At 40.8% G+C, this 72,089-nt stretch overlaps 2 pseudogenes; one reads left to right on the top strand and one right to left on the bottom strand.

Annotated features, from left to right (window-relative positions):
* Window positions 1-22,353: 22,353 nt before the first annotated feature.
* LOC131906306 (60 kDa heat shock protein, mitochondrial-like) lies at window positions 22,354-25,182 on the bottom strand (annotated as a pseudogene).
* Window positions 25,183-35,737: 10,555 nt separating this feature from the next.
* On the top strand, window positions 35,738-64,013 carry LOC131906305 (large ribosomal subunit protein eL33-like; annotated as a pseudogene).
* The last annotated feature ends 8,076 nt before the right edge of the window (window positions 64,014-72,089 follow it).

The following is a 72,089-nucleotide window of genomic DNA, read 5'->3' as shown; positions in this document are numbered from 1 at the left end:
CCTTCTCCCTCTCCCCTCCATTTTCTTTCTTTCTGTACTGGTGATTGAACTCAGGGCCTTGAACACAATAAAGTGTACTACCACTGAACTACACTCATCTTTACAATACATCTTTATACCTACTGTTTAAAGTGCTGTGTGTTGTTGCAACCAGGGCCTCATACATGCCAGGCAAGTGATCCACATTCCTAATGTTCCCATCAGTCTTTCATCACAGCTTCAGGACTAGAGCAACAGGTCATTGTGAACAGCCCCATGTGTATGTCCTGGGATTGGAACTCAGGTCCTCTGGAAGAACTCTTAACCACTAAGTCATCTCTCCAGCCCCATGTAATTCTTCATATTAGATCACATTGTTAAAAATTAATATTACTATAGAAGCTAGAAGTCAAGCAGTCATAAGATAGGAAAGCATTTCTTGGGCTAGGAAGTATTGGTACTGAACATCTCAGACTGTAGGAAGTGTAACTAAGGTGCTACTATGACAAACTTGACATTTTGACCTTTGGTAACTGTCTTTGTTAGGGTTTTTATTGCTGTGAAGAGAAACCATGTCCACAGCAATTCTTATAAAGAAAACATGTATTTGGGGCTATCTTGCAGGTTCAGAGGTTTAGTCCATTATGGTCATGGTGGGAAGCATGATGGTATGCAGGTTGGCATGGCACTGGAAAAGTATCCAAGAATTTTACAACTCGATTGGCAGATAGCAGGAAGAGAGTGAGGTATTGGACCTGGCTTGAACATTTGAAACCTCAAAGCCTACCCCCAGTGACACACTTCCTCCAACAAGACTACACCGCCTCCAACAAGGCCACATCTCCTAATAGTGCCACTCCCTGGTGACCAAGCATTCAGATCTATGAGCCTATGGGGCCCATTCCTATTCAAATCACCATAGTAACTTCAATAAATACCTTGAAGTTAGACTTAATTTTTTTTTATATAGCTAATCTGTATTAAGTACCCCTAAAGAATGATACATTTGCAAACTCTAAACCTTTTATTTATTTTTTATCATTCAGATTGGAGGAGCTTCTAAACTTTTACACATGCAAGCTGTTTAGAAAAGAAGGCAAATGCTCCTTTAATCCTGCACCTCTAAAGGGTTATAAGGAGTTCACTGCTTTAAGGTGGAAAAAGAGGGTTTTTAGACAGCAAGTAAATGAAGATCTTGGATTAAATATATTATTTTTGCTACAAGCTGATGCAGAGTCCTGCAATTTTCCTTCATTCTGACTCTGAATGACCTGTCGAGTCTGCAGGAAGGCTGTTTTGGAGGCTTCTTTTCTTAAGCAGACATAAATTAGAGTTGTCATTACCTGTGGTATATGATAGGCATGGTTGTGATTCAATATTTTTGCTGTTATTTGTGCTGCTCAGAATCAAACCCAAAGCCTCAACCTGTTAGGCAGATGCCCAAGCACAGAGCCAAGTCTTCGGTTCTTACTTCCACACTGCTTTTTGTTAACTCTTTTATAAAATGTTGACTGGCTACCATTTTGCTTTTTTTCCAGTTTTTAAGACAGGGTCTCTGTGGCAGCACAAGCCTTCAGCTCAAAATTCCCCTCCTGCTGCAGCCTCCTGAGTGCTAAGACAAAGTTCATGAACACTGTCACAACTCCAGAGAATGTCGTCTCTTGCAAGTATACTTGTACACTATTGTTCTAGCCATTAGAATTAAATCATACTGATTTTAATAGTCACTGTCTCTTTGCTTGAGATTGAATTTGTCAAGCATACTCTTTACACACTTACCTATATTCTCAGTCTCCTTCATTGTCTTGAGTTTTTTTTAATTCTTTTGTTTCATGAATTAGGGATTATCACCATACATTAATTAGTTTTTGAGGTAGGGTCTTATGAGTCTCTAGCCTCCGCCTTCTCAGTGCTGGGACCATGCCTGGCACTATAAGATGGTTGACTACCTCCAATGGCTTTTAAAAAGCAGATCGGATATTCAGAAAATTTGGAACTATCAGAAACCCTTATGGTTACTCTTTTTTTTTTTTTTTTTTCAGTTTTTGGTAAGGAGTCATGGAAAAGATTAGCCAAAATATTATTCCTCCTCAGGCTTTTAGGTAAGATCAGATGTAGTTATAAATATCTTTAAACTTCATAAAAAGTGAAATTTCTATTCATTTTCTTCACTATATCCTTATGGGTAGTAATAAAATACAAACTATAAATTGTGGATTATGAGCAGGTTTTAATGCTGGGCATGGTGAAGCACACCTGTAACTGCCTAGCCTTTGGGTCCTGGAGGCACCAGGATCAATCCAGGTCAGCCCGGTTTATAAGACCTATTCTCAAGAAAACAAACCAAAATTACAACAGAAACCCAGAACATTTTATTACACTCAAGTATTAAATAAAAAAAATCCACTAATGGACCCAGAGGGATGATTCAACAGGTAAGGAAGGCACTTGCGGCCGAGACTGACAAGCTTTGTTTGATCTCTGGGGCTCACATGGTGGAAGGATAGAGTTGTTCTCTGACCTCAACATGTATGCCACGGCAAAGTAAGTAAATGCAAAACAAACAAACAAACAAACAAGCAAAAAACCAAAAAAAAAAAACCAAACCAAAAAAACGCTATTAATTAGTTCTATTCCATTTTCTCATTTTTTCATTTATTTCAGGATGGTGTAGGGGAATGATGCACAAAAGAGTAATGTGTCATCGAATGAAAAAGTTTTTTTTTCTTTTTCTTTCTTTTCCTTTTTTTTTTTCTTTCCAGAGCTGAGGACTGAACCCAGGGCCTTGCATTTGCTAGACAAGCACTCTACCACTGAGCTAAATCCCCACCCAACCCAGAGAAAGGTTTTTTTTCTTTAAGTAATATCATTGCATGTGCTTCAAGCAAGCAACTGCAAAAGTTTAAGATTAAGCACCAGCAAAAATGGTTTAGCCAGTAAAAGTCTGTGGTGCACAACTCTGACAGCCCGAGTTCTATCCCGGAAACCCAGTACAGGTGGAAGGAGAAAACTGATCCCAGACAGTTGTTGTCTGATGTCCCTGTGAGTGCACTGTGGCACATATGTCCACATACACACCACACACAAACATTTATACACACAATCATAATAAATAGGTAGAACTTTTAAAAAGTTCAAGTAAGATATCTTTTAGAAAGTAGAAGGAGGGTTGGGGATTTAGCTCAGTGGTAGAGCGCTTGCCTAGCAAGCTCAAGGCCCTGGGTTCGGTCCTCAGCTCAAAAAAACAAAAACAAAACAAAACAAAACAAAAAAAAGAAAGTAGAAGGATGAATCTACAAATTTACAAAAGCTTTATAAAGCAAAATGTAAACAGTCTACCGTGAAGTAAACAATAAACAGGATGGGATGTAGCTCAGTTGGTAGTTTAATTGCCCTGGGTGTATTAGGTCTGGTTCAATCACTGCATAAATCTACACTGATGGCACACACCTACAGTCCCACACCTTAGAAGGAGAGGTAGGAGGATCAGAAGTTCAAGGTCGTCTTTGACTATATTAACTCGGCCAGCCAGCCTGTCTAAACAATAACAACAACAACAAAAAAAAAACCCCAAAACAAACAAAAACAAAAACAAAAACCCAACAACAAAAACAGAAGAGAGAGGGGAAAGGTGGGAGGGAGAGAGAAGTGAGACACACACACACACACACACACACACACACACACACACACAGAGAGAGAGAGAGAGAGAGAGAGAGAGAGAGAGAGAGAGAGAGAGAGAGAGAGAAGAAACTTTCTATATAAAGTGAGGTGTGGGTGCCCATCTGTAATTCCTGAATTCCTACCCCTGAGAGTTGGAGACAGAAGGGAGTACAAAATCATCTTTTGCTACATTACAAGTCTGAGGGTGGCCTAGGTGACATGAAACCCTGTCTCAGAATAGAATAGAGAAAGTTTCCAGATACATTTCCTATTTTCCGTATTTTCTAATCAATGGGGTATTGACTTTGGAAGTATGTAATATTATACACTTACTGATTATTCAAAGGTCTTTTACCCACATTTTTAATAGTGAATACTGAGTTAAGCATGAATTTGAGATCAACACTTGCCATAGGACCATGCTGGCTTCAGTCTGAGCTCTGCTTTGGCTGACCCCTGGATTTTTGTGCTGGGAGTTTTAACTTACAGTTTTCTTGATGTCCACTAGAGGGACCAGACCATTAAGAGTACAGGCTTCTGTCATTCCTCACGTGGTGTACAGCCCAACCCACTTCAGATCACAGCCTGAAATTTACTAGCTGTTCTCCAGAGCTTCCTAGCTCCAAAAGGCCGACTTTATGAAAACATGTGAACACGTCTGTAAAAACACTGGCGAGTCAGTATCACACAGTTTAGAGAAGAGTGGAAGCCCGTCTAGAATCGGCTGGATTGAGACTTCTCAGTTCACAGAACTGAGTTGCTCAGCCTCAGCACCTGCCAAATCACCTTCTTACAAGTTTGCTAAAACACACAACTGATTAAAGAAGGCAAAGGCGACCTTTGAAATATGACTTCCAGTGTGGTACATGAATGTATGGTGGGCTGCAAAAAAAAAAAAATGAAGATTAGTGACTAGCTAAAGATCAATAAAACCTTGAATTTACTCGCAGTGTTTGGAATTCTGTCGTTTGAAAATGTTGTCTTCCAAAATAAAGTCAATGTATACCTTAAGACTGAGTCACAAGTGTTCAACATTTCTGTTTCTTACTTAAAACCTCTGTGGCAACACATTTTATATACTGTTTTTCAAAAGAACTTCATAATGTGAAGCAACACATTTTACATCCTTGGTTGTTCTAACTTAAAGTATTCTCACATTTTATGAAACAACGTTTGAAGCAAAACAGGGGTTTATTTCATGGGAATACAGTTTAAGACTCTCATGGTGCACTATTTATTTTTCACATGAAAGGTCGGGCCCCATCAGGTAAGAATCACTTCGTTGAAGCAGAGATTCTAATTTTTCCCCCACAAGAGGTAGCTTTCATTTCAGGGCCCAGTTGATTTAAAAAACCCGACTTAACCTAAGGATGGTCACGTGATGTGTTTAAATGAACACCACCACAGGTAAAGCACACGGACCCATCTTCTCTCACAGCTACTTTCCTGCAAACCCAGGAAGACACTGCAGCAACTGAATGTCCACTAGATGCCACACTTCCTTTGCTGTGTGGAGTGGTGTGGGCAGGCTTTCAGCAGAAGGAGTGGTATGTGGTCACAGGACCTCCCCATCCTGCAGGGATACTGCCTAATCAGGCACACCACAGAGTGGGAAGCTGATGAGATCCTGAGGTGCAAACCCAGGAAGCAGGCATTTGCCGACTTTGAAGATCAACTCGAGGTTAATGGAACTTCTATTTTTTAAAGTTAGCATCATCGCTTTTGATGGTGGAACCTAAAAAGGATTGTGCTTTTATTTCCCTTAATTAATTTTTAAAATTCTGTGTTCTTTTCTTATACTTGTCTTATTTCCTCCCTTGGGGTGGGGGGGGAGAAAGCAGATTTTTAAAATGTAGCAAGGAGATATAATTTAACTTTCTACAGAACTACACCGAATGAAACTAGTTCTCTTTAGACACACTGACATTTTTTGGAGAGGTTGTTCTGCTTTTTCGAGACAGTTTCTTGCAGTCAGTTCTTGGCCTTGCTAGGTAGCTGAGGTGATTTTGAACTCCTGATCCTCTTGTCTCCACCTCCGAAGTTCTGAGATTGCAGCTGTATACTACCATGCCTGGTTTTATGTGGTAATGTGGATAGAACCAAGGTTTTATGCACACTAGATAAGCACTCTACCAACCTTTTAGCCCTGACAGTTCATTTTTAGAAATCACTAAAACAGCAAAATAGGCTTTCAGTTTTCTCTGATTTTTTTACATATGAATATTTGTGTTGTGTGTGTGTGTGTGTGTGTGTGTGTGTGTGGTGTGTACACATTTATGTGTGTGTGTTTGTCTATGTGTGCATATAATGTGTGCATGGGCAGGCCGGAAGTTGATGTGGGGTGACAGCCTTCATCACTCCCCACCTTCTATATAAGTCAGGGTCTCTCAATCAGTTAGTCTAGCTAGCCTGATTGCTGGGATGGGGGCATTTTCCCGTCTGAGCCTCCCAGGAGGCCTCCAGTATGCTAGGATTACACGCAGACCACCACACCCACCCAGCATTTACGTGAGAGCAGGAGACCCAAACACTGGTCCTCACGCTTGCATGAAAAGCACTTATCCACAGAGCCCAGAGCCCTCTTCCCAACCCATTGTCTTTTTTTTTTTTTTTTTTTTTTTGAGACATGTAGCGCACAGCGGGCCTCAAACATGCTACATGGCCAAGGGGATCTTGAACTTCTGACTTTCTTACTTTCTGAGTGCTGGGATATAGTCATACCCTGCTGTAACTGGCTTTCTTTGACATTTTTTTGGTAGGCTGGATTTAATGATGAAATTAGAATTCAGCAAGTAAGGAATAAGGCATTGTCCTATGCCTCCCCACCTTTTGTTACCAGATGAGGCCAGCAGGACTTAAGTTACAAGTTGTTTAGTATACCTGAGAATTATCAAATACATCTTAAAGGGGGTGTAAGTCATGGTCAGCATTTGGTAGTATAGGATCAAAAGCCTACCTAGTCATATAATTGTATAGGACCAGTCATCCTCTATCCTCTGGATTATCAGTTACCTAGACAATTCTTCCCTAGAACAGTTATTATCTTGCAATATTGTTTTTTCTATTTATGAAATCTTTTAGGAAACTAATCCATTGTCTGTCTGTCTGTCTATCTATCTATCTATCTATCTATCTATCTATCTATCTATCTATCTATCGGTCTACTACTCATCCATCCATTTTCTATTTATCAATCATCTATGCATCTATACAGCCATACATCTATGTGTGTATGTGTCTGCAGGTGCACATGTGTGTATGGATGAGCACATGTGTGTATGCATGGACCAAGGACAGACAACAACTTTGGCCACCGTTCTTGTTGTTATCTCACTGGACTGTAACTCAGCAAGTAAGCTAGCTGGCCCAGGAGCCCCAGGGATCTGCTTGTCTTTGCCCCCTCAGTGCTGAGATCACAAGTGCATACCACCACACCTATACCTGGATTTTGAAGATGTAGCTTCTGGGAATCAAATTGAGGACCTCGTGCTCGCAAGACAAGTACTTCACTGACTGAGTCATATTTCCAGCCTTTTCATACCTTTATTTTTCTTAAAAAAATTTTTTTGAGACAGAGTCTGACTATGTAGTCCTGGCTGGCCTGGAATTCACTATGCATACCAGAGTAGCTTGGAACATCTGCTGTCCCCACTCCCTGAGCACTGAGATTAAAGGCATGTACTATATTCAACCCAAGGCCCAAGACGTATTTTATTATTTGTGTGTGTGTGTGTGTGTGTGTGTGTGTGTGTGTGTGTGTGTGTATGTGTAGGTGTAGGTGCCTGTGGAGTCCAGAAGAAGGCATCCGCTCACCTGATGCTGGACTTACTCTTGGCCATGAGTCACCCAATGTGGGTGCCGAATCTCAATTTAGGTCTTCTTCACGAGAAGCAAGTGTTTTTAATTGCTGAGCAGCCGTATTTCCACGGTTTCCCCTTTTTATTTTATTTTTATTTTAATTTAATTTTATTTTTTTTTGGTTTTTCGAGACAGGCTTTCTCTGTGTAGCTTTGGGCCTTTCCTGGAACTCACTTGGTAGCCCAGGCTGGCCTCGAACTCACAGAGATCCGCCTGGCTCTGCCTCCCGAGTGCTGGGATTAAAGAGGTGAGCTACCACCGCCCGGCTCTTTCCCCTTTTTAAAGAAGAGGTCTCATTCTATAGTTCAAATTGGCTTAGAACTTACTGCACAGCATAGGCTAGAAATGAACTCACAGCAACCCTCCAGTTTCAGCCTCCTGAATGGGGGAATCACAAGCATGTGGTCTCACACTCAGTTCATGTGTTCTGAGGAACAGTTTTCAGCTACCTCTCTTACTGTAATGAAATAAATATTCCTTCTCCAGCCTTGTTCTCTGTCTCCCTGTCTGTCTCTGTCTCCCTGTCTGTCTATCTGTCTGTCTGTCTGTCTCTCTCTGTGTATCTGTCCCTATTTTCTCTCTCTGTCTCTCTGTAACTGACAAAATAGACTATACTTGTTGATTCCTTTTGGATGAAATATTTCAATATGGGAGGAAAATATTTAAAATATCTTCAACCTAAATTGCCTTAATTGATCTGTCTAGATAACCTCTATATCTATAGCAGGAAACGGTCAAAAAATTCCTGTTATTTCATAGTTTCCTTAGTATAAAATATTGTTAAGGATTCTTGTCTGAGAAACTTAATCAGTGTCTGATAACTGTTTGAAAAAGACCCAAAGATGCAAATCAGCCTAGGTGTGGCTTGCGAGATGGTCTTAGACCAACAAAGCTAGATTGTGCCTGCTGCCTCCTGTTTGCTGACCATTGGGGGAGTGTGCGCTTTCAGAGTTTATACCAAAAGCCTATGTCTATTTATAGGTGAAGGACAGCCACAGACCAGGTCACAAACACAAAACAGGACAAAAGTTTCTTTCTTTATCTAAACATTGTTCTTAAGAAAAGATAATATAATCTACCGTAACTTGTTTCCATTGGATTTGAACAGTGTACTTATTCTGCTTTTAAAGAGACTAAAGTCTTATTTTCAAGGACAGTTTCTCAGGAAGAAACACTTAGAAATTGCCTAGAGAAAACTGTAACAGTCAACACAGTTGAGCATCCAGAATGTGCACTGAACATCACGAATACAACTTGCATCATCTCAGCAGGGAGGAGAATGATGAGCTATGTCCTCTTTTTATAATTTAGATCCAAGAGATAAATGCACGGTGGTCAAGATTAGGAAAGGTTTGTGTCTAGATTCTGTTGTAGATTATGGGTGTTGGGAGCCATGTTTTATGTCTTGGTATACTGCTACTCTTCAGCAATCAAAAATCTTAAGAAAAAATTGCATCAATCTTCCTAGAATTCAGAAATAGTAATAGAACATTATTATTTATTTGCATGTATATGTGTGTCTGTCTGAGTGTGTGTTTGTGTATGCATGCACATGTGTGCACCTGACTACTGTGTCCAAGGAGGCCAGGAGAGGGCATCAGATACCTGGAACTGGAGTTATAAGAAGTTATGAGCTGCCTGACATTGACCCTGAGAACTGATTTTGGGTTCTGGGAGAGAACAATGTGAACTCCTAACTGGTAAACCAGCTCTCCAGTCCCATCAGTATGATATTTAAATAAATAATAGACCCAAGTTGGATGTCAGTAGTGTTACTATTTTTGTTACAGCTTTGAATAAATTATAAAAGATTGGAATAATTAGACTTATCACATTTATTGCCACTTTACCTTTTACATGTATCCCCACTCAGGCCTTTGAGAAGGCAAGAAAGAACTTAGACATTCTTAAAGGTCTTTCTATCTCCTTTGGTGATGAAAGGGGATGGATATTGGTTGTTTAGATGACTTTCTGCATTGTCTGTCTTTTCCTTTCCCTGTTTACACCATTCTTGATTCCCAATCAAGCAACAGAGGCAGCAAAATACTACATAGGAAATGGTCAAACAGAAACTAGGTCTCCAAGCAGTCTGCCCTTTGGTTTAACTCAAGCTTACCTTTATCTCTTTTTTTTTTTGTTTGTTTGTTTTTTTTTGTTTTTTGAGACAGGGTTTCTCTGTGTAGCTTTGTGCCTTTCCTGGAACTCACTTGGTAGCCTAGGCTGGCCTCGAACTCACAGAGATCCGCCTGGCTCTGCCTCCCGAGTGCTGGGATTAAAGGCGTGCCCCACCACCACCCGGCTACTTTTATCTTTTAAGATCACTACTGGTCATCAGCTGAGGGCAAGAAGTCAATTTATCTCATTTGCACTCTAGGGCAGTGACAAATTTATCCCAAGCAATGAATGCCTTGTCATGAAGGGTAATTTCATTAGTTCTTCAAGACATGTGTCGATGAATGTGGACACCATGGGGACACACTCGCATTCCTTATGTGATCACCTTTACTTTTGTTTTGTTTTGATTGTGGTTGTTGCTTGTTTCCCTCCTGAGACAGGTCTTGCTGTGTAGTTCAAGCTGGCCTGGAACTCATTCTGTAGCCCAGGTCGGCTTTGAATTCTAGGTGATCCTCCTGCCTTAATCTCCTGAGTGCTCAAATTATAGACATGAACTCTCTCACCTGATTGGAGAAAAACGATGTTTAAATTATGTACTATAGACATTTCTTTTTTTTTTTTTTTTTTTTTAATTTTTATTTTGCAATACAATTCAGTTCTACATATCAGCCACAGATTCCCTTGTTCTCCCCCCTCCCGCCCCCCTCACCTTCCCCCCAGCCCGCCCCCCATTCCAATCTCCTTCAGGGCAAAGCCTTCCCCACAGACTGAGATCAACCTGGTGGACTCAGTCCAGGTAGGTCCAGTCCCCTCCTCCCAGGCCGAGCCAAGGGACCTTGCATAGGCCCCAGGTTTCAAACAGCCGACTCATGCAGTGAGCACAGGGCCCTGTGTCACTGCCTGGATGCCTCCCAAACAGATCAGGCCAATCAACTGTCTCACCCACTCAGAGGGCCTGATCCAGTTGGTGACCCCTCAGCCATTGGTTCATATTTCATGTGTTTCCGTTTGTTTGGCTATTTGTCTCTGTGCTTTATCCGACCTTGGTCTCAACAATTCTCTCTCATATAAACCCTCCTCATTCTCGCTAATTGGACTCCCAGAGATCCACCTGGGGCCTAGTCATGAATCTCTGCCTCCAGGTCCATCAGTAGTTGGATGAGGTTTCTAGCACGACAATTAGGGTGTTTGGCCATCCCATCACCAGAGTAGGTCAGTTCGGATTGTCGCTCGATCATTGCCAGCAGTCTGTTGTGGGGGTATCTTTGTGGATTTCTGTGGGCCTCTCTAGCACTTTGTTTCTTCCTATTCTCCCAGACTCAGAAAGACAAACATGGTATGTACTCACTCATAACAGGATACTAGATGTGGAACAAGGATGACTGGACTGCTACTCACATCACCAGGCAGGCTACCTGGAAAACAGGACCCCAAGAAAGACACAGGGATCGCCCAACGACAGAGAAATGGAATGAGATCTACATGAACAGCCTGGACAGGAGTGGGGGTAGTGAAGGGCGAGGGTCGAGGGAAAGAGAGCTTGGGTGAGTGGGAGATCCCAGCTGGATCAAAAACAGAGAGGGAGAACAAGGAATAGGAGACCATGGTAAATGAAGACATTTCTTAAGAAGACAAAAATTTTTAGAGAGTTGAAGAATTAAAAAAAATCGCTGTATTTTACTAACTATAAAGAAATGATCCTTTATCAAAAGCCATTTCATAAAATAAAGCTCTGGAGACTCAGTGGCTTCACTGAAGTCTTACAACCCTGAAGAAAAACGCATGTATGAGGTCAGGGGTTCAATCCCCTGCACTACATTATTTTTGTTTTTCAGTGCACAGAATTCAAGGTTTAAATGCATTTAAAACTATTTTATTTATCGTTATGCATGTGTGTAGATGACGTCGGGGGGCATGCCTGTCAAGCATGCCATGGAGTACATGTCAAGGCATACCTGTGGAGGTCAGAGGACAGCTTTGTGGAGGGTATTCTCTCCTTCAACTTTAAGTGATTTGGGGGATCAAACATAGGTGGCCTGGTTTGCATGCTTGCATTGCTGGCTTAGCCATCCTGTTGGCCCTTGAATGCATTTTTACACTTAGTTTCAACAAAAGTTAAGTGAAAAAAGCACCATCATGCCAAATAAAATCCTTGTTCATTTCTACATGAAGTCCAAGCAAATACTAAGTTGGAATAATCACTCCTGGCACAAATTAACCAGCCACATCCTTTACATGTTAAAGGCACTGTAGTCACACATATACTGGACTCCAGCCTCATCTTTGACATGTTAAGGGCACTGTAGTCACACATACACTGGGCCCCAGTCTCATCCTTTACGTGTTAAGGGCATTGGCGTCACACACACACTGGGTCTTGGGCTGACTGTTGATTCTTTCCTTTCCCCCCAGATTTACATTTTTGAACTTATGACTATCCAGTGCGATGGTTTCAGGGGGCAAGGCTTTAGGAAGTTGTTAGTTCATGAGGCTGAAGCCCTTTTGAATGGACTGGAAGCCTTATAAGAAGGGGCACAAAGCTCGCTCTCTCTGTGTCCTCCATCGTGCGAGGCTCTAATGAGAATGTGATTTGCAAACCAGAAAAGAGGTCTTCACCATAGCCCGACTGTACACTGGCACCACAATCTGTCACTTCTCAGCTTACCGTGTTTTCTGTGGTCTGAACCATCCAATTCATGACATTCTATTAGAGCAGCCAGAGAGAAGACCAAATATAATGTCTGTTCCTAACTGGCATCATCCACACGGATGTCCTTCGGGTAGTACATTAGTTACCTTTTTTGTTGTTGCTGTGATAAAACATCATGACCAAAGCAACTTATAGGAGGTTGGGCTCTTGATTCCAGAGGGATCAGAGTCCATCACGGAGTGGGGACATGGTGACAAGTGACAGCCATGGCAGTAGGAACAGGTACCTGAGTTCACACCTTTAACTGCAAGCTCAAAGCAGAGAGAACAAACTGGAAATGGCAAGGGGCTTTTCCCCCCAAGGCTATCCACTAGTGATGTGCTTCCTCTAGCAAACCTCTCCAAAGAGCGCCATCAACTGAAGATCAAGTGTTCAAATGCTTATGACTATGGGGGACATTCCTCTCTCAGACCACTACAGATAGTGAGGGTAGATGAACACAAGAATGCTGATTTCCAGACAGGTAATGTCCTTGAAGTAGATTGCAAAGTAGTTACAAATCCTTTCCCTCAGGTGACACATATTTCTTTGTCTCAGTCAGCTTGCTCTCATGTTAGAGGTCATTTACTTCATCGCTGAACCTGGCCTGGATGACTCACTTTGAACCTTAGGAAGATAGTAAATATGACCGGAAATAGACATTTGGCTCATTTGGACTTGTCTCTCTTATTGCTCTTCAGAACTCTGCCTTTACTACCGTTTGAATACACCTGGGAAAGCCTGCTGTGGTGGCCATATTTGTGTTTCACTTACTGTGTTGTGTAGCAGAAGTGTAGCTTTAAATACCATCTGACCATAGGAACATTCGGGGTCAACAGCTTTTCAGTGAGCATGCCCAGTGGTCTCACTAAAGTTTCTAGGTCCCAAGAACATCCTTACTCCTTGGAAAACCAAGATGACTAGTTATGCTAGATACATGACTGAGTCTAATCCAACAGGTAGAGGAATCACCATGTAAACTCAGTTTGGATTTCTCATTCACAAAATCATGACTACCTTGTTTGTAAGTAGCAGAGTTTTGAGATAGTTTGTTATGCAGCAGAAGCTATGTGATACAGACTCTGAGAGACTTAGTTCATTTATCTCATTTTGAAGATGAGAAATAAGATTTTAAGAGATTAAAAGACCTACCTGTTTGGTTGGAACCTCAAGTTGGCCCCTGTATGATCTGGAAAACCCCATGCTTGTCTGTCTGTCTGTCTCTGTCTCTGTCTCTGTCTCCAAACCCTACCCTCTCGAAGAATCTCCAATAAAGAAAAGGTGCCAAAAAGCCCACTTCCGCATTCCTGGAGACTATTGCAGCTTCCTACCCTGTTGCCACTAGCAGCCCGAGTCCCTGCCTAAGCATTCCAGCTCTTGACCATACTTGGGCACAAACCCAGCTAGTGGTGGATGCATCATCACCCCTTGCCTACAGGCTATATAATCTCCCTGCTTTAGTCTGGGCATGTGGCTTCTCCAACCTCCATCTCTGGGACTGGAGAACCTATTTGAGAGTTGCTTTGCTCAAATAAACCTGTTGTTACACTTTTTCAATTCGGCTTCATGTGGCTTACTGCATTGGTGGAGAAACTCATCACTGGGGTACAGAAAACCTATTACTACCCAACATCAACTATCTAGTAAGTAAGAAAACTCTAGCTACAATTGACAATTGATTGTCAAGAAAAATCAGCTAGGCAGTGGTGGCTCACGCCTTTAATCCCAGCACTCGGGAGGCAGAGCCAGGGGATCTCTGTGAGTTCGAGGCCAGCCTGGGCTACCAAGTGAGTTCCAGGAAAGGCACAAAGCTACACAGAGAAACCCTGTCTCAAAAAACCAAAAAAAAAAAAAAAAAAAGAAAAGAAAAATCAAAGTTAATATGAAGAAATGTCAGGAGATATTGTCTAAAGGACATTTGAATTGTGGTATATAAACATACCCACAGTTCATGCATGTTCTGTTGTACATATAAATATGGGAAGACTGTACAATATAGCACACAAGAACAAGATGGTTTAAGTCAAGAGGATGTGAGTTCAAATCTTATTTGATTGCTTTAGATGTTAAGTAGTCTCTGTAGCCAACTTTATCTGTATGGTATGCATGTTTACAAACACCTCATAGGTATAATATGGAAAGAATTAAAATGATGCATAAAGTATTATGTACAGTGCCCAGCACGTAGTAAAGTCTTCATTATTGGATACCATTGCTATTATAAACATACAAGTTATAGATTTATTAAAAATGCTTAAGTTCATGGTGTTTTAATGTCTAGTTTTGAACATTCCTGGTACTAACCTGGAAGCAGGGAGCCCAGTTCTAGTTATTTTATGCCACATCTTTTCTAACTTCTTTGTAAATGTAATAGACATGTACAGCTGCAATATCTAGAAACTACCTTTAGCGAGTGATTCCATTTTAATAATTTTTTTCCTTTTGAGAAGCGTCTCATGTAGCTGAGGCTGGCCTTGAACTCCCGAAACTCCACCTGCCAAGTACTGGAGTTACAGGGGTTGGTAGTCAATTTGGAAAGAAGCATCTTTAAACACAGACCTGTTAAAAATTTCAGTTATTTTTATTTCTAACTATTTTACTCACTACTATATCTATCATGTGAGTCTCGGCTCTATCTCAAGGAAAAGCAATTAAGGGCTTCAACAAGAACATAACAAAACCAGCTTTCAAACTGTTTCAAAGGAGAAAGGTAGCATAGAAGCCCAAAGACACTAAAATATTCTGACTGCTCCTTTTGCCACAATGGAAAGCTAGCTGGTACAGTTAAGAAGCGGAAATCTATTCAGGTAACTGAAAAAAGAAAAAGCCACCAGCTGTAAACCCCCAGCTGCAGATGGAAGAAAGAAGCATCGCAGAAGAGGCATCTCCAACTTCTCCGTACTGTAGTTTTTGTGAATGACCATTGTCATGTGTCTGGTATGGGATCACATTAAGAAGAAAGGACGAGATCATCACCGTGACCACACCGCAAGCCTCAGGAAAGCCATTGTCTGTTTCTTGTTGGAGGCACATTGTTCAACATTTCACCGAGGAAAATATCCCTTGGCATTTCAGGGGCCGGAGCCGCATCTCTGAAGCTCCCTCAGCTTACAGTTATCTGCTTGTGAATCCCATGGTTATCAGCTCAACTCTCAAAAGGTGGCACCTCCCTGGACATCTGCTTTAAATGATTAGCATGTACAATCCATGCATGGGAGTTATTTGAAGTGAGAAATTATAATGTACACATTTAGCTTTAACTGATTTCATACTGTGGAATAAGACCCTATTTGGAAAATTTAGACAGGATTTCATCTCAGATCTCTTAGTAACTCCCCACTCCCCACCCTGAGACAGAGCATCCTGTTGCCCTGGCTGGCCTCAGACACCCTATGTAGCCAAGGATGACCTTGAACTTCTGACACACCTCCTGAATAGGTCTTTGTTTACAGGTGTGTACCACCAGGGCTGGTCTCTGCTGAGCCAGGGGCAGAACCCAGAGCTTTGTCTACTAGACTAACACTCTACAAGCTGAGTTATCCCCAACCTAGGAGCCAAATTAAATGTTACTAGAAGATAATGTAGTTTAGAGTGAAAATTAGGTTCTTTGAAATCTAGTTAATATATTTAATTTTAATTAAAATATTTTATCTTTTTGTATATGGGTGTTTTGGCTATGTGTTTGTCTGTGTACCGTGGTGTACCTGGTTCCCATAGAGGCCAGAAGAGGGTGTCAGATACCCTAGAACTGGAGTTAGAGATGGTTGTGAACTGCCATGGAGTGCTGGGGAAATGAACTTAGGTTCTCTGCAGGAGCAGTAAGTGCTGTTAACTGCTAAGCCATCCCTTGAGCATATATATATATATTGAGATAGGGCCTTAATTTGTGGCTCTGACTGATTTGGAACTTGTTATGATTCCTAGACAGCCTTAAAATTCACATGTATCTTTCTGATTTATCCTTCCAAGGGCTGGAATTGCAGGCATGAGCCACCATGACACATTCCTTCTGTCTGTCTGTCTGTCTCTTTCTCTGTCCATCTCTCTGTTTCTGTTTCTCTGTCTGTCTCTGTCTCTGTCTCTGTGTGTGTGTGTGTGTGTGCATGTGTGTGTGTGTGTGTGTGTGTGTGTGTGTGTGAGAGAGAGAGAGAGAGAGAGAGAGAGAGAGAGAGAGAGAGAGAGAGAGAGAGAGAGATTATTATCACACAGATAAAAATAAACAAAGAAGCTCCTGTACATTTTTTTTTTCAAGGAGACCATAAAGGAGAATTGCTTTACTAAGATCCTTGTAATACAAATGACTTGGTGTTTTCAAGTTGCTCAAGTGTGAAGTGTACAGAGGGAAGCTCTCTGCAGATCTGTGGGACAGGTGTAAGGCACAGTAGTTTCTCCCAAGAGCTCCTTCAGGGAGCCATCTCTAGCCCTGATGAGGGAGACCAGAATGGGGTGGCAGTTCAAATTCCGTTGCCGAGCGAATCTCCTGAGACTTCAGACAGGGAGCCGTTTCTGACAGTGGGTGCTGTTGTGGACTTATGTCTACGATTAACACCGATGACCTTGTGTCCCTTTGACGGTGCATACTCCAGCAAGGGACATTCAGGGGATGAGGCCTTCAGTCGCTAGCTCAGCTTCTCCAGTTCCCTGGGTTGCTCTGAAGCCATAAACTACTTCCTTGGAGGACAGGGGATAGTAACCTACCCTCATTTCTTATGGCTTTAAAAAAATTATTATTATTTTTGGTTTTTTTCGAGACAGGGTTTCTCTGTGTAGTTTCGGTGCCTGTCCTGGATCTCACTCTGTAGCCCAGGTTGGCCTCGAACTCACAGAGATCCGCCTGGCTCTGCCTCCCGAGTGTTGGAATTAAAGGCGTGCGTCACCAACCTCTGGCTCTTATGGCTTTCTAAAAAAGAGGGAGTAATATTTGTAAAAACAAACAACTCAAAAAAAACCCAAAGTCTCATGATATCTAAGAACTTCAGTGCACATGACTAAAGAATAGTGTGTTTTCTGGATGAGATGATAACCAAGTGGAAGTTTTCTGAAGCCTTTTTTTTTGCAATCTTGTTTAAAACACAACACAACACGCACACACACGATTTAACTAAATGAAAAGTAGTTATAAGTTTAGAGACATAAGAGAGTTCCATTTCAGTAAAGCCCAACAGACAGTGAATGCCACTTAGTTACTTTATGCTTAGTTATTACTGAAAATCTATATTAATTAGGAAGTATCCCCAGAGATGCTTGCACACTGTGGAAAAGTGTAATTCAACATTAAGCTCTTGCCTCCTTTTAAAGGAGCAAGAAGATTTTATCCTAAGCTTTTCCAGTAATGTATTCTAAAACTCTTTTGATTTCAAGTTAATTTTTTTAGATTGATTAAAAAAAAAAAACAGGGGAGAAAGAAATCTGGTTCACAGCCTGAATTATGCTAAAATAAACTAGTAATTTAAACACAGTGTTTTTTCTGAAGCCTGATTAGTGGCTGGTTTAACTTTTGCTCCTGAAGTGTATGCGTGCATTTCATGTATTGATGACTCTTTTAATCTTGTAAGAACCACATCCAGCAATGAATCACATTCTTCGAGTGAATAATTCAGTCCTGACGCCAACCTCAGAGGGGGAATATTGTGGTCATGCTGTCTGAACAGTGTGGTAGCTATGGCTACCTATATAATTCTTCCCAATGGAAAAAAAAAGTGACAATGACATTAAATTTAATCAGGTTTCCCTTTTCTGTGGTTCCCACTGGGATGAGCCACTAGTGTCCTGCCTTAAATATTCAAAGGCCTTCCTGAGTAGTTTGCATGTGTTCATGTACCGGGACAATGTCCTGCTACTGCAGAACAATAGAACTGTCACATAGTGCCCTTGCAACTGGGTGTGAGGCTGGCTAGCACCGCTGAGCACAAGGTTTAAGGGCTGGGCTTTAATCTAGGGGACATCTTAAGTCTCAGCAAACACTAGTAAGGAAATGTACGTAGACACTGAGTGTCCTTGTGTAAAAATCTGCAGGTGCTAAATGAGGATGCCACTCAGTTTTTCAGCCTCAGGAAGGTGGAGGACCTGGTGCTGAAAATGCTATCATGGTTGAAAACCTTTGAAAAAACAAACTAAGCAAGTATTTAGGAACTGAACTCACATCTATGCCCCTATACTTCTGCAGAACACTCAATAGAGAGCACTTTCTTTTAAATTACAAGCATAACTTAAAAATATATTTTATATCCATTGTGTGTATCTAGGAGGATTTTAAGCTGGATGCTAATTTTCAAAGGATGAAAAATACCAAGAGAGCCTGACTTCAGTCTTAGTGAATGTTCACATTGGATCTGTGACATCCATCTAAAATATCCCTGGTTGCTTATAACTTTGGTACTTGCAGATACAAAGGAAAACGCAAATTAATTTCTATCTTCTCCCCCACCACCCACAGGAGCATAAAACCAATCGACCATTAAAAACAAAAACCAATAAGCACAATTCTATATTTCTAGGAAAGAATTAAGAATTGTACATGACACTTTCTTCTTTGTAGACAGAGTAAGCCCATCTTGGGCTATGTTTAATTCTAAAACCTGGCCAGGAAAGTTTTTGAATAGTGTTAATATCCTTGGGCATCGTATTATATAACTTTTATGCAGTATTTAAGTGTTGTACAGTTATAATATAATAAGATACTTACATATTACTTTCTACAAATATATATAACAAAATATGTAATGGAAGTAGAAATGGAATGTGTGGTAAATAAAACTTTTCTTTATTTCTCGTATTTCTTATCTTATTTCTTCTTATCTTTGTTTCTTTATTTCTTATCTTTTGCTAAATGTTAGGTTGCATTGAAATCAGGCTCTTTGTCTCAATCAATAGGCATGTTTAATTTCTACTAACATCAATTTCAAGACATGAAAATTATTAGTTCATTGCATAGTTAAAAGGAAGATTCTTTTACAGATTTGTGTTTTAATTCACAAGGTAGTTGTTTGAAGATGGATAATTTGAAATTGTTTCTAATGTCAAGATCACAGTCAAAGAAGTAAGCATCTCATGCATGGATGTATCAGAAAATCTTTTTCTAATGACAAATCAGTGACCTCAGAGTCATGGAGGAGTTCAAGGTCAGCCAGTGAGATGCTCACGGTGGTCAGCTATTTTTGACTGACTGACACTTGTTTTTTTAATCTTTGAGAATGTGATTTCATGTTTATCAAACTTTGACATAAGGCATTGTGTACAATATAGAAATGGGGACCCTGTGCTATGGCTTTCCAAAATAAACTTGACACACAATATATTGGCATCCTCTTTAGGACAGATCAGTGTCAAAGGGCAGGAGGTCAGGAACGAATGGTCTTACTGAATAGGTTTCAATCAGAGAAGGCAGAGTCCCCAGGAGAAATGCCCTTCCAGAGAGCCTCATTTGTGGACTCCAGGCACTGCAGCTCAGCTCTCTCCACTTCCCCTATTATTTGGTGGCAGGATGTTAGAGTGAATCAGTAACTTGTGCATCTATACAAGGGTGACATGAAGTCATTATTTCGTGTAGAATGGAAAAGAGTCCAGAGAGTTTCACCAAACCTAGAAAAGATAGTAGTAGGTAAAGTTTGTCTGTTTCCATGTTTCTTTCTTTCTTTTTATGTTTTGAGACAGAATCTCATTATGTAGCCCTGTCTAACCTGCAACTTCCCGTGTAGGTCAGGCTGGCCTCACACTCACTAAGATCTGCCTTGTACCATTATACCTAGTCGCGTTTTAATTTTTGTTTGATTGTTTAATTTATTTTGGAAATTTTCTCAAGGAGCCTAGCTGGCCTTGAACTTGCTGTGTGGCAGAAACTGGCCGTGAACTCCTGATCATCTCGTCTCCCCTTCCCAAATGCTGGTACTGCAGGATTGTGCCACCCACTGTGCCTGACAAAAGTTTGTCTTTATGTCACCTTGAGCCTCCTTCGGATTCCTCTGGACTCTTTCATGCATTTTGGCCACAAGGTGATAGATAAATATTTAGTGTACAGTCCAGTCCACAATGTCAGAAAGTGTCTTGAAATTTCTTTTTTTTTTCTTTTTGAGCTTAAAGCCAGCTTTATTGGTTGTAGTAGTAAGGCAAGTCCACGTAGTTAAAAGGGAGGTTTATTTTGTGGGGTAACTTACAAGTGAAGGGATAGGTTACAGGGTCCAAGAAAGGTGTAGCTCAGTCCAGTGGTGTTCTCTGGAAAACTCTGCTTGGTCTACCTCCAGCATCCAGGATCCAGGAACCAAGAGCGAAATTTCTTAATTTAGTTTGAAGATGCACTGGCTGCTGACTCTCTAGATTTTGTTTGTTCCTCTCAATCCTCATTTGGATGATAGAAACCACAGTCTGAAGAGAGCAAGTTACTTCACTTGTCTGGCTTATTACTGGATTTGATTGCACAAAATCCTTGACTAACAAGGAAGAGACCAATAAGAAATTGGAATGTTGTTCCGCACACTTCCAGATTTGTGCACTAGGTTGGTATTTCTTTGCTACGTCTTATACTGTGAAGAAGTCATTTTAAAATTATTTCACTTTGAGAAAGCAAGTTTTTGAAAAAGGTCACCTTACATAAAACATTCTCTGGACAAGAGTATGATCAAAAGTCTAAGGATACTATAATGTCCATTCTGGGTGCCAGACATTTACACTCAGAATATTTAGAACACAACCATTTTCTTCTTGATTACTAATGGTTTAGTTAATGTCTCATTCAAGGGTGTGTTGTTACTGTTGTCCTGAACATTTAGAATAAATGTCATGGACATTTATGCTCTCCCCTGTCCTAGCATGTATCTTGGAAAAGCAAGAACATTCTCCTACAAAATCTCAATACTGTCTTTTCAATCATTTAGCATTACTATAACAATGGGCCCAAATGTATAGTTTATATTCAAGTTTCCTCAATTGACCTCCAAATGACCTTATAGAGCTGTATAGCTTCCTGGTGTGCCTTCTCCCTCTGCCCCTCCCTTCCCTTCATCACTTTCTTGGTGTCTTTAAAGTCTGGATCCAATCAAGTATTATACACTGCATACACTTATCATGAAATTATTTAAAAATTACATCATTTATTTATTTTGTATGTACATGTGTGGATGTACCTGTACTGTGGTGTATGTGTGGAGGTGGAGGACAATTTATAGGAGTTGGTTTTTTCAACCACGTGGGTCCTGGGCAGAACTCAGGTTGTCAGGCTTAGTGGCAAGTGTCTTTACCCATCCAGTCATCTTGATAGTGTTCATTAAGTTAAAGAAGGAGTATTTAATTTTCTTTAACCTAGAACACTCCCATTCCCAGTATTGTCTTTTATAATTTTTTTGTGGTAAATTCTTCTTGCTCAGGGATAACACTTTGGGTGTTATGGCCTTACCCTGATAGCCCTGTTTATGTATTTATTTTTGCTTTTTGAAATTTTTTTTCTAGGCCACATTTTTTTTATTTAATTTTTTTTAATTTTTATTTTGCAATACAATTCAGTTCTACATATCAGCCACGGATTCCCTTGTTTTCCTCCCTCCCGTCCCCCTCACCTTCCCCCCAGCCCACCCCCCATTCCCATCTCCTCCAGGGCAAAGCCTTCCCCGCGGACTGAGATCAACCTGGTAGACTCAGTCCAGGTAGGTCCAGTCCCCTCCTCCCAGGCCGAGCCAAGCGATCCTGCATAGGCCCCAGGTGCTTTTTGAAAAATTTAAACAAAATTTTCTTACAGAGGTCACAAAATTGGATACTTCCCTATTTTGTACACAATTGTTCTTCCTCTCTATAGAGATCTGCTCCTGAACTTTCCATCTGGTGGCAGCAGGCACAAAAATCCTGACTGTAACAGTAGAAATGCCTCAGTGATTTAAGTTGAAAGTAGGACCCTGGGGTATGGTTCTTGCCCCTAGTACCAGGAATGTACAAATGTATTTATTAAAAAATACAAAATAAATTATCTATAGGCATGGACAATGACAACGGTAAACCATTGTATACTGTCAACTGAAACCAGTAGCTGATGGATGGACCAGTCTTTCCTTCAGGCATTTTCTTCAACTGAATTCTTGGAAGTTATTCTTGGTGAGCAGTTTGCTTTGAGCATCCTTGAGTTTCCTGCCACAGTTACAGGGAATGACAGTGTACTGTTTTGAGAATTCAGATATGTCATCTCCCACTGTGCCCATCCTAGGTTCCTTCTCTTTAGGTATTTCTGTCACTGCAGGTTCTGCTATAGTCAATAGAGAGGCTTTCCCACAGCAGCCAGTAAAGCAGTTCTTATAGTCTTTGTTGGATCAATGATTTCCTTTCCTACCTGCTCTGGGATGTTTTTCTGTATGCTGTGAATATGTGTTGCTCCCATTAAATAAAGCTGCGTTGGCCTATGGCAGGACAGGATAGAGCCAGGTGGGATATCCACGAGATCGAGAGAGAAGAAAGGCAGGGTCAGAGTAGATGCTGTGAGCCACTGCCAGGAGAAGCAAGATGTGAGAGAACAGGTAATGCCACGAAGCCATGTGGCAATGCATAGATTAATAGGAATGGGTTGAGTTAAGATGTAAGAGCTGGGTAGCAAGAAGTCTGAGCCATAGGCCATACAGTTTGTAATTAATATAAGCCTCTGAGTAATTATTTTATAACCGGCTGCTAGAGCTTGGGTGAGAAAGATTCATCTGGAGCGTGGGGCTAGGCGGGACTGAGAAACTTCTCCCAACACCTACTATGTTCACAAAACTTCCAAGAATAGCATCATAACCAATTCTGAGAAACTCTGCAGCATTTTCTCAACTATCAAATATCCTTCAACACCTAATTCTTTGCAATAGACACTACAGGAATTTTCAGGACTCTGAATAATTTGCACATCAACTTTCTGGTCTTCATTAGCAGGCTTTAATGAGTAGAAGGCTGGAATGCATCAAGGCAGAGTGCAGCCCCCTCCTAGAACAACGCCTTCTTCAACAGCAGCTAGTGTAGCACTGAGGGCATCTATAACTCTTCCTTCTCATTTATAGCAATATCACTTGTTCCTTCTGCCTTCAGCACAGCTATTTCAGCTATTCATTCAGCTTTTCCTCTTCATATTCACTAGCTGTATCATTGCCCAGTGATTTCTTCAATGTGGTTTTCAATTTGAGCATTGTCATCTTTGGTGGCAATGACCTCTCTGACTTTCCCTAAGTCCTGAGCTTGAAAATCTTTTAAGATTTAGATTCAACCCATCTTCTCCAAGTACTGCACCACCAGTAGCAATAGACATATGTTTAAGCTGGTTCTTTCTATTGTCCCCAAGTCCTGATGCTTTGACGGCTGCAACCCAAAGACCAACTTTTACCCTGTTCAAAACCAGTGTACTTAGAGCTTTTCTTTTTAACATTCCTAGCAATTATGACCAAGGTCTCCCAGTGAGTACTGGAAATTTCTAGAGGAGGTACAATGGACAGAACACTAGAAATATTCTTTCACTCAACTGAAGGTAGGCATCTTGGGATTCACATTTCTGACCTTTTACTGTGTTAGCAAAATATGGGGAACTAGGTCTTTTGTGGAAGTTTGAATAAAAATGACCTCCATAGGCTCACGCATTTGAATACTTAATCATCAGGGGGCAGCACTACTTGAGAAGGATTAGGAGGTGTGGCCTTGCTGGAGGAAGTATGTCACTGGAGGTGGGTTTTGAGATTTCAAAAGCCAAAGCCAGTCTTTTCCCCTGCTGCTTGTGGATCTGGATGTAGAACTCTTAGCTACTTCCCCAGCACCATGTCTGCCTGCATGCCACCATTCTCCCCTCCATCATGATAATGGACTAAAGCTTTGAAATTCTTTTTTTTTTTTTTTTAAAGCCTACAGCACCCGGTATTCCCAGGCGGTCTCCCATCCAAGTACTAACCAGGCCCGACCCTGCTTAGCTTCCAAAGCTTTGAAATTCTAAGCAAGTCCGAATTAAATGTTTTCTTTTATATGAGTTGCCATGATCATGATGTTTCCTCACAGCAATAGAACAGTGACCAAGACATCTTCTATACAACTTCATGCCTTCAATAACTTCTAATTTATTATCCAGTGTTTTTTCATCTTTCATTGTGATGAAACCCTTCCTTCCAACTTTTTCCACTGCATTAGAAATGGTATTTCCATTTCTTGATCTCCTTTTGCAGAAATTTTAGCACTCTGAACAATTTGTTGCAGGTTTAGACTGCTTTTCAAGTTCAGCAGTTATAGCATCACTAGCTAGCATGGTGCATATTCTGATTCCCACTGTATTAGCTGCTTTACTGTGCTGTGGATATTGCTCTGTATGCTGTGTTGTGTTGCTCTGATTGGTTAATAAAGTGCTGATTGGCCAGTAGCCAGGCAGGAAGTATAGGTGGGACAAAGAGAGAGGATAATTCTGGGAAGAGGAAGGCTGAGTCAGGAGTCACCAGCCAGACACAGAGGAAGCATGATGTGAAGGCAGAACTGGGAAAAGGTACCAAGCCATGTGGCTAAACATAAATAAGAATTATGGGTTAATTTAAGTGTAAGATCTAGCTAGCAAGAAGCCTGAGCCATTAGGCCAAACAGTTTAAATAATATAAGCATCTGTGTGTTTATTTGGGTCTGAGTGGCTGGCTTAGGGCCTGGACGGGACTGGAGATAACTCCAGTTACATTAATGGTCCTTTCAAAGTACTCCTTGTGGTGAAGTGTGCCACATCAGTAGCAGTGTTGTGTCAGCTCTAGGCTCTTCATTTGTGATATCAGGAACAGTCACACTATCTTTTCTTACTTTGGGACTTCTCCAGCTCTGTTCATAATCACTGCTTTTCCCTTTGGCTCCACTCTCAAGGCTACAGCATCACCTAAAAGGTTTATACCTTGAAGTGTCAGGGCAGGGCTGTCCATACCAAATTTTATATCTTTGGCCTGAGCCTGGGTGAGATAAGGAGCCAGTGCTTGGGCGACACTAGTCTCATCAGGTAAAGCAGTGAGGCAAGCCTCCGGCAGCCAGTGTTTGCTTTCTTTGACACAGGGTCTTCTGTAGACCAATCTGCTCTAGTGATGTTTACATAGCTGAGGATGACTCTGAACTCTGGTGTTCCTTTTCCCATGTTCCCGGTGCTAAGGTGACAGGTGTGTGCCACCACCTCTTGCTCCCTTGTTCCCTGTTTTAAAAGCCTGACTCTAACCTCTTCAGGCCTATTGCTTTGCAGATAAGCTTCTGTTAACGTCAATCAGAGTCAATTTCTGTGGCTTGAAGCCAAGAATCATGAATTCTGCAAAAATAATAACTTCTTTTCATTTTTTTTGAAACAGTCATTCTCAATGTAGACCTGGCTGATCTGGAACTTGCTTTGTAGATCAAGCTGGCCTCAAACTCAGAGATCCATCTGCCTCTGTCTCCTGAGTGCTGGACTAAGAATGTATGACACTACATCCAGTTCCAAAATGATAACTTCTTCGTGTTCTGGAAAATGAGAGCTAGTCTCTGAATGTATTTCTATTAAAGAAAGAAGAAAAATATTGAAGTTTAGCTGATAAGTTGCAGAGCTAAAGAGAGAGCATAGTAGACAGCGGCATTTGCTGCCAAGCCTCATGACCTGAGCTTAGTTCCTGGAACCCACATGGTGGAGGGAGAGAGTTGACTCCCTCAAGCAGTCTTTTGCATGTTGTGATACATGTTCTCTCCCACACCTCTTTCTTTCAGTAAATAAACAACAAATTTAATAAAAATAAAAAAATCAATCCAAGGATGAGGATAAAACTCCATACTTAGGAGAAAAGAACACTGCCCTGTGAAAATCACTCATCTAATCTAAATCAATAATACTTATATCAACCAACAGTATAAATACTTGAAATAAGCACTGCATACCCAGTGCTGAATTTTTATTTTTTGTTGTTTTTTTACTTTTTTTTTGTAGTGGTGGGGCTTTTTTTTCTGAACACAGGCTCTTACCTGTCCCATGATGTTGGTGGTCCCTCTGCCTCAGCCTCCTGAGTAAGCTGGAATCACAGTCTTCTGTGACTAAACTTCACTCCCCTCTATGTTGATACCTAACTGTCTCATAACTATTTATTGAAGAGATTGTTTTCCCCCATTGAATAGTTTGGACACACACCTCCAATCCCAGCCCTGAGGCTGATGCAAAAGGATCATTTCAAGTTCCAAGTCAGCCTGGGCTCCATGGCAACACTAGTTATTTATAGTTGTGTTAGTTACATTTCTACTGCTCTGATGATATCCATTCTCTAAGTCTAGGGTTGTTCCAGGGTGGGAATTGGAGGTGTTGGTATGTGGTGATGGTGATGGTGAGCTGTGTGAGTGTGTGTGGTTTGGAGACATCCGAGAGGCTGAGACAAAAGGAACAGGAGGATTTTGAGTTTGAGATCAACCTGGCTACGTACCATATCTGGGTGTAATGATTTGTGTCTATAATTTCAACCTTTGGGAAAGAACCTAATGCAGGCCTACTGTGAAGGGAAAGCCATCTTGGTAAGTTCTCATTACATAGAGCTCAAACTGCCTCATACTTGCTGTGTAGACCAAGCTGGATTTTGGATTTTCAGGAGGTGATCTTCCTACCTCTGCCTCCCCAGTGCTGGAACTGCAGCCATGTGCCACCATGCTATGCTTTGCACTGAGTTTACTTGTGAAACTGCCATGTTAGCGGCGAAGTCCACGAGGAAAGCTAGGAATAGTAGAGGTGACCTTCCCCATGGAAGACCGCATCAATTGATTGTCTAGTGCCCAACAGTCAGCTTTGAGGTTTCAGAAGCCCATGCCAGGCCCAGTCTCTCTCCGCCTGAAGATCAGGATGTACAGCTATTAGTTAGTCCTCCAGTGCCATACCTGCTTGCTTCCCACCATGATGATCTTGAACTCATCTTCTGAAACTGTAAGCAGGCTCCTGACTAAATGCTTTTTTAAAAATAAGAGTTGCGTTGGCCATGGTGTCCCTTCACAGAAATAGAGTAGTGATTAAGACAGGTATCTTTCCATTTTTCTAGTGTCTTTCTTTATTGCTTTCTTCTTAGGACTGAAGTTTTCACTGTAGGAGTCTTTCTCTTTCTTTAGATGATTGGTTGTTATTATTGTTGTTGTTGTTGAGGCTGTTGTGAATGGAAATATGCCTATGATCTCCTCTGTGTGTTTTTTGTTGGTGGATAGAAAAGCTATTGATTTGTGTAAGCTGATTCTGTGTTTTGCCATAGGGCTGAATTTGTTTATCATTTCTAGAAGTTTTCTGGTAAGATTTTTGGAATCTCTAATGTATAGTACAATGTCATCTGTGAATAGGGATGGTTTGACTCCTTTCCCCATATCTGTCCCTTTAATTTCCACCTCTTGCCTTGTTGCTCCCCCTAGTACTTTGGTTACAATGTTGAAAAAGAGTGTGGATAGTGGCCGACTCTGTCTTATTCCTGGCTTCAGTAATATTGCTAAAAACTTTCCTCCATTTAGGAAGGTGTTGGCTATGAATTTCTCATATATAGCTCTTATCACTCTGGCCATATATCTAGGACTTTTATTATGAAGTCATGTTGGATTTTGTCAAAGACTTTTTCTGCATCTGTTGAGGTGATCATGTGATTTTTGTCTTTAAGTACATTAATGAAGTTTATTATGTTGAACCATCGCGTATGTTGAACCATCCCTGCATTTCAGGGATAAAGGCAACTTGGTCATGTGGATAATCTTTTCCAGTGTATATCTGTATTCTGTTTGAAAGTATTTTATTAAGCAGTTTTGATTCTATGCTCACCAGGGATATTTGGCTGTAGTTTTCCTTTTTTGCTGTGTCTTTAACTGGTGTTGGTATTGGACTGATAATGGCTTCATGAAAGGAGTTTGGGATTGTTTCTTCTCTGTGTTTCTTCTTCTCCTCTTCCTCCTCCTTCTCCTCCTTTTTCTTTTGAATAGTTTAAGGAGAAGGATTGACTATAGATTTTTCTTTGAAAGTCTGGTAAAATCTTCCTGTGAACCCATCTGGCTCTGGACTGTTATTAACTGGAAGGATTTCTATTACTATTTCAATCTTATTTGCTATGGGTCTGTTTAGGTTGTTGACTTTTTTGTTTAAGTTTGGAAATTCATCTATTTCCTTTAGATTTTCCAGCTTAATGGGTTATGGGTTTTAAGAGTATTTCCTTATATTATTCTGAATTTCTTTAGTGTTTATTGCAATGTTTCTCTCTTCATTTCTGATTCTGGTAATTTGAGTCCTTTCTTTCTTACTTTTGCTTAGTTGGGCCAAGAGTCTGTCAGTCTTGTTTACCATCTCAAAAAAAAAAAAAAAAAAAAACCAAAACCAGCTTTTAGATTCATTGATTCTTTGTATTGTTTCTATTTTATTGATTTCTGATCTGATTTTTATTATTTCTGGCCTTCGATTAGGTTTGGATTTGGTTTGTCCTTGTGTTTCCAAATTTTTGAATTGTATCATTTGGCCACTTATTCGTTTTCTTCCTGGTTGTTTAATGTAGGCAATTAGAGCTATAAATTTCCCTCATAAGACTGCTTTCAATGTGTACCAGAAGCTTTATTTTGTTGTGTTTTCATTTTCACTTATTTCCTGGAAGTTTTAATTTTTTTCTTGATTTCTTCTCTGACCCAGTCATCAGTCAGTGATAAGTAGTTTAATCTCCATAAATTTGTGCATTTACTAGAGATTTGTTTGTTGTCAATTGTAAGTTTTATTGCATCATGGTCAGATAGGATACAAGGATTTCTATCTTTTTGAATCTGCAAAAATTTGTTTTGTGTCCCAGGATGTGGCCTAATTTAGAAAACCTTCCTTGTACTATTAAGTAGATTGTAGGATTTTGTTTGTTTGTTTGTTTGTTTTGGTGTTTGAGTGGGAATATTCTGTAGATATCTGTTAGATCTATTTGATGCATGATGTCAATTAATTCTGATGTGTCTCTGTTTATTTTTTGTTCAGAAGACCTGTGTATTGGAGAAAGTGAGGTTTAAGTCACCTAATATTGATGGAATGATATTAATTTGTGTCTTCAAATTCAGCAGTATACTTTTAGATAAGACATAGCACCCCTAAGTTTGATGGATATATGTTTAGGATAGTAATGACTCCTTAGCTAACTCTTTCTCTGATTAGAATGAAGTGTCCCTCTCTCTTTTCTGATTAGTTTTAGTTGAAGTCTATTTAGTTAGGTATTAGGATAGTGATGCCTGCTTGCTTCCTGGTCCCATTTGTTGGGAGAACTTTTGCCCATCCTTTTACTCTAAAGTGGTGCCTGTCTTTAAAACTAAGATGCATTTCTTATAGACAACAGATAGATGAATTTGGATTTTTGACTCACTCATTTAGCCTGTGTCTTTTGAAGGAAGAATTGAGGTCATTGATATCTAAAGCTATTATTGAAATGTGTGTATTAATTGTGGTCACTATTCTGTTGATTTTTGTGTTATTCATGTTCTAGTGGTACTTTGTATTTTAATAAGGATGGTTTTGTATCTCTTTCCACAGTCTCTCTGCCATGCTCATTCCTCTTTTTGGCTAGAAATAATGCTTCCTGTGCTTTCTAAAGTTTGGTTTGGTTATCCATTTCTTAGGCTGCTTATACTATGAAATTTTTTCTTTCTTCTTCATTTATGGTAGATAGTTTTGCTGGATATATTAGTCTAGCTGGTCATCAAAGTCTTCTAGGACTTGAAATGCATTGCTCCAGGCTCTTCTGGCTTTCAAAGTTTCCATGAGAAGTCGCCTATTATTCTGAATGGGTTTTCCTTTATATGGGACTTTATATATTTTTTTCTCTTCTACCTTTCAATACACTTTCTTTGTCATGCATACTTACTGTATATTTATGATATGCCGTGGAGATTTTCTTTTCTGATCTTGTCTATTTGGTGTTCTGTGTGCTTCTTTGTATCTATATAGGTGTTTCTTTCCTTAGTTTAGGAAAGTTTTCCTATGATCTTGTTGTGAGATATTAGCTGAGGATGTGTTACATTTATTTTTGCTGTGGAAAATTTGTTTAATGATGCAAAGACGTGTTTCATTCTTTTATGTCTCATTTGCTAAACTCTGTGTTACTTTGCCTGTTTAAAACACCTAATTGGTCTAATAAAAAGCTGAATGGCCAATAGCTATGAAGGAAAAAGGATAGTTGGGGCTGGCAGGCCGAGAGAATAAATAGGCGGAGAAATTTGGGAAGAGAGGATTGAGTAATGAGAAAAGGAGGCAGAGTCAAGCTAAGGCCTGGAAGTTATAAGTAAGAAAAAGCCTCTGGTGTGATTATTTGGGAGCTGGGTGGAGCCCCCCCCCCCCAAAGGCAAAGGGCCAAAGACTAAAGAATAAAAACAACCAACTACATTTAATCTAGTCCATGGTAGTGAGTTGGGAGTCTTCTTCCTCATCTGTGCCTATAATTTGAAGGTCTGGTCTTTTTGCATGGTGATCCACATTTCCTGAATATTCCTTTCCTGTTTTTTGTTTTAATTTTTATATTCCCTGCTTATTTCATCTAGGTCTTCTACTATATCTTCAAGCCCTGGCATTCTATCTTCTGCTTGATTCTTTCTACTTTTAAAGCTTTCCTTTGAATTTTCAAGTTAAGTTATTGGGGTTTTCAATGCCAACTTCATTTCAGCTTGAGTCCTCTTCAATGTTTCTATCTCTTTATTGAATTCTCTTCTCAAATCTGGACTGTGTTTGCCATTTCCATCAGCTTTATGCTTGTGTTTTCTTGGGTATCACTCAGCTGTTTGTTCTCCTTAAGCTCTTTCTCAAGTTCCTTGAATTGTTTCTTTGAATCTTCTTCAAGCTCCTTGAATTATTTGATGAAGTTTATGATTCTTCTTTTAATTTCTATGTCCTGGGATTCATCTAGATATTTCTCATTGGCAAACATTCTACAGGACTGATCGACTTTGGAGAAAAGATACTGGCTTGGTCTTTCATATTGTTGGTATTTTTGTGATAAGATCTGGGCATGTGTCCTTTTATTAGCTCTGAGTCTGATATTGACTGAACAGGTTGGGAAGAAGAGAGGATCTGAAGACTGGGCCTAGGGGTTGGAAATGGCTTGGGTGAGATGCAGTCAGGTGGACAGAGGGGGCTGAGCTTGTGTATAGGATGTGCCTTCTGGTCCAAGCCTGGAGTGTGGGGATGGGTCTGGTTGGGTGGCAAGTATTGATGTGGCATGGGAGGGGCTTGTAGGTTGGGAGATAGGTAGTGAGGAGCCTGGCAGAAGCCTAGAGATGAGTTGGGATTCAGGCAGGGGAGGCCTGGCTAAGCTACTGCACTGGATGTAGGACCTAGGCTAGACATAGTGGGCTGGAGAACAGGTATGGATGGGAGGTTAGGGACACTACCTGGACTGGACCCCAGAAAAGGAAATAGGAGGTCTGGATGCTGTGAACATGGGACCTGTGGGTGGTGGCAGGTAGGATGGGTCTGGGTTAGACCTTAGAGAAGGAAATTTATTTACTTTCTGAGTATAAGCATGTAAGTATGTGTGTGGGTAAGCATATTTGAATGTCAGCCAACTTTCAGAATTCAGTTTCTTTCCCATCATTCAGGCTCTGGGGATTGAACTCACGTCATCAGGCTTGATGACAAATGCCATTACACACTGAGCCCTCTCACCAGTCCAGAAAGTTCTCAAATTTCTGTAGAAGAAAGAACTCTAATATTTGGAATAAAATGTGCAGTGCAAAAGATAATGGCAGACTAAACTCTGCCGAAGAAAACAGTGAACTGGAGACAAAGGAATTGTCCGACATGGCACATGGGCACACTTAAAGGAAAAAAGAGCTACTGAGATCAGGTCATTACAGCACAGCCTCAGACAGCCTATCACCCTTACAGTTTAAGTCCTTGAAGGAAAGAGTGGAGAAAAAACATCTAATAACAGTAGCTGGATTTTCTCCGTTTTATGAAAACCGTTTGAGAGCTCTAAGAAGCTTGACAATCCATAGTCCCAGGAAAAAAGAAGAAAATAACAGTAAGGCACACCATAGTCAAGTTGCTCAAGATGAGTGATAAGAAGAAAACCTGAAAATCAGCCAGAACAACAGCAAAAAATGATGGCTGATTCTTTTCAAAACACACTGCATGTAAGACTGCAACAAGGTAACATCATCGAGGGAGGTAAAAAGAGAACATAATTAGACTTCCATACCTAGTAAAAATGTGTTTCCAAAATTGAAGAAAGGAGGTTGGAGCTGTGGCCAGAGAGAGGGATCATCTGTTGGGGGTACTTGCTGCTCGGTTGGTGGTGCATGCCTTTAACACTAACACTAAGAAGGCAGATGGGTCTTGAGGCCAGCCAGGTCTACAAAATGAGTTTTAGATCAGCCAGAGCTACATAGTGAGGCTCTATCTTAAAAACAAAGAACAACAGCAGCAACAACGACAAAAGAACACTTCCTGTTCTTGTGGAGGACCTGGGTTCTGAACCCAGCGCTCTCCTTGTGGCTCACAAGCATCTGTAACTCCAGTTCTGGAGGATCTGCTGCCCCCTTCTGGCCTCTCTGGGCACCAGGCATGTTATTGGTATATACATAATCTTACTAATTTTTTGTTTGTTCTGAGTGTGTGTGTGTGTGTGTGTGTGTGTGTGTGTTAGAGAGAGAGATGGACAGACAAGGGAGGGAGGGAGGGAGAGAGATAGAGATAGAGAGAGGTAGAGAGAGAGAGAGAGAGAGAGAGAGAGAGAGAATGAAGTTGGAGTCTGGAGGGAGGATCTGGGAGGCACTGGGGAAGGGAAAACATGATCAAAATATGTGGTACGAAAATATTTAAAATAAATATTTACAATAAAAATTAAAACAATCTCCCCAAACAAAATACATCTTTAAAAAACGGAAAAGAGATAAATTTTTGTTTTAAGGATGTACACATTGGAAGAATTAGTCACAAATCTGCAGACCAAGAAATACCATGGGTCGTGTTCCATGATGTGTCAAAAACGATACCACACAAGAAGTAGATCAAAAATTGCCCACTGCATGGGTAATACACGATCTACTAGGATTATGTAAAGCTTTGAAAAGATAATTGACTGGTAAGAAAACAGCAATGTCTGTGGGGGTCCACATGCATGGAGAAGGACAGCAGAGAGGTCAGAAGGGAAGACATGGAAGCCCTGGCTTCTGGTGACATGATCGTGGTTAAAGGCTGACAGCTGGAAGTGGACAGTTAAGGATGAGTGCTCTAGGCCCTTCTGCCATGCTACCACACTGCAACAAGCTCCCACCACAGAAAGAGGCGGGATAGGAAAATAACCTGAACGCATTCAGAGACAAAGAGAACCAAGAATAGTGGGCCGAATAGAAAGCCAGTGTGGAATTGGTTGCTTAAAACGGCCCTAGTAATAACTATGTTTCAATGACATACAACCGTTGTTGAAGTTCCCAGCAGCTGGCAGGGATGCTGAGATATGTACCAATTGATTTTCTTATTGTTGGATGAGTTTCTTCTCTCCCTTCCCCCTCCCCCTCTTCCCTTCTTCCTCTTTTAGCAGTACTGAAGATCAAACCCAGGGCCCTGTGTATGCCAGGCAAGAACTCTATGGATTGAGTTTTATTTCCAACCCCCCTCTCCCATTTCGTATTTGTTTTATTTTGAGACAGTGTATTACTAAGTTCTTCAAGCTAGCCTTGGATTCACTCTGTATTCCAGGCAGGCTTTGAACTTGTGATATCTTGCCTCAGTTTTCCTAGCAGCTTGGAATGTAATCATTGTTTGTAGGACACGTCCTTCCATGCCTTGTTAATGTTCTGGAAGTTATCGATCATTGTGTGCTGTTTATGGTGAAGAGCTCTGGGATGTAGCGTGTCAGCCATGAAGTCTGAATAATATTCTACTATTGTCTTTTATTTTTATTTGTATGTGTGTGTGTGTATCCTGTGGGTGTATTCCACATATGTGTGTATCCAATGAGGACAGAAGAGGGTGTTGGATCTCCTCAAGCTGGAATTACAGGTGGTGCTGCAAACTGAACTCCTGTACTCTGCAAGAGCAGTGTATGCTTTTAACCTCGGAGCCATCTCTCCAGTCACTAGTATTACTCTTTTTTTTTTTTTTTTTTTTTTGGTTTTTTCGAGACAGGGTTTCTCTGTAGCTTTGCGCCTTTCCTGGAACTCGCTTTGGAGATCAGGCTGGCCTCGAACTCACAGAGATCCGCCTGCCTCTGCCTCCCAAGTGCTGGGATTAAAGGCATGTGCCACCACCGCCCGGCACTAGTATTACTCTTACAAGTATATTTTTTCCCAAATATGAGTAATTCAATTACTAATAAAGAAGTCATCATAGTTTGCTCTTTTGATACCAACAAATAGGATTCCTTTCCACAAAACACATACAGCATCAAAATACTGCTTTAGAGAAAGAATAATAATTGTACACTATTTTATTTTAGCCATAAAGTCTTATTTATAGATGTCAACTGTACTTGAAAAAATTGGTGTGAAAATATTTAACTTGTGGCATTTATAATTTCAGTAATTCATAGCTGTTCTGTTATCTGTCTACCTACTGTTTTCAAGGGGACCAGTTCACTGTCTGTTGGAGACATTCTGGCCTCATACACCATCTAACCAACCATACTATAAAACAAAAAACAAAACAAAACAAAACAAAACAAAACAAAAACTCCGGCTTTCATTTGCCCTGGTGCAATGTCTCAGGCACTGTGATTTAAAGTTTTGACTAGCAAGTGCAAAATCCGATCAGGTTCCAGTGGAAGTTATGTGCTCAGCTCGGCCTTTGGCTTCTAATTGAGTGGCACAGTAGGTGTAAATTAATACATCACAGCAGAGCTCTGCTGCGGGTGTAAATCCACTGTGTCTGCAGCTGGTTCGCAGAGGGAAAATTCTTTCTCGTGGAGCTACCACTTGGTGCTTGTGCCTAAACTGTAAACATTCCTCCCCGGCTGCAGCCTGTGTTCCACTTCCAGATTCTTTGTAGAGCTTTTAAGAGAGGTCCGATGTTTGGTTTCAGGTAAGAAGTCATTGATTGATTGATTTTTACATTGCTAATCATTAGGTAACTTTTGTTACTGAGGTTTGAAAATTTGTATTTTGGGGAGGTATTGGCCAAAGGTCTGATAAATATCTTGAAGTTATTTTAAGGGATACGAGGGAGTGCTAAAAGGTTCTTTGATTCTATATTTAGGGAAAAAAAAGAATGAAAATGGAAATCAATGAATATTACTAAAACCAATAGCAACCCATTTTCTAAAAAATTGTCTTTAATGGCTGCATCTATGTGTGTGTCAACCAAGCCATTCTAGCAAGTCACCACAGAGTCTGAAAATTAGAATTTACGATCGTCCTGTTCATTACAACGGGGCGACAAAAGTCCAGTTGTTCTAAATTCCATAGTTAATGCCCAAGTTGTACCTTATTGCCCAGGGTTCACATCTCAAATATTCAGTACTTAAATATCAACTATTCAACAAAGGAAACATTTCCGGTAGGAAGGATAACATGAGCAGACTCACGACCAAGGTGTGTGATGGGGGAACTGAAGAGGAAAGGGTGCTTGCTTCTGTTTGCACGTCCGTCAAGGTGAGGTTGTATGAGATGAATTATTTCTACATACTATTCATGGAAGTACCAACTGGGGCAAACTTACATATGGAGTGACTTGTCATATTTTTCAAGAATTAGCTTGCGCATGCCTTTGTCTCAGGTATGCCGATGTTGCAATTTTATCTGCCAGGAGCTAACACTCAAGGAAATATATGCACCGATGTTGTTCTCAGTAAGTTACAAGGAGAAAGTTGGAAGCAACTTACACGTGCATCGGTAGAGATCTGCTAAATAAATTACGGTGCAGTTATGTGTGCAATAACTGCACTATTGCAAAGAACAAACTTTAGTTTTATAAGAGGCAACTGAAGTTTCTCACCCTGTAGATCTTGAGTGCAATGATGAGTCAGAGCAGTAAGCACATTATGTTTTTATACGGCAAAATAAATGTCCACATGCGTATCTGTGTGTCTGTGTATTGGTATTTTGTAAATCTTTCCCAAATTTTTGTGACAAGATTCAGTTCAGGGTGTGAGACGGAAAGTTGAAGTGGAGAGAGATAATCTGTTCACTTCTAGTTTACTACTTTCGTGGTTCATTTTATTTATTGGTCATGATGGTGCACATAGTTGATCCCAGTACTCTGGAGGCAGAGGCCAGCTTGGTCTACATAGCAAATTCCAGGACAGCCAGAGCTACAAAGTGAGACCCTGTCTCAGGAAAACCAAAATAAATAAAAAAATAAAAGTTAAAAATAATAAAATAAAAATATTTGTTTCCTTTTTAAATAAACAATTGTAGTCAAATATAAAATTGAGCTTTTTTTTAAAAAATACAACACAGTGATAAAAGAAGTCAGGAGAAACATAGACACACAAATACATTAAAATTTTATTCAAGCATGTGACTTTAATGATGAGGCAAGTAAACTGAGACTTGACAATTTTTTGCTCTGACTGGGATCTTTTAAATTAGCTTGATCTTATTGTTTACTTTTGTTTTCTGAAGAAAGAAACCATTTGTTCTGATCTGTTACAAAATAATTCTGTTTTACTAAGGAAATCTTATATGTTGCCATCAAAGTGAGAAGAATTGATTTAGTACTTTTTTGTCATGTTAAGTTGTTGAAAAATAATAAATGATTAAAAAGTGACAGTCAAGTTTAACCTTGGAAATGCCACCATTATTTGTGCAATTAGATGGAGAGTAGACGGGGTACCGTGGGAGGCTGGCTGCTGTCCTGGGGGATGCGGGTGGGAGGATAAGCCCTCTTTTCTTACTGAACTTATCCTCCGAAGATGGAGCCCAGGATGCTGTAAACATTTGCTCACTTTTGGTTACTAGAGTAAATTCAATTCAAAACACGTGAACCTGTTTATACTTATATTTATAATGAATACCTCCATAACCCTTGTCTTAATAATTCTTAGTTACAGTTTTGATTATTATTTTATTTCTTATCATCTTTCTCATTGTATTTATTTATATTCTTCATCTTTTCATTTTGGAATTGTATTTAGTCATTCTAGAATGGCTAGGGTTACAGTACATGAGCACCTATAATAATCCTGAGTGTTCGTAGATGAAATGTCTACCAATTGTTCTTAACTAGAAGCTATTTCTATTCTCTTTTCTTTCTGCCCAACCAAAAACACATGTAAGAATCCCTCCTCCTTCCTCCATCCCTCCTCCCTCCTCCCTTCATCCCTCTCTTCCTTCCTTTCATTACTGGTATCAAACCCAGGACATGACATGAACTATGATGTCATTCTTCTCTTGAACTTCATACCCAGCTCCTTAGGTCATTTTTGGTTATAATGACTCTGGAGTGGTGCCTGCTACTCTGACCCAGTGGGTGGAAGCTGGGGATGTTGTTAAACCCTTCCCACTGCACAAGAACACTTCTAACGAAGAATTAACCAGTCCTGACACTTCACATTAGTTCTGAGTTTGAGACCCTACTAATTGTGTGTGCATATGTGTGTGTGTGTGTGTGTGTGTGTGTGTGTGTGTGTGAGAGAGAGAGAGAGAGAGAGAGAGAGAGAGAGAGAGAGAGAGAGAGAGAGAACGAGAGAGAGAGAATAAAGTTTCCAGGTGAGACTTAAATTTTGTTTTTTTTGAAGGTCGTTACATGAGTATCCAACCAGGCTAACTAGACATCTCAGTTGAATTGACAAGGTTTCAGAATGTCCCAGGATCATTTCAACCGAGTGCATCTGCAGTGATTTTTCTGTGTTTATCTGAGTGATGATTATAAGACAGGAAATGACCTGAATGTGGAAGCTCAAGAGACCGTACTCTCATGAACAGGCACCAAGTCTTAAATTCCCCACTAATCAGATACAAGGAAAGGCACTTTAAGTGAAATTCTCATTGACTGTTATAAATTGTTGCCTTTCAGGTTTCATTGATATAAAAGTCTGACTGTTTAAAACGTGGTGAAGGACTGTTAAAATGAAATTTGACTGACATATGTGTTTAGGGTTTTCTTTTAAAAACAATCGAACCTGGCTCATTATTTATGTTATTTGCCTCACAAGTCACAAAGAAAGCCTTTTTAAAGGGGATCAGGGAATAGTAGTACATCCTTATGATCTAGTGTTCAGGAGAATGATAGGGTCATGAGTGCAAGGTCAGCCTACCCTATCTAGCAAGATTCCATTTTATAATAAATTTATAAAACAGAATAAAGGAGGGAACAGGGTACTTACTCAGTTTCCACACATGTAGGTTATCTCATTTTTAAAGTTTAATTTAATGTTTACGAATTTTTTCCTGCATGTATATCTGTGTATCATGTGCATGCCTGGTATACTCGGAGGCCAGAAGAGGGCATCAGATCCCCTGGAACTGGAGCTATAAGAGTCTGTGAACAGCTATGTGGGTGCTGAGAATTGAACCTGGGTCCTCTGGAAGAGTAGCTAGCTCTCTTAACCACTAAACCATGATCCAAAACTTCTGGTTTTCTCATTCATATACAGACAGTTCTGACATCCTATTGTAGCAGGATAGTAAAAACAAATGTGCAAAATGATCTTCATGTTCAATGGACAATGGCTGTGCTGTGATCTACTGGTGTTTTATCCCATCTTCAATGTCTGTCTATAGGTTATACATGCACTACACATATGGTTGTGAGGTATACGGCTGTACATATACATGGGTGTACACATAAAAAGGCAACAAACAGTAAAATTAAAATTTAGCACACAAGCTTAATACATTGGAAATATCGTTGAGAACTGAGATATTTGGTTTGTTTCTAAAAACTTGCCAAGTTTTAGGACTGGGCAGATGGCTCAGTAGGTAAGAGTGCTTGTTATGTGAACATGAGGACCTGTATTCAAAATCCTCAGAACCCATGCAAACGCTCAGCATTGCCCATAGCCATGCATGCCTGTAACCCAAGCACTGTGGGAAGCAGAGATGGGAGGACCACTGGGGCTTGCTGGACACCAGACTAGCTTCACATCCAGTGAGAGCTCCTGTCTTAAGGAGCTGAGGCAGAGTGACAGAGCAGGACACCCAATACTCTACTCTGTCCTCTGTGTGCACATGCACATGCAAATCTATGAGTACCCCCCACCCTATCCCTGATTACCAAGTGCAGCTTACACCATGCTTGTATTTCTTGGTGACTTCTAGTAAGGGATAAATGTCCTTTTTATGCCATGTGAACAATTACACTCTTTTAAAACTTGAGTTAGCTACCAACATGTTATCCATCCCATATACTCGAAGTGTTTCTAAATCTCTCTGAGGATTACCTTTATGTGAAATATTTAATGGATTTATTCTCTCTGGGACATGCACTCCACCTGTGTGTGTGTGTGTGTGTGTGTGTGTGTGTGTGTGTGTGTGTGTGTTTCTAGTGCCAATGTCTCACTATGAAGCCGAGGCTGGTTATGAAGTTAACCTTGAATTTGTCGTCATCTTCCTGCCTCAGTCTCTGTGATATAATTCATGGCATAAGCCACCATGTGTTTGGCTTGTGCATGTTATTTTTCTAATGTGATATTAGGGTTAAACGTTTTGGCTTATATGCTATTTACAATTTGTGTGGCTCACTGCTGTGATAGTTCTTTAAATATTAAGTATCGAACAGATAATATTGAGAAATAATCAGATAATACTAAAAGATTTTTGTACTTTTCTTTAAATACTTTAATTTTGTCATTAACTATGTAGATATATGTGTATCTGTGTAGGGATTTGAGCATGAGAGTGCATTGTCCTTGGAGGGAAGGTGACGGCATAAAACCCCATGGATTTGGAGTTCTACTCAGTTGCCAGTGCAGGAACCTGAACTTGTGGCGGCGCAGGTAGTGCTCTTAACCCCTGAGACATCTTTCCAGCTCCTACTTTTCTACTTATATCTTTAGTAAAACCAAGACTAGCATTAAAAAAAAAAATGAAACCTTTTGTTTTGAGATACAGATCTACAATATGTGGGAAGTCATAAGAAGATAGGATAGAGTTCATGCCTTTTTGTTTCCCACCCCTTCCTCTTCAGTATTTGCTACTCCAGAATCTAGTGCAATGGCAAAACCTTGAACATGCATTGCTATGGACATATGTAGTTCAGGCACTGAAAACATTCTAATGACATTCACGTATTTAAAGTTTTGTATGTATACACACCCTGGTGCACCCGTGTAGGCCAGAGGAGAATCTGCAGGCGTCCTAGGGAAAGAGCTCAGGTCATCAGGTTTGGTGGGAAGCTCCAGTACTTCAAGAGTGATCTCGCTGGCCATGCTGGCTCCTTTTTACTACATGTGTAGATTGGTGTGACCACTGCTGAGATCAAGAAGTAGCCCTCATTCCTCATGCCACCGGTCCCCTCTTGCCTTCCTTCTAATCACACCCAACACCCTTCCACACCAAACCCCTGGCAACTAGTGGTCTGTGGTTTTGTCTTTTCAAAAATGACTAGAAATTCTCTCCTTTTTTGCTGGATGTATCCTGTGCTAAGGGTTAGTCTGAATGTGTGATAAAAGTTTATGTAAAATGTATCATGATATTTTTACTACTTTGTAACTCTTAGAAAATTCAACATCCACACAAGTACCCACATAATTTTGAGATATGGTTTCACTGTGTAGCCCTGGCTGGACTAGAACATAGAGATCTGCCTGTCTCTATCTCTTGGGTGTTGAGATTAAAAGGGAAGCTGCAGAGGTGGGATGTGATGGCATGGTTGCTGGGACTCAACTTCTTGTCCTTTAGAAGGATGAGATTTAGCCTTTAATGACTGAGCTGTCTCCAGCCCTCGGTATATTTTTGAGATTTTTTTCATATACATAGATGTTACCTATTTCATAAGTAGCATCTAGAGTCAGTGTTTTTCTTTTCTTCCTTTCTTCTCCTTCCTTCCTTCTTTCCTGTTCCTTTCTTCTTTTCTCTTTCTCTCCCTCCCTCCCCCTTTCTTTCTTCCTTCTCTTTTTTTCTGAGCACATCTTTCTATATAGTCTAAACCGGCTTTATAATCCTTTTGCCTCAGATTTCCAAGTGCTACAATTATAACTATGTGTCAGTCACGTGGCTTGACAAGGGGTGACACAGACTTTTGTTTCATAAATTTTGTAAGCTGAAAAAAACTATTTAATATATAATGCTGAAAACAAGGTGCTAAGCCAGGTGGTGGTGGTACATGTTTTTAATCCCAGTACTCCTGAGGCAGAGGCATAGGCAGGGAGATCTCTGTTTCTGAATTTGAGCTGAGTTTGAAGCCAGCCTGGTTTACAGAGTGAGTTCCAGGACAGCCAGAGATACACAGAAAAACCCCAGGGATACACAACAAAACCCCAAACCAAACCATACTAAAACCAAACCCGGAAAACAAGGGCTGTGCCTTTCAGAACTAGAGAAATATAGATGACATTTTTCCATGCTTTTGAGATAAGGTCTTACTCTGCAGCCCAAGATGACCTAGAACTCATCTTAGAGCCCAAACTGTCCCCAAACTCATGGCACTCTTCTGTCTCTGCCTCCTGCATGCTAAGATACAGATGCAAGCCACCACATCTGACTATAAATGTAGTTCTTTATGTTTAATTCTAGGAAATGAAAAAGCAGTTGAGTGCCCGCTATTGCCATCAGTCTTTCTGATCCAGTGTCGTGGTAGGAGATGTAGTGACAAGCACGCAGATGCTTGCTGATGTAACTGTAGACCTTGTTACTTTTCTTCCTTTGACAGTTACGACCAGACTTAATTTTCTGGGTTGGAGATGCATGTGGGTCCCCTGGAAAGAAAATGTTTCACTTTCCTTCTGGGGAGGAACAGGTACATGAGGATGAGACCAACTTCATTTCTAGGAAAAGAAAACCAGATAAAAATACTGCTTTATCAGATTTGACATTTTAAAAGCAGCTATATAATAGGATGTTCTAGAAAAATGAAATGAATTACCATGTGAAAGAAATTAGATTGTTTCAAAAATATAGCCTAAAAATGAGTCTGAGAAAATGTCTCAGCTTTTGATTTTAAGAGAGCAGTCATATAGATACAAATTTATCAGCACGTGCTTTCACATTATAGTCACTCAGACTGAACAACAAGTGTATACTTTCACATCACAGTACTTCAAGTTGTACAACAAGAGTGCACTTTCAGGTGCTGGAGAGATGGCTCAGTGGTGAAGAGTACACATTGCTCTTCCAGAGGACCTGAGTCCAGTTCCCAGCACCTGCATCAGGCGGCTTACAGCTGCCTGTAACCCCAGCTCCAGGAGATCTCACACCTCTGACTTCTGTGGACACTTGCATTCATGTGCATATACTCCAGCCCACACACATATACATAATTAAAATAATAATAAAAAACAAGTTAAAAAAAAAGAGTGTGCTTTCGCATGACAGCCGTTCAGATTGAACAACAATCCAGCTACCTAGTTAGCTCTGTTGCATTTGAGCAGATCACATTGTGTCCAACCCTCAGCTTATTGATAAGGGAGCTTATAAACTAAGCATTCAGGCCATGAGTAATGATCACCGATACAAAATAGCGACATTTATGAAGCCAATTCAAAGATCTCCTGAGTCCCCAAAGTGAAGAGGATCCAAAAAAACGGGAACTAACTGGCTCTGAGACTGGGTTGTCTAAATGACAAAGACATTATCTCTGGAGCTTGAACAGCTTGTGGGGACTGTTCCCATCCCACAGGTCTGAACTTACAGCACGATAGCACTGCTGAAGCATGCCTTTGCTAGCAAGGGAAGCACCCTCCCTCTCTCTGCTGTGTGTTAATGTGCTGGCCATAATAAACATGTCAACTGGCAGAAATACTTTTACCTGTAAATGAAAAGAATGTATTAGGGGAAAAAACAAAACAAAACAAAACAACCTCTTTTTGAGTTCCAGTAAATCTCCTCTCTTTCCCTTCATCAAAAATTTCAGAATGATTGTAACATATTCCCAATGAGAAAAACACTTTATTCCTCACTTTCAATTTTTCTACCCATTTTTTTTCTAAGAAAACTTGCACTATCTCTGTGAGGCTTGGGAAACACGTAACTATCCTATTCTTTGAAGTAACCGCTGGTAATTGCATTGGGTTACCTGAGTCCCTGCCCTGAGTAGCAGTGACAAATGGTCCCTCTCAGTGCAAAGATCAAGTACCGAGTGCATGAGGTCAGCTTCTTTACACGACACCTAATGGAACTGTCATTTCTCAGGGTCCCCAGCCAAAGTCAGGGTGGCGACAGGGTGTGCTCATCACTAAGGGGCCACGTCTGGCATCTAAATAGAACCCAGTAGTTCTGGTGGAGCCAAGTTATTAGAGTCTAATTGCCACTGTCTCGTAAATTCTTTTGAGGTCTTTGTGTATTGGTTCACTTAAATATTCAACGTATCTAGCTAGAGGCAGTTATTAAAATGTAATCGTCTTGTAAATTTTTATTTTCAATTCCAAAATACTCTCATGCATTAATAAACAGCATTGAGATAGAATACTAATATGCATGAATAATGCAAGATTTTTCTGTGCTCTTGGGGGTATAAATCCGACACTGTTGCTCAAGAGCTCTGGGGAAATAAGGAATATCCTCTCTTTATACAGTAGCTCATGTTCATCTGGAGAATTTGTACTTTGAGCAAAAATGTTTTTATTAATATGTTCTTTGCAATAGAGTTATTTGAACTCATCATCATCCTAAGTTTATTTCACGTTATTACTTTCTGGCTTGCCGTCCCAAAGCGAGCTATGAATACACAGTGGACTCCCAATGAGCAAAGCTCTTTTTTGCTGGAAGGCTGCAATGATGCTCTTGTCCCCAGCTCAGGAACACAGCATGGCTGGCCCTCCTGAGACATTTAGAAGCTACTCAGAGAACGGACAGAGAGTCAACAACTAGAGAAATCCAAACACTTTCCTTAAGGGGTTAGTGCTTCCTTAAGTCTCCTGATTGACAGCTCTGGACTTGCCCAGTGACACTGTCATCTGAGGAGTCCTGCACTTTCTTTCCCAGGTTTTCTGAAGTCTCTTTGGTGTCAGAAGGGGACAAACCCCTGTGGTACTGCCAGGCCCCTCTCTGTCAGAAGGCGAAGACCTGGACTAATTCATTGCAGTGCGGTTTAATTAAACTGCACCGGAGTTGTTTCCCTGGTAAAATAAGTGTGGGAAGAGAATGTGTGTCAAAAGGGACATGCCCCTCACTGTGTGTGCTTTATTGTCACACCAAAGCTAATATATTGTGGGAATTCCATGGAGTCAATGATAAACTGTATTACAGAGCGCCATAAAATAGCATTCTACCAGTGCAGGCTACTGTAGCTCCCAATTCAATTAATCCTTCTAACTTATTATATTTGAGCTGTATGTGAGGTCTCATAAATTTATTATACTCCTTTCATCTAAAATAAGCTGCACGATTGTTTCTCCTCTCAAATAAAACTCTTATTACTTGTTGTGTCTGTCTCTAAAAATGTAATAGCCACTTGTAAGAAATATAGTTACTGGCTGAGAAATGTAAACTGCATTTGACATGTCGTCTACTCGAAAATTTAAAAATTTGATTAAGCCTTATTGTATGAGTGCAAATCCCGGAGCATGAAGACCCATTGGATTTTTATCTCCAGGTTTCTGGAGCTACTAAGGTCATGTCAACAATGTCCTTATACTTTTCACTTTTTATATCTTGTGCACGATAAAAGAATTTACTGATAATATTCCTTCCCTTTATCACTTATATAGGAAGGCAGAGGTAACATTGTGTCTTTAAGGCCAAGTGCACTTGCTACACAGTGGAGGTATATAAGTATGTGTTAAGTAAGTGGGAAGATGAGGACAATAAAAAGTTGTTATTTCCTTGGTTTATATCCTTCATAACCTCCACACATACATTTATGGGCTTGTTGACAGACTGCAGCTTTGAATAATTAGTAATAGTAGCACAAAGATTTATGTTTCTACTCAAAACAGTAACATCTAGTAATACACAAGAGCAGTTTCATCAGGTTGGGAGGTTTTATCTATTGTCTGTTTTTGCAACAGAGAGACTTGAACCTGGATCCTTGCACAGAGTGAGCAAGTGCTTCACCATGGAGTGCACTCAGCTCTCAGGATATCTTAACTACTGCCTACAGGTTGCAGTTCTGCTTAGTTTCAGAAACCGAGGTGCCCCAAAAAGTGAGAGCTGGGATGTTAATACTCTAGAGATTCTATGAGCTGACACTTTTATGAAAGGAGTTTTATGAGACTGAGCTGAGACCACTTATCTTGGGGGTCAGAGTGGTACCTATGCACTCATCAGTGACTTGAAACATTCTTTCTCTGAAAGATGTGAGCATCAAGCACTTAGTTCTTTAACCTGATTTTTAAAGGATGGTGCTGAATGGAACAGGAAAGCAGAATGGACATGGAATAGAAAACCATCAACTTGACATTTCTCCCTAAATATGAATGACCAGAAGTGGCTTTGGTCAGTTCTTCTTCAGAATCTATGGGATGAAGGGACATGATTAACTTCAGTGTGGATGGTCAGAATCAAAACGATGGAAAGAGCAGGTCAAGCTTGTAAACGGGACTGCTGATTTCTCTTGTCACAGTTGGGTAACAATGAGACAGGCTAATTTTCTGATATTGACTGAATTTCCAATGTTTCTATTTGGAAATGAATACAAATCTTTTCTTCCATATTGCTCTGTTTTTTTAACTTAAAAATCAGTAAATGCTTTAAGACAGGGTCTGTAAATTTGCCACAGCTGACAGCATGGGTGGCCCAATGCCCTTGCTGTATTATCTTGATTCCCAGAACCAGGTCAGTATTTGTCATGCAGAAGATTAAAGTTGTTCATGTTTCCACTAGGGAGTTATGTGGTATTGTGGAAAGAATATGATTTGGGAACTCACTGAGCCTAGATTTGGATCCCTGTATTTCTTTTTAATAACTGCAAATTCAAAAAAATTACTTGTTTTTTTTCTGAGTCTCCATCAGAGGATTTTAATAAAAATTATGCTGCCTAACATATGCTGTATGCCTAGCAGTGGTCTCTCTACACTGTACCACTCAGAAAGCCAGTGTAATCGCCATTATTATCTGTGTTGCTCGTGTCTAAAGAATGACCCTGCAGGTCCTGCCACTGAGGCACTGTTAGGATAACACAACTTTTTCAGCAGTGGATTTTTAGTTGGTGTTTGTTTGGTCTTGTACATTGCATTTCCAGACAATGGTAAAGTAAATAGGTTCTAAGTTGAGGGACCCGACCCTGCTGCCTAACTTGCTCTGGGATTAGACCAACTTCTTCCTCTCTTTACTTGGTCCAGAAAGCACGATGAAAACATGCTTCTATCCCTAGTCACTAGAGATGCAGCACTAAGGAGAGAGTGGCTACTCATTTTCTGCTGATGGAATTGTTTCCAGAGAGATAAAAAGGGATAGCTAGAAAGGGCCTTAGACTCTTCTTTCTCACATCTCTCCTACTTGGTATCATAATTTATTGTAAGTACTGCATAAAGTATATAGTACAAGAACTAACTTGCTGAATCTTCACAATAGGCCCAAGGAGTGCGTGATTATCACCTCCAACCAGTGGTTGAGGATGCTGATGGTTAGAGATGTTAAGTGACTTGCTCTAGATCATATATGTGGCAAGTACTCAAGCAGGCATCAAACGTGGGGATTACTTCAGGTTAGGCTTCTGACTGCAATAGCTGCATCCCTCAATACACACACACACTCAGCTCTTTCTATGTTTCTAGATAGATCTAGACAATATGTGCTTTTGGATAACTCAAAGCACAAAAAGGTACATGGGAAGTTGGTTAGTCTTGGTCGTAGAGCTGAGGTTGATTTTATTTTTAGAACCATCTTCCTAAATTTTCTTGAAGATGAAAGTGCACATACTAGACAAACATGCCCTTTGTTTTTTTTTTTGTTGTTGTTTTGTTTTGTTTTTGGTTTGTCGAGACAGGGTTTCTCTGTGTAATTTTGGTGCCTGTCCTGAATCTCGCTCTGTAGAACAGGCTGGCCTTGAACTCATAGAGATCCACCTGGCTCTGTCTCCCGAGTGCTGGGATTAAAGGCGTGCGCCACCATCACCCAGCTAAACATGCACTTTGAAGCTTTTATTGAAGTACAATATGGTAAATCAAACACACGAGTGATTTCTCCTGCATTTTGAAGTGCCATTGGAAATCTATAAAATGCATTTTTATTACTGGTGGTGTGTGTGTGTGTGTGTGTGTGTGTGTGTGTGTGTGTGTGTGTGTCTGGATATGTAAAACATGTACCAGTAATTGTGGGCATGTGGGTGCTACGATACTTATGTGGAAGTCAAACGACAACTTTTGAGAGTTGGTTCTTTCCTTCCACTGTGGGTTCCAGTTTTTGCACTCAGGTTATCTTAAGTTATCTCCCCAGACCTATAAATATTTTAAAAGTATCAAGTGGACTGTGACAATATATAAAGAAAAAAAAGAAAAACAAACAACTAAGTGACTTAATAGGCTTGAGTCATTAAAATTATAGATGATAATGTGTTTGTAGTTTAGAAATACAGAGAACATTTCAATATTGGAAAAAGTCTTTATAAAAAATCCATTGTTTTAGTTTTTGCAAGAAAATATAAGGTAAAATTAATTGACTTTAGAGTGTTGTGTTTCATTTAGGTGGTAAAACAGAATCTCTGGAAGAGTATACTATACAGAAGAGGCTTCATCACACTCTCATTAGTACCCCAGCAAACACTGATTCTTTAGAAGTATATGTGAGAAAAATTCCTACAACCAAGGAATAAAGCAATTTTTACCCCCTAGATACAAATGTCACTGAGACGTGGACTAAGTGCTGTAACTGAAGTTTTCTCCAGTTCTGAAGAGAACCCAGAGACCCAGAAGCCACTTAAAAAATAATCACTCAGAAGCTTATATTAATTAGAACGGTCGGCCATTAGCTCAGGCCTACCACTGACTAGCTCTCACATTTAAACTCACCCATAATTCTTATTTATGTTTAGCCATGTGGCTTGGTAACTTTTCTCAGTTCTGCCTTCACATCTTGCTTCCTCTGTGTCTGGCTGGTGACTCCTGACTCTTCCCAGCATTCTCTTCTCTACTTGTCCTGCCTATACTTCCCGCCTGGCTAATGGCCAATCAGCACTTTATTTATTAATCAATCAGAGCAACACATTCACAGCATACAGAGTGATATCCATAGCACTCCCCCCCTTTTTTTAAGAAGGAAGGTTTTAATTTTAACACAGTAAAATTATATCTAACAAAACAATTATCAAGCAAGAATTACAGTTACAATATCCAGTCTATTTATAATATCTAGTCTATTTGTATTTGGCAAAATTAAAGAAGATATCTTATCTATCCTATATTTGTGAGTCTAAGGTTTCATATCTAACTTATCTTTTATTATAACTAAGGAAATTATAACTATCTAGTCTTTAACTACATCAAAGACCTCAGAAGGATATAATATTACCTAAGTAAACAGGAAATGCATTATAATCAACTTTCAAAAATCTAGAATGACAGAGACAGCTGGCTGCTGGACAGTCATCCAAAGTTTTAATTAATATAAGCCTCTGTGTGTTTACTTGGGTCCAAGTGGCTGCAGGACTGGCGGGTGAGAGAGATTTATCCTGATCACGGGCCAGGTAGGACACAGGAAAACTTCAGCTACAAAGTGCTTGTCATATTTCAGAAAGTGTTGTGTGACATTCAGCAGGTATATGAAAACATTAAGCAACTTTTTCTCAATGCTTAGGACAAGAGTAACTATTATTTGGAAATATACTGAAAGTGGTTCACCAAAATAGTTTCAAATCAGGATTTTTTATTTTTTTTTTTTAGTTGTGGAGTAAAATGAGATTGATAAATGCCAAATTCTTTTTCTTTTTTTTGTAGCAATGCTCATTTCTAAATAACATCAAAGCATGAGGTTTTTGGTCTAATTCTTGTAATTTTTTTGGGAGGGAGATATCTCATGGGGGTCACATTAAAACAGCACCCCATAGGAACAACAGTAATGTTTAGAAAGTATAGAAACCTGGTGTTAGTCCTGCCTCCCTATTTGGCTGAATGAATTCATTGTTCTCCAATGATAAAGAGTCAACTATGTGGAATTCTGCACATTACCTCGTTAAGGAGGTTCACATTGACTGACTTTTGCCTTTCTTTTTTTTATGTCTCAATTGCTTTTTACTTGCTATATAATGCTGTGTAGTTAGACAAAATTACAGCTGCAACTCAGAACTTTGGTTTCATGCACCAGAGTTATGTTGAAGCTCTGGCACACTTCTGTCTTCTGGTTCATAGTGTAGACTGTGAGGAACATCTATGGAGTGAGAACTGGCAGAAGAGTAATGCAATCTTTGACCTGTTTGTGACATATTGTACAAAGATTTGGGAAAATGCTGTTTAGGATAATCCATCATTGAGTAATTTAGTATAACCTTGATGACTTTGCTCTTCTAACACATGGCAAACAGTACTATGAGTGTTCTAAAAGAATGTAGTGTATGAAGACTCATACTTTAAAGAGTAACAAAAATATGCAATGAGTGTTTGTTAAGCAAATTAAAGAGTGTGTACATGAAAATTGATGATTCCTATAAAAGTTGCTCAGTGTGGTAGTTTAAATTGTAATTGGGTCCCATAATTTCATAGGGAGTAGCACTATTAGAGTATGTGGCTTTGTTGGAGTGGGTATGGCCTTGTTGAGGAAGTGTGTCACTGTGGGGATGGGCTTTGATGTCTCCTATGTTCAAGTTATGTCCATTGTGGACACAATTTACTTCCTGTTGCCTGAAGATCAAGATGTAGAACTCTCAGCTCCTTCTCCAGCACTATGTCTTCCTTCATGCTGCTCTGTCCTGCCATGATGATAATAGACCAAACCTCTGAAATGGTAAGCCACCCTAATAAATATTTTCCTTTGTAAGAGTTGTGAGGTCATGGTATATCTTCATACCAATAAAACCTTAACTAAGACAAAAGTTGGTACCAGGGACTGAGGTATTGCTGTGATAGGCCTGATCATGTTTTTGTTTGGACTTTGGGAGATTGAGTTAGGAAAGCACCGGAATGCTTTAAGCACTGCTTAATGGGCCATACTAGTAGGAGCATAGAAGATAGTGGTGCTGAATGTGATTTGATGAACTTTTTTTTTTTTTTTTTTTTTTTTGGTTTTTCAAGACAGGGTTTCTCTGTGTAGCTTTGCGCCTTTCCTGGAACTCACTTGGTAGTCCAGGCTGGCCTCGAACTCACAGAGATCCGCCTGGCTCTGCCTCCCGAGTGCTGGGATTTGATGAACTGTAGGGACTAAGAAGTTTCAGAAGTAAAGAATGTTAGTATGTGGCCTATAGACTGGTCTTGTGATATGTTGATGAAGAAAGTGGCTGAATTTTGCCCTTGTCTGATGAGTCTGCCTGAGGCTAAAGTGAACAGCCTAGTATAGACTCTGCTTGTGGCTTTTAGTGTTAACACTGATGAAGATTTATAATGAAAAGAAGCAAAGTGAGCAGGATAATTATAGAAAGTAAATTTTGAGGAGAAAAATAAATAGAATGGCGCTAAATCCTAGGTTCAAGGAGATAAGCAGCTTAAGAAATGGAATAAAGAAAGTGCTGACCTCAGGGTAAGATCCCACCCAGCTAAGTTCCCAACTTGTGAATTAAAAAGAGCTTAGAGTCAGGTATGGTGATGCATGCCTTTAATCACAGCACTGGGAAGGCAGAGGCTGGTGGATCTCTGAGTTTGAGGCCAGCTTGATCTACAGAGAAAGTTTCAGGACAGGTAAGTTTAGGCAGTGAGGAACAGAAAGCTAGTGAAGATGTAACTGAATGAGAGGGCCATGTTCCAGCCCCAGTAAGCAACAGAATTTGACAGCTTTGGCCATGTGATTCTGGCTTTTGAGCTAAGGATAGAAGAAATGGATTATGTGCTTTGTCTTCGTACCTAGAGAAAGCCACTGAGGCTAGACATGTGTCAGGGATGTCCCTGAACGGAGGCCTAGTAGAGAGGTTATTGTGTGAAGCTGTGAAGTTGAAGTCTGGATTGCCTTGGAGAATCCAAAATGTTAGAGATGCCAGATTCATGGATTACCTGCCTAGGAGAGGTGCTAATATGGAGTGGAAACTTCCCTAGAGAAAGAAATATGTTTCAGTCAACAAAGCTGAGTGGAATTGGAGATGTGAAGAGTGTTTTGACATCAGACATAAAGATGCAGAGTCTGGAGTTTGTCCAGCTGGATTTCAGTCTTGTTTTGGTCTCATGTTTCCTCATTATTCTCCTTTCCCTATGTTTTGGAATGGTAATGTATATCCTGTGCCATTCATTATATGTTGGAAGTATGTGATCTGTTGTTTGATTTTGATTTTACAGGGCATTATAGTTAAGAGATTTATGGATCTCAGAAGAGACTTTGAACTTTGGACTTTAAAACCCTGTTGGGACAGTTGTAGGCTATAGGTGTCAGCATTTAGGCATTTGTACTGGCCTGCCCTTAGGGTCCTGACAGGATATATCCTCAGCTATAGCTACTATGAGCACCCCCTGTGTGCATTTACTACGTTTCCTTATAATAGGTGGGCCTTGCCCACTTCCCATCTCTTTCTCTTTCTCTTCCCTCTCTCTTGTCCTCAGGGACCAGTCTCTGCCCCTTTTCTCCCCTCCCCTCAATAAACCTCCCACATGAGCCTGTTGTGTGGTATGACCCCTTCCTGCTGCTGAGCCTTTTTAAAAATACGACAATGGGGACTTTTTAAGTTGGACTGAATGCATTTTTGCATTATGATATTGTTACAAGCTTATAGGGGCTAGGGAGTGGAATGTGGTAGTTTGAATGTAATTGGCCCCCATAATCTCATAAGGAGTGGCACTATTAGGAGATGTGGTTTTGTTGGAATGGGTATGGCTTTGTTGGAGGAAGTGTGTCACTGTGGGGACCGGCTTTGAGATTTCTGCTGCCCAGGATACTGCTTAGTGTCACAGTCAACTGCCTGTTGTCTGCAAGATGTAGAACTTTCAGCTCCAGCTCCAGCACCATGTCTGCCTGCACTCTGCCATGTCCCACCATGATGATAGCAGGCTGAACCTCTGAATTATATGTAAGCAAGCCACCCCAATTAGATGTTTCCTTTATAAGAGTTGCCATGGTCATGGTGTCTCTTCACAGCAATAGAAGCCCTAACTAAGACACTTAATAACTGTTGAAGTCTACAGATACTGGGAATAATGTTCCCAAACTTCTCAACCATATCTTGCAAGTGAGGGTTCATGCCAGTTTCCTCTAGACTGTCAATGCATTCATACACAACTCAAATATACTAATATCTAAAAGATATTTATAACCGTTTCCCACTTTGATGGGAAAGGTACTTAGAGCACATTAAACATGAATCTAGGGGAAAAGAAGACACAGAAGCCGCAATGTGGTATGGAAGCATGTAGCAGGTGAACAAGGAGAAGGCAGGACATAAAGAAAAAGAGAAAGCAAAGGGGGAGAGGAGGAGTTTTGGGGAGAGAGGTGCAGGAGGAGAGTCATCTACAGTTTTAATCTTAGGGTAAATTGTGTGTCCTACTACTGATCCCTAGAGAACCAGTGGCTTCAGATCCTGTAGTGCTTTATTTCTGTTTGAAAGTCACCTGCTGTGAGCAGGAAAGGTGCCACAGAACAAACAGTAGAAACAGTGCCCACCTTCAATGTGCTCAAGTCTTGTTGAAAAGATGAGGATGTGGCAGGAAAGAGACTTCAGACTAAAATCTATGGTACTACAAAGAAGAGCACACGGAATCCAGTAGCAAATCCTGCTGTGGGATGGTCTGTATGTCAAATGTGTTGCTGATTGGTCAATAAATAAATCACTGATTGGCCAGTGGCCAGGCAGGAAGTATAAGCGGGACTAACAGAGAGGAGAATTGAGAGAACAGGAAGCTGGGTGAGGGAGACACTGCCAGCCACCACCATGACAAGCCGCATGTGAAGATCCCGGTAAGCCACGAGCCATGTGGCAAGGTATAGATTTATGGAAATGGATTAATTTAAGCTGTAAGAACAGTTAGCAAGAAGCCTGCCACGGCCATACAGTTTGTAACCAATATAAGTCTCTGTGTTTACTTTTTCGGGTCTGAGCGGCTGTGGGACTGGCGGGTGAGAGAGATTTGCCCTGACCATGGGCCAGGCAGGAAAACTCTAGCTACAAAATCCCTCTCCTGATGGTTCTGCACACTGTGCCTGTAAGCATTGTTGCCAAGCAATGCTCTTCATAGCTTCAGTATTTTAAGGTCACTATGGGCTGTGGGAGGAACATCAGTATAGATCGATTTGTTAGGAGCAAAAGTCATGTTTAGGAGACCATTATACTAGGGACAGGATATTACGAAAGTTTAGGAAACCAGTTTTAAGCAGACAATGCTCAGGTCCAATGGACAAAATTGGCATGGCAAACTCAGACACTCTCAGGAAGCCAGGATCGTGGTGAAATTTGGTGACAAAGCCAAAATTTCTCTCCTCACTGCTTAAAACCTCACTAATTTTAGTGACACAATAAAACTACTAATAAGTCACTCAACATAAACTTACTTAGTGCTCATTCATGTTCAGAGTATGGTGACAGAGCAGAAACACGCAGTTAAACATATCAGTGCACAGTCTGTTGGGAGAGCTGAACAGCGCACAGGGCACAGCAAGAAGAAAAAAGCGAACCATCCAGATGAAGGCAGATGCACTACACCATTCTTTTGATTATTAAAAAAAATGGCAAATCTTAAAAAGTATTTATGTGTATCCGTATGAGTATATGCACACATACATGCTCACACTTTATGCACTTAAAGGTGAGAAGAAGACCTTGATATCCTCTACCTGCCTCTGCCTATTCCTTTGAGGCAAAGTCTTTCCCTGAACCTGGAGCTCATGCTTTCTCACCTAGGCTGTTAGACTCTGACATCTCTAACATCTTGGGTTCTCCAAGGCAATCCGGGCTTCAACTTCACCGCTTTATGCAATGGACTCTTTATTAGGCTTCCATTCAGGGACACACCCAACACATGTCTGGCCTCAATGGCTTTCTTTAGGCACAGAGGCAAATTCCATAACCTGTTTCTTCTATCCTTAGCTCTAAAACCAGAACCACATGGCTGAAGCAGAGATCCTCCAGTCTCTGCCCTGCATGGAGCTAGGATTGCAGGTATGTGGAGGACACGTATTTTCTTATGGATATTTTCAAATTTTGTGAACATCTTTGAGACGAGATATTAAGGTGTTGCAAAAAATCCTTCTCTGGGAGAAATGTAAACATCCCTCTCCCTAAGATCCCAAAGACAAAGTGAGGTACAATTCCACCAAAGTTCACCTAGAGAAACAAGGAGTTTATTAGACTTTCAGATCACAGGGGGAGGGGTATGGGCAAGAACATTACAGGAGCCATGCTGGAAAGTCTGCACCCAGAGGGGTGATGGCTTTCCCCATGGCTATGTAGATTGAACCACCTCCCCTTATCCTTCCCCGAATACATCCTCTATCCCCCTCTCCCAAACCATGTGTAATTAGGGCAGAATTGCATACAACTGGTTGGAAGGGGTGAGTGGATACTCAGGTGAGGGCCCAATGATCATCCCTCTTAGAAGGAGGTGTCTGTTCCATTTATGGGGGATGGTAAACAGCCAACAGGCTTTGCTATGAGAAGCTTTTATGAGCAGGCCCCAGAAGAACTCCTGAAGATGGCTTGGAGGACAGTCCTATGCAACAAAGGGTCTCACAAAGGAGACTGTGCAGCTCATAGAGCCTGGTGAGCATGCCTGAAGGGTAAAAGCAAGAAGGGCAACGAGACTCTGTGACAGCAGCACATGAGGAGAGGATTTTTATTCTCAATAAGTGGTAAATAATTTGAGTGATTAAACAGGACCTTGGAAAGCAAGCTGAGAGTTGAAGATGGATTCTGTAGGCTGATAAGTGCTATTATTTGGTAAGGAGTGTCACTTTATAAATAGTGTTAGACATATTGCTTTAGTTAGGTTTCTATTGCTGTGAAAAGACACCACCACCACAGCAACTCTTATAAAGAAAACATTTAATTGAGGTGGCTCACTTACAGGTTCAGAGGTTCAGTCCACTATCATCATGGTAGGCAGCATGTCAGTATTCAGGCAGACATGGTGCTGGAGCTGAGAGTCTTTGACTCAGAGGCAACAGGAAGTTGACTGATTGTCACACTGAAGGAAGCTTGAGAAAAAAAGACCTCAAAGCCTTATCCCACAGTGACACACTTCCTCCAACAAGACTACACCTATCCCAATAGGGCCACATCTCCTAATAGTGCCAGTTCCTTTGTGGAGGGGCATTTTCTTTTGAACCACCACATTCCACTCCCTGGCCTCCAAGGCTTGTAGCCATATTGTAATGAAACTTCATAGTCTATACCAGTTTCAAACTTGTTTTAAAGACCAAAGTCCAAAATTTCCTCTAAGACTAATGTAATCTCTTAACTGTAATGCCCTATAAAATTAAAATAAAAAAGCAGATCACATACTTTCAATATGCAATGTCACAGGATATACATTACCATTCCAAAATGCAGGGAAACGAGCATAGAGAAGAAATACTGGACCAAAGTAAGAGTGAAAAACAAGCTGGGCAAACTCCAAATTTTGCATTGAAAAACTCTTCAGATCTCCAACTCTGTTCAGCTTTGTTGAATGCAACATACTTCTTTCTCTTAGGCTGGTTCCACTCCTTGTTAGCAGCTTTCCTTGACAGGTATCCCATGACTCTGACATCTCTAACATCTTGGGTTCTCCAAGGCAATTCAGGCTTCAACTTCACGGCTTTATGCAATGGACTCTTTATTAGGCTTCCATTCAGGGACACACCCAACACATGTCTGGCCTCAATGGCTTTCTTTAGGCACAGAGGCAAATTCCATAACCTGTTTCTTCTATCCTTAGCTCTAAAACCAGAACCACATGGCTGAAGTTGTCAAGTTCTAATGCTTACTGGGGCTGGAACACGGCCCATTCACTCAATTACATCTTCACCAGCTTTCTGTCCTTCACTGTCTAAGCTTGGCTATCCTCAAACTTGCTCTGTAAACCAGGCTGACCTCAAATTCAGAGATCTGCCAGCCTCTGCCTTCCAGTGTGGGGGATTAAAGGTGTGCCCCACCACACCCAGATCAAAGCTTTTGTTTAGTTTCTTTCCACAAGTTGGAAACTTAGCTGGGTGGGATCTTGCCCTGAGGTCAGCACTTCCTTTATACCATTTCTTAATCTCTTTATCTCCACAAACACACGATTTAGCTCTATTTTTATTATAAAAAGTAAAAAAAAAATTTACTTTTTATAATTTACTCTACTCAGCTTGCTCATTTTCATTATAAATCTCCACTAGAGTTAGCGCTAATATCTACATGACAGAGTCTATACTAGGCTGTTTTGAAATTTCTTCTGACAGAATTAATCTAAAACTCTTTACTTTAGCCTCAAGCAGCCTCTTCAGACAACCTATATGTAATTCTTCACAAAACCCACGGGGTTTCAGGTGTCATCTGGGTATACAGATTGTGGATGATTGAATGACAGGACTCTCTATGCAGCCATGAGGAAGTTGTCATTGCTGGAGCGAGACTTTTCAAATAAGGTGTTTGCTTTGGAGTCACCAACACCTCTGTAAGTTATCCCCCACTTACACTCTGTTAGTAAGCCAAATCAAGCCATTGGTTCACTAAATTGGATTTTGATGAACTCTTTGGTCTGTTGTTCATGCCCTATCTGGGGTGTGTAGACATCTATTTACACCTTCCAGAAAAAGTTCACATGACATGTGTATGGTGGTTGGTTTTAAATGTCAACTTGCCACAGAGGACAAGCAGGGAGCATCAGCCGAGGAACTGTGTATATCAGGTTGGCTGGGGTGGATTCTCTTGATTGCCTTAATTGCAGTGGGAAGACACACTCCAAATGTGGCTAGCACCTTCTGGTAGCAGACCAGGTAAAAAAGGATACAGAGAAAAGACTACCTCACCTAGTCCTTGCTCAGCCTTCCCTCTTGCTGCTGAATTAATTTAGCTTGCTGCTTCTGTTGATTCCCTAACTAAAATCAGAACCAGCTTTTCCAGTCTTCCACTGGAGACTGGGGACCAGCAGTTCTCTAGGAGTCATTTAGGACTTTGGCACTGGATTAGGGATTGCTGAGGTATCCAGCCTTGTGGACTAGGTAACTACTGGGTTCTCAGCCTGTAGGTGCGAGACAACTGTATTGCATATGCTGACCGAATACGGTTGCTACTAATATACATTTGTTTTATTGCTTCTGCTCCTCTAGAAAACCCTAAGGAGTAAAACCTGTTAGTCTATCAAAACACTGATCTCTCAGCCCTTTAAAGTTTCTGTGTTTTCTCTCTATCGTCTAAGTATTTTCTTGTGTCTTTTAAATTGCACATTTACATTTAAAATATTTATTTACTTAATTTTATGTATATGAATGTTTTCCTGCATGTATGCATGTATACCATGTGTATTCCTGGTGCCCAAGGAGGTCAGAAGAGGGCATTAGATCCTCTGGAGCTGGAGTTATGGACTTTAAAAAGAGCAAATTGAGTCACTGGTCCTTGCTATGGGTAGACGCTAAGGGAATATAAATGATAAGTTCTAACAGAGTTTAAAAACATTCCAGAAACCTGGAAGCCTTGTTAGTTACAATATCTCCCCAGCTGACTCTTACGGAGGATCTATGGACAGGATACATTTTCTTTTAGTTACTTTTTAATCCTCTACAGTAAGATTCTGAAAGGCAAGGATTTAACAGAATGTGAGCTTGTCCCAAAACATGACAATTCACATGCAGACAGGTGAGTTCCTGGATGGTTGGATATATGGACAGTTGTTAGCCATTATTTGGATGCTGGGAATCGAACTCAGGTCCTCTGTAAAAGCAGCAAGTGCTCTTCCTACTGAGCCATTTCCTCATCCCTAATCCCACATTCTAATCTATGAGAAGCTAGTCTCCAGTTCCCCTTCCCCAGAAAACGCCCTTCTTTAATAGCTGTGGTTCCTCTGCAGATATTTCCATAATGTCCTGTTAAACATTATGGCCTTTACCAAGGAAGACTGACAAACTCCGAGAAACAGACTTGTCCAGTGTCTTGCAGCTATGAAATATCATGTAACAGCCCATCTGTTACATGACACTATTCCTCGAGAAAGACAAACAGCAAATTTCCAGTCTAGCCTGAGCTCTATGAGCTCCTTTCTCAAAAACAACACAACAAAGCCCTGCACAAAATGAAAAACAAACAAACAAACAAACAAACAAAAAACCAACCAACCAACCAAACCAAAGACGACACCAAAAACAAGTAAGAAACGCCAGATTAGAGCAGCATTAAAGTGGTCAATCATTAGATTAAAAAAAGGGCTGGAAACCAGCATATTCTTCTCTGACTAGCAAATCTACTATAGAATTCACATTTTTTTTGAGAACAAGAACCTAAAAATAACCAAAACATGACAAATGGAATTCAAGGAAGCAGCCTGACCAGGAGTTTCTTGGTGTGAGTTAAAAATTAACTCCTTGGCTATTTGTCTCTGTGCTTTATCCGACCTTGGTCTCAACAATTCTCTCTCATATAAACCCTCCTCATTCTCGCTAACTGGACTCCCAGAGATCCACCTGGGGCCTAGTCATGGATCTCTGCATCCAGATCCCTCAGTAGTTGGATGAGGTTTCTAGCACGACAAATAGCCAAACAATCGGAAACACATGAAATATGAACCAATGGCTGAGGGGTCACCAACTGGATCAGGCCCTCTGAGTGGGTGAGACAGTTGATTGGCCTGATCTGTTTGGGAGGCATCCAGGCAGTGGCACCGGGTCCTGTGCTCATTGCATGAGTTGGCTGTTTGAAACCTGGGGCCTATGCAGGGTCGCTTGGCTCAGCATGGGAGGAGGGGACTGGACCTACCTGGACTGAGTCCACCAGGTTGATCTCAGTCTGTGGGGAAGGCTTTGCCCTGGAGGAGATTGGAATGGGGGGCAGGCTGGGGGGAAGGTGAGGAGGGCGGGAGGGGGAAGAACAAGGGAATCTGTGCCTGTATGTAGAACTTAATTGTATTGCAAAATAAAAATTTAAAAAAAAAAAAAAGATGAGAACATCAAAAAAAAATTAGTGGAAATAGAAAAAAAAAAAAATTAACTCCTTGGAAACGGCACCTATCTCTCCAGTCAGAAGTGGGAAAGTGCTATCAGTTAGCAGAAGCTGTCCTCCTGGGAGCTTCCCGATTGTGTCTGGTCACAGATAGAGGATAAGGCACTCCTCCCGCCCAGAGGCCATCCTCCTAAGTACCCACTTGGCAGGCATCCTGGAAAACGGCAATGCTGTGCCGGCTAAGTTACTCTTCTCAGAGATCTCTATTGGACCCGATAAAGGGGAAAAAAACCAACCCTCCTAAAGCGCAAGCTGTATACAATTCAATGTACATTTTAAAAGATGTGCTAGCGAGTATTTACACAGGGGGTCAGATTTTTGTTCTGAGAGACTCGAGAGAAGAAAAGGCCCCTTTGAGTGGAGAATCTGCCTTTTTGTTTTCAGTGAGGGCACGTAAAGACAGGTGATCCAGAAGGAATCGCTTTCAAAGATGAACATTTTATAAGCAGTGGAAGTTTCAGGTGTTACACCGAGGGTAGCGTGTCACACTGGCTCCCAGCGACTGTTGACAATTATTTCAGAGCCCCTTACCTGTTGTTGGTAGAAAGTAAATCTGAAGCAAGCTGTTGTGCAAACAAGCCCTTCGTGAATCACAGAGAGAGAATGTCTGTTGTCAGAGAACTGGAAACAAAAGAAAAATCAAGAGGAACCCGGCCTTCCTCTCTGGCTAGCTGGACAGTTTGTATCTTCACACTAAGACTGGACAAGTGAATAGGATTAGTGAAAAAGATTATTGAGCTTCCTGAAGGAGCAACTGCAAACTGTTTCAACAGTAAAAGCTGTGCTAGGTCACATAGCTGATCAATTTACTTTGGACCTTTTTTAAACTAAAACAAACAAACAAACAAACAAACAACCCCCCCCAAACCCAAAACACCATTATGATTAATGGCTAGAATAAAAAAGCTTATGTCTTTGCAGGCTTATTATTTTTCAGATTGATGTTGTCATGGAAGGTTTCAATACTTTTCAGATGGCGTAGAACATTAATTAGATGCTTTCAAGAATGGTTATTCTTTTAAACAGGGCTCCTGTATTTTTGTTTTAGAAAGATACTGATACTATGGCACGTTTTTCTCACAGAGTTGAAAATTAAACACCTCCCCCGCGAGAGCTGGTGAGATAGTTTCGTGGATAAAGGCACCTGCTGCCAAGCATGCTGACCTTCGGGTCAATCCTGTAAACCTGGTGGTGGAAGGACAGTAAAGACTGCTGAAAGCTGCTCCCTCATGTCACTCCCTCATGTCACTCCCTCACTGCCGTAAGTACACGTAAAAGATAATTTTTTAAAAAAGATTTACTTATTTATTATGTATACAGTGTTCTACCTACATGCATGCTTGCAGGCCAGAAGAGGCATCAGATCTCACTATACATGAGTCACCATGTGGGTGCTGGGAATTGAACTCAGGACCTCTGGAAGAACAGCTAGTGCTCTTAACCTCTGAGCCATCTCTTCAGCCCCAGTAGATAATTTTTTAATTAAAAGAATCTCCCCGTAGGGACATTTTTGTGTGCTTACAAGTATGGATAACATTTACTATTATCTTTTTAAGTTCTGCTCTACATGTGCCTAGAATTGTTAGTCACATGTTACTGTTATCGAAAAGGGCCTTACTATTTCTTGAAGTATTTGTCTCCTGAGCCACTGGACATATCATTCAGAGCAAGAGAGCCTCTGATGAGGACTGTGGTTGTTCCTGGCTAGAGAGAGAGACATTTGCTACAGAAAGCAGGTTCACTGCCTGCCTGTGACGTCATGACTAAGAAATAGAGTTGCCATAACTAAGGCCTAACTCAGAGGCAGGGAACTGAACTTAACACACAGGTGGTAGTGGACAAGCTTTCATGCCCCAGCCCTGAGTTTTACTTTGAGTAAACACTGTGCATACAGATCTGGCATCCAGAAAATTTAAGAGTCCTTTAAAGGAAAGTATCTATCTAGGTGTGGTGGCTTATACCTATGATGCCAGTGCTACAGGGGCCAAGACAAAAGGATGGCTGTGAAATTGAGGCCACCTTTGACAATGTAGTGAATATCAGGACAGTCAGGGCTGTATAGCAGGATCCCGTCTCACTGGACCTGTCAACTACCAGTCACAGATTTAAGAGGGGCTCATAGGGCGCAACCACTTCTTTCTGAGCTGTGGACTTACTCATCGATTCTGGGGCATGAGAAATCAGTATCTTCAGATGTGCACCCACTGCTGATGCTACCCGATTCCGTCATCACACAGGGGACCCAGGTTATACTAACTGGGTCACAAAACAAGCAAAAAGACATGAGCAGACACTGAGAAGCAGATGTGGGGAGGAGAATTGACAGGGAAGGAAGGGAGGTAAAAAAAAGGTGGAAAGGCAAGAACAATCAAAATTAAGGATATGTTCAAAATTGAACTCCTAAAACAGATGAAGAATGACTGAATGCGGACAATGGACACGAGTCATGAAAGAGGACACGGGGCTAGTTGTTTCTCTTCTAACTCTTGTGGAGTGCTCTGTGTTGTTCTCAGTTCATAACTTCATCATACTATTCTATGGTTCACAATTTATTCTTTTTCCCTTTAAGAGGTGATCATTTGAAATTTCAATTTCATTCATAGATTCCGACCATATTTTGTCTGAGGAAAATTCTATCTATTTAGCAGGGAAACAGATAAGAGGAAAACAGAGCAGCCATGAGAAAGAGGAAAGGACAATGATATACACAGGGAATCAGGGCCCTGCTCTGTCCAAGTCTAAATGCACTTAGGAAATGTGGTAGAGAAACAGAAATGACTGAGGACTATTTTGTTATAACATCACATAAGACACATACCATTGCTGTGCATTTAATAATAGCACAGACATTAGAAGTCTCTTTCATTTGTTTTCATTTCCCTGAGACACAGAAGAGACCCTGGTGTAGTCAGAAGATTACATGAGCTTATCAGAATTTTCTTTTCTCTTTTTTGAGAGAGCATCTCCATGTGCAGCCTTGGCTGGTCTAGTACTCAGTGTGTAACCCACGCTGGCTTCAAACGTAAAGTTATCCTCCTGCCTCTGCCTCTCTAGTGCTGGGACCACAGATATTTGCCACTACACCAAGCTTTACTTCTCTCAGGTTTTAAAATTTACATTTGTTTATTTTATTCATATGTGTGTGTGTATGTGTGTGCATGCATGTGTATGTGCGAATGCATGTGTATGTGTGTGCATGTGTGTATGCGCATGTGTGTGTGTGTGTGTTTGTGTGTGTGTGTGTGTGCGCGCGCGCGCGGGCGCGTGCGTGTATGTGTTCTTACAGGTAATTATGAGCATGTGAAGGTCTGAGGTATCTGCTTTCTCCTTTCACCGTGTAAGTCCCTGAGACTGAGCCATCTTACTAGACTTTCTTTCAATTTTCATTCGTTTTTATCATCACATGCTTTGCTCTACTAAATAAGACAGTATCTAAAGTATGACTAGTTACAGTTTGTGAGGAAACTAAAAAAATAGTACAGAGCAGTTATTTTATTATTGTTGGGTCTCAGGTCCAAGTTTAAAAATAAGTCCATAGACATAAATCTTAAGTCTGTGTATGTGGGATTGTAAAATAAATAAAAAAAATTAAGTTCTACTTTCAATAACTCCTTTTAAAAAAGAACAATGAGAATCCCAGGCTTTGCTGACTCCCCATGGGAAGCCTTACCTTTTTGGAGGAGAGGATGAGGGGTGGGCTGGGAGGAAGGCTGTGGGGGGAGCAGGAGGAGGGATGAGAGGGGGAATCTGTAGTTGGTATGTAAAATGAATAAAACATTTCTTAATTAAAAAAAGTGAGAATTGCTTATGCTAGAAAACAATTGATAAAATAACCAGACCTGTAGGATGCATTTCTCTAAGCACAGTCCTCCTATTCAGAAAGGCTTCATCAGGATTCAAAGGAAGGGCACAATTGTGAGCCACTGTGACACACATAAAGACTTCAGGAACAAACCTGAGAGCTGGTAGCTGCCACAGGGACCTTGAGGAGAGGCATGTTGGAGCCTGGTGGCCTGGTGGGGCAGAAGAAAGAGTCCGTCTTTGATGGAAACTTTCACCTCCACCTTCACTTATCCCAGTGGTTTACGGTTACAAAATCAGTTCTAGTTCTCGTTCTTATTGGGTCAGGGCGAGCCAAGATTTTGTCCTTTGTTTTTATTTTGTGTGCTCTTTTCATTACACTCCAGGATTGACCAAGAGAAAGAAAATGGGCTCTGCTTAGTGCCCACCTGTTTTTTTTTTTTTTAAATGAACCTGACCCACAGACCTCTAAAAGGCAAATAGTCTGGAAGGCGGTGCTGCAAGGCCATTTTGCTGGCTATCAGTGAGGTCCTCAGAACCAAAGAGAACAAACAGCTCTTCTCAAAGTGGAAGGTGGTTGTGCTGGAGATGAAACTGAATTCTACTTAATCAAGAGATGTGCTTGACTCCTGGAGGTAAACCAGACAAAACCAGAGTATTCTGGGAAAATGTCACTCGGGCCCATGGACACAGTGGCACGGTTCATGACAAACTGCAAAGCAACTTCCTGCAAAGGCTGTTGGATGCAGAATCAGTGTGATACTATACCCCTCATGAATTTAAACTAATGAAAAGCAAATAAGTAGGAATGGTAAAAGAAAGCTCTTTCAACTAATGAAATGTAAATAAATAAGTGCTCCCATTAAATAAGAAATCATCAGAGGGCTGGAGAGATGGCTCAGTGGTTAAGGGCAGTGGCTGTTCTCTCGGAGGACTCTGGTTCAGTCCCCAGCACCCACATGGCAGTTCACAACTGTCTGTAACTCCAGGTCCAGAGGCTCTGGTACTCTTGCATAGACATATATGCAAGCAAAACACCATGCACATAAAAATCAATTTAGAAAATTTCGGTGCTGTGTTGGTAAAGAGGATCAGTATGGGATGCCCCTCAAGTCATCCAGCCATGCAGTGACTTTGAGTCCTACTCACAGAAGGCTCTGGCCGGAAGGTCAGTGCTTTTATTTATTTATTTTTAAACTAGCTATCCCCAGGCAGGGACCTTATCAACGCCAAGTCCCTCTGAAATGGTGAGTAAAGAATAAGAGCAGCTGGAGTGTGTTAAAAAAAAAAAAAGGAAGATTCTCAGGAAGATCTAGCTTATGATGGAGAGAAAAGGAAATTCACTCCTTCACTCTGTAAGCAACTGTCTTTCAAAAGTCCAGGCAGTACTGTATTCAAGAGGTAAGATGACAAAGTTTCATTTGATTTCACTAGTATGAACAGCGCAATGACATCACTAATTACTCAGTGCGTGAAGACTGAATGTAGGTGCTTTTGAAATGAGGAACCCCGAGTCCTACACCGCCCTCCAATCACTGTGGCTTTGGAAGTCCACCTACTCGCTCACTGGATTTTGGGCAGGGACAAAAGCACGCAGGATCTGGATAAACCAGAGAAATGTCTGCAATGTTCCAATTTTTTAATTAATTAATTTTTCTTTATTAAGAACATTTTTATTCATTTTACATACCAACCACAGATTCCCTTTTCTTCCTTCCTCCTGCTCCCCTACTCAGCCTTCTCTCCCAACTCATCCCCCATTCCCTCCTCTGAAAAGATAAGGCCTTTCATGAAGAGTTAGCAAAGCCTGGTACATTCAGTTGAGGCAGGTCCAAGCCCCTCCCCCTTCATCAAGGTTGTGCAAGGGGTCCCACAATAGTTAGTGGGCTCCAAAAAGCCAGCTCATGCACCAGGGATAGATCCTGATCCTACTGCCAGGTGGCCCCTTAAGCAGATCAAACTACACAACTGTCTCGCTTAGACAGAGGGCCTAGTCCAGTCCTATGGAGGCTCTACAGAAGTTAGTCTGAAGTTCATGAGTTCCCATTAGTTTGGTTCAGTTTATCTCTATAGGTTTCTTCATCATGATCTTGATGCCCCTTGCTCATAGCATCCCTCATCCCTCTCTTCAAATGGACTCCTGGAGCTCAGCCTGGTGCTTGGCTGTGGATCGCTGTATCTGCTTCCATCAGTTACTGGATGAAGGCTCTATGATGACAGTTAGGGTATTCACCAATTTAATTACTGGGTTAAGCTAGCTCAGGCACCCTCTCCACTATTGCTAGTAGTCTAAGCTGAGGTCATCCTTGTGGATTCCTAGGAACTTCTCTATTGCCAGGTTTCTCTCTATCCCCATGATGTCTCCCTCTATCAAGATATCTCTTTCATTGCTCTCCAACTCTGTCCCTTTTCCAGCCTGGCCAACCCATTCACTTACGTTCTCATCCCCCATCCCCTACTTTCTATTGCCCCCCCACCCCCAGTTTACTCAGGAGATCTCATCTATTTCCCCTTCCCAGGGTGATCCATGCATCCCTCTTAGGATCCTCCTTGTTAACTAACTTCTCTGCAGCTGTGGGTTATAGTCTGATTATCCTTTGCTTTACATCTAGTATCCACTTATGAGTGAGTGCATACCATGTTTGTCTTTCTGAGTCTGGATTACCTCACTCAGGATGATATTTTCTAGTTCTATCCATTTGCCTGCAAATTTCATGATATCATTGTTTTTTACTGCTGAGTAGTACTTCATTGTGTGTATGTACCACATTTCTTTTATCCATTCTTTGGTTGAAGGGCATAGGTTGTTTTCAGGTTCTGGCTACTATGAATAATGCTGCTTTGAACGTAGTTGGCAATGCTCCTCTTTTGACCCCAACATGGTTTTGACAAATGAAAAGTCCATGTAGTAGACTTCTTCATTGTTCTACTTTCTAAGCAAAAACAAAAAAGAGAAGCTGTAAAACATGAAAAGGAGGGAAGAAAAGGCAGCCAATTTGTTAGCAGGGAAAAAGAACCCATATGTTAGCAAATGTTCTCACTGAATCGTTTCCTGGACAGTCATGCTTTTCAAGCCAATTAGGGAAGCAGAAATATCCTCTTCAACAGTAAATAAAGAGAAACAGTGATGTCGGGGAGAGAAGGACCTAGAAAGATTAATCCTTTTAAAAGTCATCTTTGCTGCTTTTCTCTCTTGTCCCCCTCAACAATCCATTTACCCCAAGGGATATAAAACACACTGAACAGCGCAAGGGAAATAGCTTTACTAGTTAACACAGAGGACCCACTGTTAGCCCGTGTTGCTATGTGTAGTCTTCCCTCATTAGTTTAAGCTTAGTTCTTTCAAAATAGCTCTGATAGTAAAGCATGTTCTGAAGATCTGAGACCCTGAAGGGGAAAATGCCAATAAAACATGTATGAGCGCTGACCTGAAGTGAACATATACCATAAGAAAAGTTTTAAGTAGATGTTTAAAACTCTTAACTTCATAGTATCCACAAACTAAGCAATGTGTTAGAAAAAAATTAAAGTTTTGTGTCCTTACTAATTGCATCTCAATTGGGGTCTAACTCCAAGAATAATACTGCTTTGTGTGCTTTAGGAAGTAGTAGAAAGTGGGTCCTGGGACTGGTTGTATTTTGCAGAGAGCAGTCAGGCATTGGCAGTTTAATTACCATATTCCTTGTTTCATAGCTAGTTACTAGAGGGTAAGGCAGATTTGAACACAGGTAGGCTGGCTCTAGAGCCTATGCTAACCACTACACAGCAATTATACAGAGCCTATGCTAACCACTACACAGAAATTAAATGCACACTTCATTCGAACTTTGGAAAAGCCATTCGGTCTTGATTTATTATTCAAATAGTTATATTATATCAGTTAGATAGAGTGGCCCATACCTAAAAATCCAGTGTTTGGTAGGCAGAAGCAGGAGGATTGTCACAAGTTAAGGGCCAGTTAAGTCACAGTGAGTTCCAGGCCACCCAAGACTGCACAGTTAGAGCCTGTCTCAAAACACACACACACACACACACACACACACACACACACACACACACACACACAGGAGAGAGAGAGAGAGAGAGAGAGAGAGAGAGAGAGAGAGAGAGAGAGAGAGAGAGAGAGAGAGAGAAGACACTGGAGCTGATGCACAACAAGCATGGGAATCTGAACTGAACAAAGCAACAAACTAAATACAAACCAACCTATCAAAAAGTTCCTGGTGTGAAGAGTCTCAAGAACTCTCCATCCCCTTGACTGTCTTTCATTGGGGTGGTGGGCTTGCTGGTCTTAGTAACAGCTCTCAGGAAAAGAGCTACCCAGGGAAGGAGCATTCAGTCAGTGTATTGGTCCACAGGGAAATATGATGAGTTGAAGAAATGGCAGAGCCAGTGTGTATGGTAGACAGGGGTACTAGGGCAGCCACGATAGCTCTTCAGCAGTCTTCTGCTCTCAGTGTGAATAATAAAATGTGGAATTAACTAAGCAATTGTTGGGATGTGAGAGGTGCAAAGGGGGCAAAGGTTAAAGTGAGTAAGTCTGGTAAATTATGAAGGGAAATGAGTCTTTCCCTCAATTCTAACACACTTCATCATCTTTCAGGTACTTCATAGTGATGTCCATGTCAGACAACAGAACACTCTGTGTCAGTATCTGCTTGGACCCCCACCCACTAGGGTTAATGAGAATCCATCTGAGCAGTAATTTCCTATGAAAAAGAAACCCTAGCAGGCCCAGGTCTGGGTCTGTGCAGCTGATGGATTGCTTCTTTTTTTATAGAGCCAAACCATCTTCATAGGAATCAGCTTTCAAGTATATAAATTTCAGCTTGGAAATTATTTCTCTTGATGCTGCTTTCAGCCATTCTTTTTTAAAAAAGAGACATTAATTAGCTGAATAAATCCACCAAGGAACACAAAGTGTTTCTGCAAAATAATACGATAATTTGTATTGAAGATGTGATTGAAGGTTGGAAGAAATAAAAGAAGCACGAAGATGGCAAAGTTATAGTTATTGGGAATCTGGAGTAAGTCACTTTCCTCTATTTGATCTAATGTATCTGATTTTCATCTCCTTCCCCCACCCTTCCTTCCACAATTTAGACAGTGTCTCCTCTGTTAATTTGTCACAAAATTGTGACTCACAGTTTAAAATAAACACTGACGCATACAGAAAAAAAATCTCTCTCAATTGCGAGATGAATTTCAATGTTTATAAAAAGTAGGTCTTTTCCTATTGTTATGTGTTGGCTCAACAATAAAGGTGCAGGCAGGACTCTTCTTTAAAGACCAAGCAATTTTTATGTCAGCTGTTCCTTTTATCATGCATTTGTGACTTAAGGAACATGCCAAGAGAAATGTAAATCTATTCCACTAGGATATGAAGAACGCCGTTTGCTTCATTTTATTGTTGCTTTGAGAAAGAGTCTCACTATGTGGCCTGGCTGCCCTGGATCTCTATGTACACCAGGCTGGAATCCTGGAGTTACAGAGAGTTGTAAGCTGCCATGTGGGTACTGGGAATTGAACATGGATCTTCTGCAAGATCAGCCAATGCTCTTAACCACTGAGCCATCTCTTCAGCCTCCCCCCGTTGGTTTCATATTAAAGAATTGATATTTTACATCAGGAGAGAAATTGAGGCCAATTGTCAGATGTTTTCTCAAGTTGTTTTGCTTGTTATGCTAACAGATCTTTATGGATACAAATTCATTAGTTAATTCATCCACTAGTAAGGTGGCAGTGGGGCTATGGGTAAGTGGGCAGGACAGCAGCAGAGCTGAGATGTCACAGTTTAGATTTGGATCTGCTAACTTGCCCATTGCTAACAATGCCTTACTGGAGTAGCTGCCTCTGCTCTTTTTCCTCTCCTCTTCAGTGACTGAATCCTCATGGGGCTCATATGTGTGCATTAAATGTCACAACACACACATTAATGTATTACTATGAGTTTTAAAGATGTGGTAGCTGAATCAATGTCCATATACCTCTAAAATATTTTCTGAGTCAGATAAAAAAAAAAAGACACTGAAATGGTTTATCAGAATGGAAATAGATTTTTTTAGAACTTTTATTGATTCTTTGCGGATTTCACATCATGCATTCCAATCCCACTTATCTCCCTGTTCCCTCTTAGATATCCTGCTGTTGTCCTGTGTCATGGAGATCCTGCTGTTTTACATCTGTAGGTGCCTCCTCCTCACAGGCTCCAACAGTTCATGGGTGGGTTGGGTGTTGGGGTGGGTCAACTCATAGCCCTGGTTCTCAGCCTGAGTAGAAGCTGGGTTGGTCAGCCCTCCAGCTTTCTCTCATTGTCACTACCTGGGCGAGATCTCCAGCGTTGTCTTGGCTAGCTCACTCATTGCAGCCTGCAACAAGGTACAGGGCCAGTTCTACTCTCAGGTCCTCAGATCTGGATCACCGGCACTCATACCGTCAGGGCCAGCTCTACTGTTTTGCCCAGCAGTGGTATAGGATCCTTTCTCCCGATTGCTGTAGGAGGCATACAAGGTAGTGTGTGTGTGTGTGTGTGTGTGTGTGTGTGTGTGTGTGTGTGTGTGTGTGTGAGCTCTCCTGCCCGCATACCCTCAAGGCTAGTTTACCTGCGGTCCCAGACAACAGGGTTAGCTATAGTGTGCTGCCCAGACGAGGTACAGGGCCTGCTCTCCTGTGTACTGCAGCTGGTGGCTGGTGAGGGGCAGGGCTGGTTCTCTCATTCTTGTGTCCCCATGCCCAGCTCTCTCACCTGCCACAGGTGATAATGGGCAAGGGAGGAGGGCATCTTTCTCTCACCCATGCCACCACATGGCAGATAAAGGGGGGTGGGGTCAGCTCTCTTGTTCTTAATAGTCAGGGATAAATTCCCAGAAGTCTAAGTACTGGGTCATAGAGTAAGACAGTTGTGATTTATATTGAGACTGATAAACTTTTTCAGAACTGCTAAAATCAAGATATGCTGCCAGCAACAAAGAGGCTTCTGGGAGTTTGTCTAGTTTTCCTCAGATTTTTTTTTATCGTTTTAATTTTGCATTTAGATTTATAACTCATTTTGAGTTAATTTTTGTATAACCCATGTGTTAGATTGAAAGGTACCTTTCTGCATATTGACTCTTCAATAATTCAAGAAACACACTATGATATTGCTGTTACCAGGTACATCTGTATTTTGGGATGTGGAGGAAAGGCTTTATTTCATCTTACAGCTCTCAGGTCACCATCCATCACTGTGGGAAGTCAGAGCAGGAACTCAAGGCAGGAATCTGGAGGCAGGAACTGAAGCAGAAGCCCTGGAGGGACCATTGCTTTCTGACTTGCTCTTCATGACTTGCTCAGTCTGCTTTTTTTCTTTTTTTAAATGTATTTTTAAATTTTGAGATAATAGTACAATTACATCAGTTCCCCTTTCCCTTTCCTACCTCCAAATCCTCCCATATAAAGCCCCTTGGTCTCTTTCAAGTTCACAGTCTCTTTTTTTTTCATTAATTGTTGTTATATTTATATAATGTATGTATTCCTAGATACATAAATACAACCTGGTCAGTCTGTATAATATAATATGTATATTTTCAAAGCTCACCACTTGGTACTGGATAACCAACTGGTGTGATTTTATCTGTGGAAGACTATTTCTCCCACTCTCAGTATTCCTTAGTTGCCTGTAGTTCTTTGTGTAGGGTTGAGGCCTTGTGAGTTATCATCCCCCCTCCCCACATGTCCTTAGCATGTCTATTTGTGTTATCTTCATTCAGCCCATGTTTAGGCAGCCATGTTGGTAAGACTTTAATGTGCAGCTTCTGACATTTTGTGGAGACACAGTCTCAGCAAACTCCCTGATCCTTTGGCTTTTACACTCTTTCCTCCCCCCTCTTCCACAATGATCCCTGAGCCTTAGGTGTGGGAGTTATTTTGTAGATGTGTCCACTGGGACTGGGCTCCACACCTCTGCATTTTGAATGGTTGTAGATTTCTGGACTAGCATCCTTCTTTGACAAAGAGAGATGTTCCTTTGATGAGGTATGAAGACTAAGCTATTCAGCTAGTCACTGGAGAAAGAGGTGCAGGATCTGGCTGGATAGAGAAGTTCGAAGTCACACTTGCATCATTGTGAAGAAGAAGAGGAAGAAGAAGAAGAAGAAGAAGAAGAAGAAGAAGAAGAAGAAGAAGAAGAAGAAGAAGGAGAAGAAGAAGAAGAAGAAGAAGAAGAAGAAGAAGAAGAAGAAGAAGAAGAAGAAGGCAGCTCAGTGTGTAAAGGCACTTGCTGCCAATTCTAATGACTCTGGGAGCCATACAGTGGAAGTGAAAATCTTACAAGCTGTCCTTTGATTACTATACACACATACACACACACACACATACACACACACACACACACACACACACACACACGAGAGAGAGAGAGAGAGAGAGAGAGAGAGAGAGAGAGAGAGAGAGGAGAGATACTAAATAAACAAAAATAATTGTGAATATTTTATACAAATACCTTTCTGGATTAAGACTTTATTTCTGTATTGATTTTTTTGTGCCTATCCCTTCACTAATACTATTGTCTTGATAAATACAGCTTGATATTAAGTCTTAAAATAGGGTAGTATGATTCTTCCAACTATAATATTCTTATAAAATGGTTTAAGGTCTTATATTTATTTTTGTTTTCAGATAAATTTTAGAGCTGAGTTTTCAAAATGTATAAAAATTCCTTACAAGGTCAAACAAGGTGGCACATGCTGTCAGTCATCGAGGCACTTGGGAGGCTGGAGCAGGAGGATGCTGTGTGTGGGGTCAGCCTAGGCCATCTAGCAAGTACTAAGCCGGCTTGGACAACACTATGTATTTATCTTCTTTGGACATGAGGTC

Source organism: Peromyscus eremicus, chromosome 3 (assembly GCF_949786415.1).
Source record: "Peromyscus eremicus chromosome 3, PerEre_H2_v1, whole genome shotgun sequence".
NCBI lineage: Eukaryota > Metazoa > Chordata > Mammalia > Rodentia > Cricetidae > Peromyscus > Peromyscus eremicus.
The sequence above is the reverse complement of the archived record's forward strand: the minus strand, read 5'-3'. Positions and strand labels throughout refer to the sequence as shown.